At 47.4% G+C, this 62766-nt stretch overlaps 2 protein-coding genes across 3 annotated transcripts; both read left to right on the top strand.

Annotated features, from left to right (window-relative positions):
* The first annotated feature begins 15712 nt into the window (after positions 1-15712).
* On the top strand, positions 15713-29482 carry eif3s10 (eukaryotic translation initiation factor 3, subunit 10 (theta)). The gene is made up of 22 exons (XM_056291814.1): positions 15713-15852; positions 16419-16609; positions 16700-16836; positions 17120-17283; positions 17827-18026; positions 18183-18391; positions 18489-18660; positions 18928-19032; positions 19239-19337; positions 19445-19561; positions 19876-20061; positions 21890-22237; positions 23492-23596; positions 23693-23806; positions 23922-24044; positions 24153-24306; positions 24441-24622; positions 25385-25479; positions 25565-26031; positions 26179-26305; positions 26552-26745; positions 27187-29482. The coding sequence occupies exons 1-22, from the start codon at positions 15804-15806 to the stop codon at positions 27369-27371; spliced, it is 3723 nt and encodes a 1240-aa protein (XP_056147789.1). The 5' UTR covers positions 15713-15803; the 3' UTR covers positions 27372-29482.
* Positions 29483-31935: 2453 nt separating this feature from the next.
* emx2 (empty spiracles homeobox 2) lies at positions 31936-35915 on the top strand. 2 transcript variants are annotated; one of them, XM_056292171.1, is made up of 3 exons: positions 31936-32519; positions 33894-34078; positions 35482-35915. In XM_056292171.1, the coding sequence occupies exons 1-3, from the start codon at positions 32129-32131 to the stop codon at positions 35647-35649; spliced, it is 744 nt and encodes a 247-aa protein (XP_056148146.1). In that variant the 5' UTR covers positions 31936-32128; the 3' UTR covers positions 35650-35915. The 2 variants fall into 2 exon arrangements, with proteins under 2 accessions (XP_056148146.1, XP_056148147.1); XM_056292172.1 differs by lacking the exon at positions 33894-34078 and having other exon boundaries at positions 35482-35513.
* Positions 35916-62766: the final 26851 nt, after the last annotated feature.

Here is a 62766-nt window from a genome sequence, read left to right as displayed (position 1 = left end):
AGCGGTGCCTACGTCAGCACTCTGAATGTCCGCCTTAAAGGAGCAGCAGCCCCTGGTGAAGCTACCCTCGTTTGTGTATCACCACACAGCCCCCCCCCCAGAATTCACCATCACGAAAAAATGCAACACAACAGTACCCAGCAAAACACAAACAGCCAACAGGCGAACAGTCCTCAGTGAAGCAGTCAACGTTTCGGGGGCGGACCAGGGCTGAATGGGTATGGGGGCGGGGGCAGGGGACAGAGCCGGAGCCCTGGCAGGGGCCGAGGCTGGGCCAGGGGCCTGAGAAGGGGGGCGTCCACGCCGTGAGGGCAGGGCCAGTTCGACCGGCCCACCCAGGTCCAAATGGGCAGGTTTGAGATGGTCCACCCAGACCCGTTCCGGCTTGCCCCCCATGTCCACCACAAAGTGCTTCCAGGACACGGAAGGGCCCGTCGTAGGGGGGCTGCAGGGGGGTACGGTGGCTGTCGTGGCGGATGAAGACGTACCTGGCCGACAGCAGATCCTTGGGGACATAGGACTGAGGGAGGCAGTGGTGAGATGTAGGGATCGGAGCGAAAGCGCTGGCACTGCCCCGGGCCACAGCCCGATGAGAAGCTGCTGACCAGGGGGCCACAGCGTCCGGGAGAAACTCACCCAGGACACGCAGCGGCTGGCCGTAAACCAGCTCGGCAGACGAGGACTGGAGGTCTTCCCTGGGGGCAGAGAGAAGGCCGAGCATGACCCACGGGAGGTGATAACCCAGTTGCTGTCCGTGAGGCTGGCACAAAGAGCGGCCTTCATAGACCGATGAAACCACTCACACAGTCCGTTGCCCTGGGGTTGTATGCTGTGGTATAGTGGAGCTTTACCCCCAGCCCCTCCGCGACTGCAGTCCAGTGCTCTGACGTGAACTGTGGGCCCCTGTGAGGTCAGCCGGCGTACCAAAACAGGCCACCCAGGACCCGATGAATGCTCGGGCCACCTCAGTTGACGTGATCGATGACAGGGGAACAGCTTCCGGCCACCTGGTGGTCCTGTCCACCATGGTGAGAAGGTGAGTGAACCCACGGGAGGGGGGCAGGGGGCCCACCAGGTCCACATTCACATGGTCAAAACGCCTCTCGGGCACGAGGAATGGTGCCAAGGGGGCTTTGGTATGACGGTGTACTTTGGAACGCTGGCACGCCACGCAGGAGTCGGCCCAGGCCTTGATGTCCTTTCTGAGGCCGGGCCAGACGAACTTGGCCCCCACCAGCTTAGTGGATGCCTTCACACCCGGGTGGGAAAGGCCATGGATAATGTCAAAAACACGGTGCCGCCAGCCAGTGGGCACCATGGGCGGGGCTGGCCCGTGGAAACGTCGCAGAGGAGTGTGGCGTTGGCGCTGTCAAACACCACATCCTCCAACCGCAGCCCCGTAGCAGCCGTCCGATAGGCCTGGATGTCCATGTCAGCGGCTTGGTCTGCAGCCATGGCAGTGTAATCGAGTCCCAAGTGAACGGACCCTGCCACCACCCGGGAGAGGCAGTCAGCGACCAAGTTGTCCTTGCCAGCCACGTGCCAGATGTCCGTGGTAAACTCCGAGATGGCAGAGCTGACGCTGTTGGCGCCCGGACCACGGCTCAGAGGTCTTGGCCATGGCAAATGTCAGCGGCTTGTGGTCGACAAAGGCAGTGAAACGGTGGCCTTCCAACAGGAACCTGAAGTGTCGGGAGGCAAGGAAGAGACTCAGGAGCTCCCGGTCGAAGGTGCTGTACTTCCGCTCGTTGTCCTTAAGCTGTTTGCTAAAGAACGCAAGGGGCTGCCAGGCGCCGCCCACCCACTGCTCGCACACCGCCCCGACCGCATAGTCAGAGGCGTCGGTCGTGAGGGCAATCGGGGCAGTGGGGGACAGGAGCGCCAGCAAAGCGGCATTGGCCAGCGCAGCCTTGGCGTCGTTGAAAGCTTCGTCCATCCCCGGGGACCAGTCTACCTCGCCCTTGGCTTCCTTGCCCCGCAGGGCCTCGTACAAGGGCCGCATGCGGTGAGCTGCGTGGGGAATGAACCTGTTATAAAAGTTCACCATGCCCAAGAACTCCTGCAGGGATTTCACAGTGCGGGGGCGTGGAAAACTGGCGACGGAGTCCACTCTGGCAGGAAGCGGAACGGCTCCTTGCGGGGAGATGCGGTGGCTGAGGAAGTCGATGGATGACAGGCCAAACTGGCACTTGGCTGGGTTGACTGAGTCCATGCGCACTCAGCCGCTCGAACAACTGCCGAAGCTGCGTCAGGTGGTCCTCCGCGGATGCGCTGGCCACGAGAATGTCATCCAAGTAAACAAACAAGAACGGCATATCCCGTAGCACAGAGTCCATCAGCCGCTGGAACGTCTGCGCTGCTCCCTTGAGACCGAAGGGCATCCTCAGGAGCTCGAAGAGTCTAAATGGCGTGATGACCACTGTCTTGGGCACGTCCTGAGGGTGGACCGGTACCTGGTGGTAGCCCCGCATCAAAACTACTTTGGAAAAGATGGTGGCCCCCGCCAGGTGGGCGGAGAAGTCCTGTATGTGCGGGACGGGGTACCGGTCAGGGGTTGTGGCGTTGTTCAGGCGACGAAAATCGCCGCAGGGGCGCCAACCGCCGTCAGCCTAATGCTACGTTCAGACCAAAGGCGGCGAGAGAGTTGGCGCCGCTTTGTTCGCCAGAGTTTGGCCGCCAGCTCCGCCAGGTGTGATCGAACAGAACACGAATTCGCTGTGTTGACGTCACAACAAGCAGTCTAGTTACACCAACGCTGCTAGCAAGTTTGCTAGACCGCACACAACAAATACCACACACGAGCAGTTTGTGTTTACTTGTGATCATCATGGATGAGCGACAGAGATCAGTTGCGGTGGCTCTGCTTTATATCAACTTGCGCCGCCGCGTTCGGTTTGGGTTCATGGCATAAACCTGAGACGTGCCCAGCTTGGCGAATTTCACCGGAATTCTGGGTAGGGGCGTGTATTCTTTCCCAACATGAAGGCGGGTTCTAACCCTACTTGAAGTTGATTGGCTATCGCCTGGCTGCTCTTCGCCCGAGTTGGACATTTTTGAACTCCCGCGAAGGCGCGTTCGTCGCTCGATTCGCCCAATTCGCGCCGCCCGTAATTTCGCCGCGAATTATTCCGCCCATTCGCCTCCTCGCATTGACTTTGCATGCATTCGCGCCGCCCAAAAATTCGCGCCGCCTTTGGTCTGAACGTGGCATTAGAAATCATGTGCAGGGGGGAGGCCCACGGGCTGTCCTAGCGGCGCACGATGCCGAGGCGTTCCATGGTGGCAAACTCCTCCCTGGTGATCGCGAGCTTAGCAGAGTCGAGGCGCCGAGCACGTGCGTAGACCGGGGGGCCGTCGGTGGCAATATGGTGCTCCACGCCGTGCTTGGCCACCGCTGATGAAAACGTAGGTGTGGCGAGGTCAGGGAACTCTGCGAGCAGTCGTTGTACCTCCGGCGGCGAGCATGTGTGACAGGCCGAGCGTCCCTGCACCTCCCATTGTGCACGGGTATGTAGCGAAAGAGAGCGTCGATCAAGCGGCAGTTCGTAACATCCACCAGCAGCCTGAAGGCGCACAGGAAGTCCGCGCCCAGGAGGGGAACCGACACCGCGGTCATAACGAAGTCCCAGCCGAAACGCCGCCCGCCGAAACACACCTCCACATACCCGGTGCCGTAGGTACATATGGGCGTACCGTTCGCGGCATCCATTGGGGGGCCTTGGCCGCCGGGCATGGTGTCCGCGGCCGTTGCAGGCAGGATGCTACGCTGAGCGCCGGAATCGACCAGCAGCCGCCAGCCAGATAAGGCATCCTTGATAAATAACAGCCAGCTGATCTCGCCGGCGCTCATAGCCGCTATTCACCCTTTGCAGACGCGTCACAATTATCACGTGACGAGGGAGACTGCGCCATGACGGACGGCAGTAAGTGGTAGACCGGGAAATTCAAAAGCGAACAACAAAAACAAACAAAAAATTGCTACGGATGAGTAGCTATTATAGTTTAAATTTAAGTGATGGCTACCGATAGTCAGAGTAATGCTGTGGAGTTGTCCTGTGAAGTGAGTCACCTTGTAGGACGGCACAAAGAGCGATATGTGGAGAAGCTAGCGTTATCAGGGTTAGCTACCGACCCGTACCTTCTTCCTACCGATGTGTTCACAGATCTAGCAAAATCGTCCAGTCTGCCCGAGTTCAAGCCACACGATCTGTACCACTATGTTACCAACGGAGTGTCCCCATACACAGGTGCTGACCTAAAAGCATACAAAAGTCTGGATGCTTACCAGTTCTTTGTAGCTGGTTGGGTTACAGAATCGCGGTGCTATGCTCACAGCTGGGGGATGTACCTCATAATGGCAAAGGTAAGACATAGCTAGCCAGCTGTGTATGTTTTTAACCTGTTTCCCCTAGGATGCCATCAAAACTCAAATCGACTGTAACCAAAAGCAGCTCATACTTTCCTTGCCATTTCATAGTAGGTTACACAGTCTTGCCATCTAGCTAGCATTTGGGTCATTCCATAGAAAGTGTTAAGTTTGAGTTCACAACATTCAAAGGGGACAAGGAGGCATAATAAAACTGTCAGTAATGTTTTCAGTGTCTGAAGCCACTGATTCAAGTGTACTGATTAGCATGAAGCAAAATACAATTCAATAATAAATATGCAATTTGTATATTTTTAGCTGTTTTTGTTAAATTACAATCATTTCTCATGTAATTATATATATATACATTTTTTAACCAAAAATTATGCATTTTTAATTTAATTAACACATTTCATATGAAGAGGGAAGTATTTTTGCTCATAAGAACAATAAAAGTCTGAGATTTATGTGATATTTTTTAAGTGTTACCTTACATGAATGTGAGAAATGGTCAGTGGACATGAGAAAATGATTGTAGTTTAACAAAAACAGCTAAAAATATACAAATTGTACGTGGGAGGATCAAATCAAATCAAATCAAAATCAAATCAATTTTATTTGTATAGCCCAATATCAGAAATTACAAATTTGCCTCAGTGGGCTTAACAGCAACACAACATCCTGTCCTTAGACCCTCTCATCGGATAAGGAAAAACTCCCTAAAAAACCCTTTAACATGGAGAAAAAATAGGAAGAAACCTCAGGGAGAGCAACAGAGGAGGGATCTCTCTCCCAAGACGGACAGCGTGCAATGGATGTTGTGTTCACGAAATTTATATAATACAACATTGAAAGAGGATAACAGAATTATAATGGACATAAAATTTAGGATCACGCTATTCCCCTCGAACAGGCGCCCCGACTGACCAGAGGAGGCGCTAGTGCAGCGAACAGGACACATCCACTTCTGGCTTTCCACCCGCAGACGCGGCCAATGGTGTCTGTAGGAACGCCCGATCAAGCCGGGGGTAACACGGGGATTTGAACCGGCAGTTCCCGTGTTGGTAGGTAACAGACTAGACCGCTACACCACCCGGATGCCCCTGTAGTTGTCATTTATAAAAAAAACACTTCGTTTTACAGTTTCAGCAGTTCTTCTGTACTGTTGCTGTCATCTCTTCCCCATTTCTCGTTAAGTATTGTAGCGAATCCGGGGGGCAGTCCGGGAACCGTCGCTACAGCCGGGACGCGAACCCGTATCTCCCACTCCGCAAGCGACAACGTTAACCAGTCGACTGAAGGGTCAACTCGTTAGTCAAGGACCAACGTGTCTACTTATCCATGCACGTTACACTGTCCCCGCGCTTCAGCATATCAGCTCGCTCACGCCTCTGGGCGCACGCGCTTCCACCATCCCCCCGGAAGTGTGATGGAGTCGCCCGTGGTGCGGGAGCCACAGGTTCGCATCCCGGCTGCGACGGTCCGGCCGGGGACGCCCTTCCCGAAGGAAGGGAGCAAATTAACGATCACGGATGAATAGGCTCGGTAGCCCTTGGCTAACGGGTCAGACCCTTTAGTCGAGCGGTTAGCGATGTCGCCCGCGGTGCGGGAACCCCAGATTCGCGTCCTGGAAAGGGGCAACGTAACGATCACGGATTATTTAGGCTCGGTAGCCCATGACTAAAGGGTCGGACCCGTTAGCCAAGGGCCACGTGTCTACATATTGTAACGCGCATGGATAAGTAGACACGTTGGTCCTTGACTAACGGGTCCGACCCTTTAGTCGACTGTTTAACGTTGTCGCTTGCGGAGTGAGAGACACGGGTTCGCATCCCGGCTGTGGCGACGGTCTCCCAGACTGCCCCCCCGAATTCGCTACATTATATAGAAAACTAGGGGGGCAGCCCGGGAACCGCCGGGACGCGAACCCTTATCTCCTGCACCGCGGTCTCCCAGACTGCCCCCCGAATTCGCTGGTGTCAGAAGTGGGATGGTGAGACCGCGTGAGGCCATCGGAAGCGCGTTCGCCCAGACGCGTGAGGGAGCTGATATGCTGAAGCGGGTAGTGTAACGTGCACGGATAACTAGAGACGTTGGTCCTTGACTAACGGGTCGGACCCTTTAGTCGACTGGTTAACGTTGTCGCTTACGGAGTGGGAAACACGGGTTCGCGTCCCGGCTGTGGCGACGGTCTCCCAAACTGCCCCCCCCCCCGGATTCGCTACGTTGGTGTCAGAAGTGGGATGGTGAGACCGCGTGAGGCGTGAGGAAGCGCGTTCGCCCAGACGCGTGAGGGAGCTGATATGCTGAAGCGCGGGGACCCGCTTCCCGAAGGAGGTGGGTAGTGTAACGTGCATGGATAGCTAGACACGTCTACGTATTCGTTCACGTTACATTATATATATATATATATATATATATATAGACACATATATGTATATTGTGACGTGGTCCAATAATGGACTTCTCAGCCAACCTTTCAGAGTTAACAAGCAAGCTTTTAATGACCGTAAGCCCAACTAGTCATAACAGACACAAGTTCGTATTGGTCTCAGCTTATCTTCTTTTCTTGGCCACAGAAGCGAGTTTATCTATTTGCCTGTATCCTCTTTACACTCATGGTGGGAAATAGCATGCTGTCTAGTGCAACTTCTCCCATAACGTCCCCATTACCTTCCACCACATCCCCGCTATCTGTAACAGATAGGCCCGTTTTTAACATGTTCAATATCCCACAACATAACCGAAACATTGACACTTCAGTTGCATCGTGGGTAATATGAAAATGAACTCCCTGACTTCGAGCAGGAACGCTCCAGTAGAATTCGCCACACTGCCCCCTTCCTTGAAAGACCAACGTCCCGTTGGCCTAACCCAAATCCCATGTGGATGGGTCCATCCACCATTAGGGTTTTTTTCCACCGAGTACCTCTCCCATCCCGGGCTGCTCCTTGCCACGGGCTGCTTATGGATGACGGAGGCGGCTCTGTATCCACTGGGTCCGAGCCCCCACCCTCGACATCACCGCTGTTTCTATTCGTGGCCAGGGAGGGCAGTTCTGTAAACCCAGTATCCCCGCCCCCTCCCTGGCCCAAAACAAGGTGCTCTGATGGTAGCTCCTTGCTGACATCCAGGGAGGTTGGCTCTGATCAAGCAGTGTCCTTACCCCCTCCCTGGACCCCGGTAACCTGGTCTACAGAGGAAGAGGAGTCTGGCACCCCACCTCCTCACACCGCACTTTCAGTCCCAGCTTGGTTGCTGTCCCGGCTGAAGTAAGGTGCGAGGCAATCTTGGTGAAGGATGACTATCCGAGGGCGGCTGTGGAGCTTCACTCTATAGGTAACCTCTGAGATCCTCTTCAGGACGAGGCAGGGCCCCTCCCAGTTGCTGTCCAGCTTTGGGGACTGTCCCTTCTTTCGCCGTGGGTTATACACCCATACGTTGTCCCCCTGCTTGTACTCTTTGCGGTGGCAACATACATCATAGGCTCTCTTCTGCCTTTCCCCTGCAGAAGCCATATTCTCTCAAGCCAGCTGATGAGTAGCCTCCATCCGGTCCTGTAGTGCGTCTACATAGTCTTGGCCCGGCGGTCCTTGTACTGGTGGATTTGGCAGCTTGCCAAAGACCAGATCCACAGGCGTCCGTAGCTCCCGACCAAACATTAGTGCAGCTGGGGTGCACCCCGTAGACTCCTGAATGGTCGACCGGTATGCCATGAGTACCAGGGGCAGATGGCGGTCCCAATCCCTTTGATGCCTCGCCGTGAGCATGGCTAGTTGTGTGACCAAGGTCCGATTGAACCGCTCAACAAGGCCATCACTTTGAGGGTGTAGGGGAGTGGTCCTGGTCTTCCGCACCCAAAGGCGCCGACAATCTCCCCAAACACCTGGGATTCGAAATTGCGCAGCTGGTCACTGTGCAACTCCTCTGGCACCCCAAATCGGGTAAACATCCCCTCAATGAGGCAGTCTACCACCGTGGCTGTAGATTGGTCAGGGATGGCATAGGCCTCGGCCCACTTGGTAAAATAATCCATCACTGTGAGGATGTAACGATTACCATCCTCTGTCAGGGGAATGGCCCAACCACATCCACTCCAATTCTTTCCATGGGCGCCCCTACCCTGTATTGCTGCAGGGGGGCGTGGGATTGCCCAGCTGGCCCCTTCTTTGCATTGAAGGTGTTGCAGTTACGGCAGAACCGCTCCACGTCTCACCGGCATCTCCCCCAGTAGAATCTTTCCTGTAGCCGCCGCAGCGTCTTGGTAATGCCGAAGTGTCCCACTCCAGGGGGCCATGACTGTGCTTAACACTTGCTGTTGTAGTGCGTGGGGAACAACTAGTTGCCAGGTACTGCCTCCCCTTCTTGGCTCTTCCCACACGCGATAGAGGTAGCCCTCATGAAGCATGAGTGAGTTCCACTGTCCCAGCAATGCCTTGGTGGTGGGGGAGTGGGGACCTGCCATCTCTCTACTTGAGACCTCTTTATGTGCTAGCCAGTGTATCACGGGTCCCAGGTGGCTATCCCGACGTGGCGCACTTGGGACGACAAGTGTCCGCACTGTGACACGATCCACCCGTTGCTGTTCTCGAGTCGCCAACCGGCTACAGTGGTGGCAGGCCTGATCAGAACAGGGGCGTCTGGAGAGAGCATCAGCATTGTCGTGTCGGCTGCCTCTTCGGTGCTCTGTGGTGAAGGTAAATCCCTGCAAGGCTTCTATCCATCTGGCTACCTGCCCTTCTGGTTCTTTGAAGCTAAGCATCCAGCGGAGCGATGCATGGTCCGTCCTCAGTAGGAAGTCCTTTCCATACAGGTAAGGATTAAAATGCTTTACGGCCTGTACTACTGCCAGGAGTTCTCTCCGAGTCACACAGTAGTTCCTTTCTTCCTTGCTCAAGACTCTACTGTAATAGGCCACCACTCTTTCCCCTTCCCCACTGGGCTGCGACAGGACTGCTCCCACACCTACATCACTGGCGTCAGTGTCAAGTAGGAATGGCCGCTGCCTGTCTGGGAGGGCTAGCACTGGTGCTTGGGTCAATGCTTTCCGGAGTATCTGAAAGGAGCTCTCACATGCTTCAGTCCGGTGTAACCGTTTTCCCTTCTCGGTGAGCTGGTGCAGCAGACGGGCTTTGTCTGCAAAGGCGTGCACAAACCGACGGAGTATGATGCCAGTCCCAGAACACTCCTCACCTCCTTTCCTGAGGTGGGCGTTGGCCAATCCCTGACTGCAGTGACCTTGTCAGGGTCTGTGGACACACCTCCGGGCCCCACCACATGTCCAAGGAACCTTGTCTCCTTCTGCAATAGACTGCATTTTCTCGGATTTAGTCATAGGTGCATGCACCAGGTGGTCATCCAGGTACACCACGCAGGCAGAGCGAGGGATGGGGCCAAGAACACGCTCCATGAGGCGTTCAAATGTGGCCGGGCTATTACATAAGCCAAATGGCATGACTGGGAACTGCCAGAGTCCTCGGCCAATGGTGAAGGCAGTCTTTGCCCGGGATTCTGGGGCCATCTCTACCTGCCAGTACCCACTTCTTAGATCCAGGGAGCTGAACCATTGGGAACCTGCCACACAGTCCAGCGCTTCGTCGATGTGGGGGAGTGTGTATGAGTCTTTTCGGGTCAGGTTGTTTAGTCGCCGATAGTCCACACAAAATCGGAGGGAACCATCCTTCTTGGTAACCAGCACGGTAGGGGACGCCCACGGGCTATCTGAGGGTTCAATGATGCCTGCAGCTGCCATCTCCTGGATCTTTGCTTCTGCCTCTTGAAAGTTCATCAGAGGGAGACGGCGAGCTCTTTGGCGGACTGGGTCCGCATTACCAGTGTCAATGTGGTGCTGTACAAGATTGGTGCGGCCACACTCCAGATCACTCAAAGCGAAGAGGTGTCTGTTCTCTATCAGCAGGTTCCGTACCTGCTCCCCCTCTTCTTGGCTCAAACCGTCCATGCAGTTTTGGGCCAGTTCTTCCAGTGCAGAAGCCGTTTCTGGTGTTGTACCTTCCCATGGCCCTGAAGCCAAGCACAAGATTCGTGATCCACCCGCATTGCCCCCTGGATTGCTGCATACGGTAATGGCATTCAGCACTTGGTTGACAACCTCCAGCTGTGATCCGGCCGCCCGTACCACCGCACCAATGGCTCTCAAGGCATCTAGTCCAAGGATACAGCCCTCTCGTATGTTTGCTAGCCAAAATGTATGCTGTACCTCCATTTCTCCCATCTTAAGGGTCAGTTTACTTCTCCCCTCCATTCTAGCTCACTGACCTGTAACTGTCTCCATCTTTACTTCTGTCGGCATCCCCTGTACTTCTCCTAGGAACCCTGGTCTCACCAAGCTGATGGTGGATCCGGTGTCGACCAGGGCAATGCAGGTATTGCCTTTCAGCTGACAGGAGACATGGAGGCTGAAGCCAGCGCCAATCCGTCCAACGTCTCTGGGACTGTTACTCAGGGGAGAGGTTGTGTGGACCTGCCAGTCCCCCTCTAGGCCGACCCTTGGTCGTTTCCCAGTTCAGAAGTGGTGGCTACTTGGGTGACAGGCCTCCGTACTCGTTGGTAGAAGCATCTATTTGTCTTCTGACACTCCTTTCTTTGGTGCCCTGGTTTCCCACAGCCCCAGCACAGAAATGGCTCTGCTCGTCGTACTGCCTGGACGGACGTGCGTGGCTCCTCCTCACTTTCCTGCAGTGCCTGCGCATGATGGTAGAGTGTTGGGGCCGCTCCTTTTTCCGCCATAATGGCCTCCACCTCCTCTGCCTATGCAGCGCCTCTTCAATGGTGAGTGGCTTGGCCAGCCGCACCTGTTGCCTGAGGTGAGGTGGCTGTAGAGCCCGTAGGAAGGAATCCAGGGCCAGGCATTGGATGGCAGATTGGGGCATATCAGGATACGCACGGCTCACCAGGCGTTGAATGTCAGCCACCAGGGTACCCAACTTCTCCTGGCCATGTCTCTGTCTTGACTGGAGTTGATCCCGGAGGCTAATCAGTGATTGGGTGTTGCCAAACCGGCGACCCAGGGCAGTGGTTAGTGACCCCAGTGATATCTCTCCAGCCGCCAGGTCTAGGAGTGCCTGCCTTGCTTCTCCCTCCAGGGCTGCTGCTAGGTTGACTACTTGCTGGTTTTCTGTCCATCTCATCACCCTAGCAATCAGGTTGAACTGAGCAAGGAATCCCTCCCAGCTGGAGCTCCTGTCGTAGCGCCCCAGCTTCAGTGAGGGAGTGTTTGGGCTTGCCCAGGGGTCGGTACCTTCCATCACATCCCCGCTATCTGTAACAGATATGCCCGTTTTTAACATGTTCAATATCCCACAACATAACCAAAACATTGACACTTCAGTTGCGTCATGAGTAATATGCAAATGAACCCCCTGACTTCGTGCAGGAACAATCCAGTAGAATTCGCCACAATATATGTATATATAGTATGTAGCCGGGTGGGGATTGATTTCTAAAGTAAAAAACCACCAGAGGGCGCTGTACCTTGTGGAGCCTCCCCCAGCAGAACAGCGCAGATTAAACCGGAAGTTCCGTTTTTTCGCTCCCTTCCTTAAGTACTCTGGAGTGATCGGCTGTGTTTCTAAGAGCTTTTAAAAGAGGTAACGTTCTATGTTAAAATGGTATCTAATACATAAAATATCGAAAGATTCATGTTAATAATGCTGTGTTAGATGTAATATGTGAGATCTGTTGCCGATTGTAATGTTATACTGTGTGATTTTCACAGATTTATTGTTGGAGCATTTCCATGTGTAAAGGATAGCCAAGCAGAGTTAGGCATCCATCACACCATGTGGGGGAGGACCATGTAAAACGCTATACTTGTGAGCGTTAGCTAGGCTAATCACATTTATTAGCTACAGATGTTGTGTTTGGTGGCAACTAACTTTGTGCTTTTCATTTGTTTTATTCATTTTCGTGTAACAGGGAGGACCCTGCAGTTTTTTATTGTGCAGTTATTTTATTTGATTATTTTCTTTCATTTGATTAGGCACTTGTATGCTAGGTAGTTTCCACAGGCTAGCTGCACAAGAGATTAAGGCGTTTTATAGGCTAAGAGCCTGAGATTTATGTTGAGCAGTATCATTGTTGAAACTCTAAACTTATTAATGTCATTTTTCTAAATCATAAAATTGATTGGAATAAAGAACCCTGTTTTTTATGTTGTCTTGGGATATTTAATTTTACCAGGCTGCATATATTTATAGCTCTCTCTCTCTCTCTCTCTCTCTCTCTCTCTCTCTCTCTCTCTCTCTCTCTCTCTCTATATATATATATATATATATAGATATATAATGTAGCGAATTCGGGGGGCAACGCAACCACAGGAACTGCCGCGGCCGGGACGCTAACCCGTATCGCCCGCGCCGCAGGAGGCATCGCTAACCGCTCGACTACAGGGTCAGACCCGCCAGCCAGCGGCCAGCGTGTCTACTTATCCATGCATGTTACAATATATATATATATATATATATATATATATATAGTAACGTGCATGGATAAGTAGACACGTTGGTCCTTGACTAACGGGTCGGACCCTTTAGTCGACTGGTTAACGCTGTCGCTTGCGGAGTGGGAGACGTGGGTTCGCGTCCTGGCTGTGGTGACGGTCTCCCAAACTGCCCCCCGAATTTGCTACATTGGTGTCAGAAGTAGGATGGTGAGACCGTGAGATCATCGGAAGCGCGTGCGCCCAGAGGCGTGAGGGAGTTGATATGCTGAAGCGCGGGTCCAGTGTAACGTACATGGATAAGTAGACACGTTGGTCCTTGACTGACGGGTTGGACCCTTTAGTCGACTGGTTAACGTTGTCGTTTGTGGAGTGGAAGATATGGGTTCGCGTCCCGGCTGTAGCGGCGGTTCCAAGGCTGCCCACCAAATTTGCTACGATATATATATACATTTTAGATAGATAGATTAGAAAAAAATAAATGATAAAAAAATCTCCCTGTTACGCTTTTTCGGGTGTCTTCCTCAAGCTCGGTTCCTCTACCAGAGGTGTGGGTTTGAGGGTTCTGCGAAGTATCTTAACTGTTCCTATGACTGCACTCTTCTGGACAGAGACCTCAGATGTTGTTCCTGGAATCTGCTGTAGCCCCTCTCCCAGTTTGGGGGTCACAGCCCCTAGTGCTCCTATTACTAATGGGACTACTGTAGATTTCACCTTCCACATCCAATCTAGCTCTTCCCTCAGCCCTTGGTTTTTCTCCAGCTTATCATGCTCTTTCTTCTTGATGTTGCTGTTGCTCGGGATTGTTACATCGATCACTACTGCTGTCTTCTGTTCCTTGTCGACCACCACAATGTCTGGTTGGTTAGCGAGTACCTGCTTGTCCGTCTGGAACTTGAACTCCCACAGGATCTTAGCTCTGTCATTCTCAGCCACCTTTGGCGGTGTCTTCCATTTGGACTTGGGGACTTCAAGTCTGTATTCAGTACAGATATTCTGGTACACTATCCCAGCCATTTGGTTATGCCTTTCAGTGTACGCTTTCCCAGCTAGCATTTTACACCCTGCTACTAAGTGCTGGACTGTCTCAGGCGTGTCTTTGCACAGCCTGCATCTTGGGTCTGGTCTGGTGTGGTACACCCCTGCTGCAATTGATCTGGTCCTGAGTGCCTGGTCTTGTGCTGCTATGATCAGAGCCTCTGTGCTGTCCTTCAGTCCAGCTTTTTCTAGCCACTTGTAGGTGTCGTGTATCTACAGGATAACTGAATTATACAACGATCAAGGTGTATCTTGGTCTTCATCTTTTATTTGCTAGACCATAGTAACGTTACAAAGCGACTGTGTTAAGCAGGCATGAAAACACATGAGTGACCCTCTTGTTCTGTCTTCTTCCAAAGGGTGCGTACCAGAGTGGCGCGCATACATTTATGCAACATACACAACCAATAGACATCGAGGGTCAGAGGTCAAACATAAAATACATATTACTGTAAATAAAAATATTTGCTTTCGTGTGTATCTCCATACAATACAGTAGCATTTCTCAATAACAGCTACGTCTTCTATCTGTCAGTGGTACATCCCATGGAGGGGCTTGATCTTCCATGATACCTCCTCTTCTATTTCCTCTGCACTCTCTGTCTTCTGCTGTCTGAGGTACTCATTTAGCAATTCATCCTGAGGGGCCCTCTTTCTGATATATTCATGGATGTTCCTTGTTTAATCCTGGAAAGTGGCCCCCGTGGGGTCTGTCCTCTTGTATCTCCTGCCTACTGGATGGCCATTCAGGGTGCTGAACTGTATAGTCATCCTGCTGGAGCCTCTCCATCTCAAGTTGTGACAGTAGCTTCCTTCTGTTGATGTATGAGCATTGAGCCACTAGCTGCTTCTGAATCAGCGTGGAAGTAGGTCCACAGTTCTCACATTTGCTTTATATAGCCCCTCTCCAGGGGTCTGCTGTTATAGCATTTCATCAATTCCAGGTTCTTGGCTCTTGACACCCTGGACAGGCCGCCAGTCCATCACAGGGTCGATACACATTCACACCTAGGGACAATTTAGTATGTCCAATTCACCTACATGTCTTTGGACTGTGGAAGGAAACTGGAGCCCCCAGAGGAAACCCACACAGACACGGGGAGAACATGCAAATGCCACACAGAGGACGACCCGGGACAGCCCTGGGGTTCGAACTCAGGACCTTTATCTTTTTTTTCTTTTTATCGATGCATATCAGATTCATTGCTCTGACCATGTCCCAATTTACCAGACTCCAGGAAAAGGCAATGATACCTGATGTTTTTGGTGACCTTTGCTGGGCCGCTCACAGAGGCCTTATTTTTTTCCTACTCGCATTCCGGGAACTCTGCCTAAAGACAGCTGCTGGAGGTGGCAGAGTTGAAGAAGCTAAGACTTTCGTAGGGAGTGACGAAGAAGGACAGGATTAGGAACAGCTCAGGTTGGACTGTTTGGAGACAAAGCAAGAGAGGCAAGATTGAGATGGTTTGGACATGTGCAGAGGAGGGATGCTGGGTATATTGGGAGAAGGATGCTGAAGATGGTGCTGGCAGGCAAGAGGAAAAGAGAAGGCAAAAGAGGAGATTCATGGATGTGGTGAAGGAGAACATGCAGCTGATGCTCCAGAGGAAGATGCAGAGGACAGGAAGAGATGGAAATGGATGCTCCGCTGTCGGCGACCCCTGTAGTAGCGGTAGTAGTAGTAGATTCCGGAAACTACTCTTGATTTGCTGTACTCGTTGGCCCCGTGTTAGGTTGAGGTTAGGATAGAGTTATAGCCAATCAGAGACAGAGCAGGGGCGGGTCTTCGCGGAATGCGGGTGGCAAAAAAATAACGCCTCACGGTTTTCCTTTCTGGGTACCGTGTGGAAGCGAGTGCGTCTGTTGCTAATGGACTGGTGAAAATTGCAAAAATTCACCAAAGTCAACAGGTTCTTCCTTCGCCACTAACGGGTCAACACAATGCCGGCATATTTTCAACGACCGGAGAACGCTCTGAAAAGAGCAAACGGTGAGTTACAGCTGTGTAGTGGTGATAGGTGTCATGCTTCGGCGGAGTGTGTCTAGCGTACTGAGCTAAAGTTAGCCTAGCCTACGTTAGCTTCCGGTTGTTTCATAATGGTGCGGTGCTGTGTCGGAGGCTGACGTTAGCTTTCGGCTAATGCTATTGTGCATGGCGGCGAAGCCATATTGCGCCCCCGGCACATCTTCCTAGTTAACTTAGTTGACAAGCAATCCTGTCAATTGTAATCCCGAAACTCTCCCGCCTTAGACCATTTTGTAAGCTTAGCCATATTAATTTAGCAACCGATCAGCGCTGCTATCCGTCGTTAATGGTCTTGATGCCTCATCTTCGATAATGTCACTTAATTGTCAGTGGCCTACATTCGCATTTCGGTACCAGTTTAGTGGCACAGGAAGGCGGTTGTCATACGCTGATTGGCTTTTCTACGTCTCTTAAAACACGTGGATTCATCTAGTGATTTTTTTTCACCGTTGTTAAGGTAACTTGGAGAATTAAAATTTTCTGTCGCCATTTTATTGTTGCTAATCTGTAACCCATCCACGCCTTGACAGAGTTCTTGGAGGTGGGCAAAAAGCAGCCAGCCTTGGATGTTTTGTACGATGTCATCAAAAGCAAGAAACATCGAACATGGCAGAAGATCCACGAACCCATCATGCTCAAATACCTGGAGCTGTGTGTGGATCTGCGCAAGAGCCACCTGGCCAAAGAGGGCCTTTACCAGTACAAGAACATTTGTCAGCAGGTCTGTCGAATATTTGTAATTTGGCATGCTGATGTCTCTCTAACCCACAAACTTTAAACAAACTTGTATTTTTCTCGCTGCTTGTCTTAGGTGAACATCAAATCTCTTGAAGATGTTGTCAGGGCTTACCTGAAACTAGCTGAGGAGAAGACTGAGACTGCCAAGGAGGAGTCTCAGCAAATGGTCTTGGACATTGAGGATCTGGATAATATTCAAACTCCAGAAAGGTGAGGATACTAACTAAAGTCTAAAGACTTCTGCGATGCACCCAAGTCTTGTTGAGCGTCCTAATGAATAACATTTGTCAAGTCGTCTTATACATTTTTGTAGATTTCAGATTGTCATAATGATTTTGACATTACAGTTCAATGTTAAATATTTATCCGCTAACTTATAATGTGATCATGAACTAATTAATGTTAAGTCACTTTATGGAGACATGCTTTTAAATGTCCACCATTTGGTAAGTTGTGATGGTTTATTGATTCCAATATTATCATGCAAATTCAGTGTGCTTCTGAGTGCTGTGAGTGGAGAGGACACCCAGGATCGTACAGATCGTCTGCTGCTCACCCCCTGGGTCAAGTTCCTGTGGGAGTCCTACCGCCAATGCCTGGACCTGCTGCGAAACAACTCCAAGGTGGAGCGCCTGTACCATGACATTGCCCAGCAAGGTAGAGACCCCCTGCACAATACTTCAATACACTTGTTGTTTCATATTCTACATTTTGTGTCTTTATCTGAACTTCATCACACTAGACCATGCTTGGAACAGGATAGTACAGCAAGTCAGTTCATAATTTTATTTAAGTGTATTTAGTGTCCATACACTTTACATTAAAAGGAGAAAAAGTCAAAAGACACAAACTAAAATGGACATGTTCTCTGTCTCTGGTTTGTATATTCCACAACAGATTTGATTAATAGGTTGCTATATGGCGATTAAATTTGTTATATCTTCTTTTTTTTAACACCCATTAATAGTCTGTACTTGTACACTTTTTACTTCATACTTTTTCTTTTACAATGCATAATTTTTTTGTTCATTTTTTACTTGAATAGTGCTTCTTTTTTTGCCCAAAGGTGAATATAACATTTTTGAAAATGGTGACAATGGTGACATTGACTTTGTTTACTGGGAGAATCTGTTTTCAATTTGAAAATGCCAAAACATTCCTAAATTAGTAGATGTTAATGTGTGGTCAAATGCTCTCCAGCATTCAAGTTCTGCCTTCAGTACACCCGAAAAGCTGAGTTTCGTAAACTATGTGACAACCTGCGCATGCATCTGGGCCAGATCCAGCGCCACCACAATCAGAGCACAGCCATCAACCTGAACAACCCTGAGAGCCAATCCATGCACTTGGAGACACGTCTGGTGCAGCTGGACAGTGCCATAAGCATGGAGCTCTGGCAGGTCAGCCCACCTAACTGTATATCCCTCTATGTTCTCTGTTCATCAGTCCTGCAGTTTTCACTGGATCAGTTTTTGAGTCTTTGTTGTGGTTAGGTGGGTGGTACACTGAAAGTTAATTATATGACTGCTGCAGTAATTTTTAATTTCTTTGTCCAGGAAGCATTTAAGGCTGTCGAGGACATCCATGGCTTGTTTGCCCTCTCCAAGAAGCCTCCCAAACCCCAGCTGATGGCCAACTACTACAACAAGGTGTCCACTGTTTTCTGGAAATCTGGGAATGCACTTTTCCATGCCTGCACCCTCCACCGACTGTATCATCTCTCCAGGGAAATGCGTAAGAACCTCACCCAAGAGGAGATGCAAAGGTATCTTCCAACAGTCTGGGAAACAATATGTAATTTCTTTTGGCTCTGCTGTTGTACAAAAGGCTAGTAAAGATTTCTTTCTATGTTCCATTGGTAGGATGTCCACCAGGGTGCTCCTGGCCACTCTGTCCATTCCCATCACTCCTGAGCGCACTGATATTGCTCGGCTCCTGGACATGGATGGTATTATTGTGGAGAAACACCGCAGGCTGGCCACACTTCTAGGCCTGCAGTCCCCACCAACCCGCCAGAGTCTCATCAATGATATGGTACACCATTGATACGTTATAATTGATATGGTACATTACAACTACACTACAAATATTAGGGGTTATGTGAAGTATAATTTTATTTGCCAGTTTCAAAAAAATTTTTTTAATTTGCTCCTGAAAACACATCGTCAGTTCTGTCAAGGAACTGACAGATATTCGATTGAGACATTCTTAATTTTTCTGGATTTAATATCACTAGCTCTGACAAACTGCATTTATTGGCATAAGAGTGTATTGAGAATTTTATATTTAACTGCATTTTAGGTGAGATTCAATCTGCTGCAGTACATTGTACCTGAGGTGAAAGAACTTTACAATTGGCTTGAGGTAGACTTTCACCCACTGAAGCTGAGTGGACGAGTGACCAAGGTAAATTTATTCACAGCTCTATAACTGAAGAATTTCTGTATAACAATTTTGAGGTGAGACCTTCTCCAGTATTTATGGCACGGTACATTGGTGTGCATGTTAATTGATATTACCAATACTTTATAGCTTAGTATTTAAATATAATGGGGCTGGTCATTTCCCATCCAAACTTTTGGTGTTGACAACCTTTATTTTATTTTTTCTAGGTGCTGAACTGGGTGAGAGACCAGGCTGAGAAGGAGTCTGATCTCCAGCAGTATGTTCCTCACCTGCAGAGTAACACCATCTTAAGGCTCTTGCAACAAGTAATTTGTCTTTTGGACTTTTCTTTCTCTTCCCTGAGAAAACTGCTTGTGTGTTTCATCTCTAGACTTATAATAACTGTCTAATTTGACTTCATCCATAATTTTAGGTTGCTCAGATCTACCAAAGCATTGAGTTCAGCCGTCTGGCCACCTTGGTTCCATTTGTAGATGCCTTTCAGCTGGAGCGCTCCATCGTGGATGCTGCCCGGCACTGTGATCTGCAGGTAGGCTCAAACTGTCATACATGAGTTCTTCATTTCAATATGTCAGAAATATTATTAAAACTTCTTTGAACAAAGTCTAAGATGAAAATATTTGTCTTCATCTCTCCTAAATGGGATTGATTTTTTAAAAATACATGTATTTTTAAATTCAAGTAAGATTTTTTTTCATTTATTCACTAAAACACACTATAGTCATCTACTCTGATAATTTTGGACTATTCATTTTTTTAAACTTTACAGCTTGTATTAACACACTTCACCCTTGTATCGTTCAATTTTACACACTGTAATTTTATACTTTTTGTTTTCTGTAGGTCCGAATTGACCATACAACACGAACACTGAGCTTTGGCTCAGACTTGAACTACTCAACCAAAGAGGACTCTCCAGTTGGCCCATTCTTGCAGAACATGCCCTCTGAGCAGATCAGGAACCAGCTGACTGCCATGTCCTCTTCTTTGGCCAAAGCCATCCAGATCATCAAGCCTGCTTCCATTCTTGTAAGTACAGCCTTCCATGGAGTGCTCCTATGTAAACACAAGACAGCAGTGTGTCTGGGCAGGCATTGGCAGAGGGCAAATGAATAACGCCATGACTTTTTCAGAGTGTGGGTCAGTTGGAGCAGCGTTTCCTAACTCAGTCCTCAAGGAAACCCTATCCTGCAGATTTTCATTATAACCCTGCATAGGTAGCCCTGCTTGTACTTACTCAACCAATCATCTCACAGCACTTAATTATGCAAGGTGTGCAATGTCTGACATAATTCATTGCTGATTGGTTGAATAACTACAAACGGGTACCTATTCAAGGTTGCAAAGAAAATCTGCAGGATAGGGGTCGCTTGAGGACTGGGTTGGGAAACACTGAGTTGGCGGTTCAGAATGTGGGCTTCAGGATTGTGATGTGGGGGAGCACTATCGCAGGCAGGGTGTCGTTGAAGGATGGGCTATTGCTCAGTTTTGGGATTTGTTTTTCAAAGAAAAAATAACCTAAGTAGGACTAGGCCTGGGGGATAAAACAATAGCATTAAGAAAATTGTTTGATAGAATATTCTATATTTTCACTTTAATGCATTAGGGCATGTGTCCATATAGTGTTTTTCTCTGACAGAAAACCGCTGGCTTGGCGCTGGGGAGCGTTTTTTTCTCTCTAGGCGGCTGTATATGCCCTCTCCTCATTGGGAACAATTGAAAAAAGACACTGGCGCTCAGAAAAAACATTATATGGACGCAAGCACTAAAATGCAAACTGCCATGAAAGCACAACAAATATGCGTGCTCCCTCTCTGGCTCATAAACAGCCTATAGTATCACTTGATAATGGAGCATGGTAACAGTGACACGCAATCAGCCAATCATTTAACAGGTGTGTTTTTTTGGTTGCACCATCGACAACTGACGCAACAACAGAAATGGTGTGGAGTGGGAAAATGAATGCAGACACAGTGAGGAAGTCGTTAATTTAAAAAAAAAAAAGGTCAGCTCACCAGTATGGCAGTTTTTATAAGTCTGACTGATATCAGAGCACTGGTAGTTAAATTCAGAATAAAGTGGTTAAAATTCAACCTTTTTTCTCCTGGTCTTTGTTAAAAATAGGTAATTAAAAATTATCTATAATTATCTATCGAGTGAAATGAAACATTTTATCATGATAGATTTTTCAGCTATATTGCTCAGCCCTAAGTTGGACTCAATTCAGTACATACAAAAATATACATACAAAAAGTATGCACACATTTTTTCACATACTGAATACTTGCATAATATCTTACCTCGTATATGAACACATAAATGTATCTTCTCTATAAATTTATTTCTGATTTTTCCATTTTTTCTCCCAATTTAGTGGCCAATCGATCCCTATTTTAATTCAAACACCCACCCTCGTACTGCATGCGTTCACCAACTGCATCTCTCCGGCCAGCAGTCTCGAAGGAGACCGCCTCCCCACTTTCGTGACAAGGCGACTCCAGGCCGAACCACTGTTTTTTCCGACACACACAGAGACGCATTCACGTGACGAACACAAGCCGACTCCGCCCCCCTCCCGAAGACAGCGTTGCCAATGATTGCTGCTTCATCGAGTCCGGCCATAGTCGGATCTGACAAGACCGGGGCGCGAACCCCAGTCCCCAGTGGGCAACTGCATCGACACAAAGCCGATGCTTAGACCGCTACACCACCGCGGACCCAACACATAAATGTATCTTAATGTAGTTTAAAAACCCAAATTTATAAAGACAACACTTTTTTCACAAAATTTTCACATGCATACATGTGTAATTCTGTACTTCCAAGCTGTGACTTGACCCTGTTTATTATTTTTCAGCAAGAGCGTGAGGAGCACAGTCAGCAGGCCATTGCTGCCTATCTGAAAAACGCACGGAAGGATCACCAGCGCATCCTTGCTCGCAGGCAAACCATTGAAGAGCGGAAGGAACGTTTGGAGAGTCTGAACATCCAGCGAGAGAAGGAAGAGCTGGAACAACGGGAGGCAGAGATGCAGAAGGTTCGCAAGGCAGAGGAGGAGCGCCTTCGCCTGGAGGCCAAAGAGAGGGAGAAGGAGCGAATCATGCAGGAGCACGAGCAGATCAAGAAGAAGACAGTACGTGAACGGCTGGAGCAGATCAAGAAGACTGAACTTGGAGCCAAGGCCTTCAAAGATATCGATATTGAGGTAAAGTGCCTTCACAGCCAACTCTAACCTCAATCAGAATGATCATGTTGAAGCGAGAGAGAAAAAAATCACAATATTTAACATTATCATCACTACAGACACAATTGGCTGTGTCTGCGGGTGGGAAGCCGGATGTGGGTATGTGTCCTTGTTGCTGCAATAGTACCTCCTCTGGTCAGTCGGGGCGCCTGGTCGGGGGGGGGGGGGGGCTGGGGGGAATAGCGTGATCCTCCCACGCGCTACGTCCCCCTGACAAAACTCCTCACTGTCAGGTGAAAACCGGCTGGTAACTCCACATGTATCGGGGGAGGCATGTGGTAGTCTGCAGCCCTCTCCGGATCAGCAGAGGGGGTGGAGCAGCGACCGGGACGGCTAGGAAGAGTGGGGTAATTGGCCGTATACAGTTGGGGAGAAAAAGGGAGGGAAAAGAAAAAAAAGAAAATCATTAATTTATGTATGAAAAATTTACTTAAAATTTTTAACTTTGCTTCCCTGCTATTATAGAAGAAGAAACATCAGCCAAATAAGAAAAAAAGAGAAAAGGAACAATATTTGGCTTCAGGATCTCTTCCACCTAATACTTCTGCTTGCATGCCCCTATGATAATTGGCCTGGATGAAATGCAAGCTGCATTGACCGCAAATTTTCAGTGGTACTTGCCGGTGTGTTTCCATCATATATAGTTTTTTTTTATTATTATTATTATCATTATTATTATTGCTCTCAACCATTATTTGCCAAGGTCGACTTTATATGGCAGCTGATGAAAGTTCAGTATTACTCCTTGCTTTGTCTTCGTTGTGCTGCTGCATCAAGACACTGCATGGCAATTGTACGTTTCCAGAAAGCAATCTTTTGTCTTGCTGCCTCATGTGAAACACAACAAAAGAAAAAAAAAAATCCCAATTTCGTTTTCCTGATCAGGCGCAAGTGTAAACACAGTTCCTAGTTGCATGGTAAGTACTAACCTCTGCATGTGCATAGCCTGTACATATCTGTCAGGCTGGTCATTGCCCTCAAATTGCTGCATGGGAATTGTAGGAACACAGAAAAAGACCGAAATAGAAAGGGGAATTTTCTCTGTCAATGTGGCCAGGATTGTAAATTTTATGTCAGTTGAGTATGATAATCATCAACAATGAACTGAAAAGCAGATTAACGCCGTAAGTGTTCTCCTTTAAAAGTTTAGGCTCCTGATATGAATCATTGTTGCCAAATCTCCAAAGGCAAGACTAACAGATCTATTTTGGACAGGACCTGGAAGAGCTGGACCCAGACTTCATCATGGCCAAACAGGTGGAGCAGTTGGAGAAGGAGAAGAAGGAACTTCAGGAACGTCTGAAGAACCAGGAGAAGAAAGTAATTTGACTGATGAATTGATTTCAAATCACCATAAATACTCATTCCTCCCGGATGTGGATGAGGAAATAAATTCTGTTTTTTGACCTTTTGCAGATTGACTACTTTGAAAGGGCGAAGCGACTTGAGGAAATTCCCCTCATCAAAAAGGCTTATGAGGAGCAGCGTGTCAAGGATATGGAACTATGGGAGCTCCAGGAGGAGGAGAGGGTGAGAGTAAACCTTGGCTTGAACAGTTTTGTAAATCATAAATGACTACTTCGTTGACGTACTTTCACAGGAGTATTAAGAATGTGAGCAGTGCTTGGCCTTATTTTTGTTATAGATCAGCAATATGAAAGTTGAACGAGAAAAAGCCCTGGAGCACAAGATGCGCATGTCCAGGATGATGGAGGACAAAGAAAACTTTGTATCCAAAATAACAGCAGCCCGTAGCTTCATTTATGAGGTATGACCAGAGGAAACACTACATCTCTCCCCATCAAGAACACCGCAGTAAATATTCCTATGATGTTGGCATCACTTTCAGCTTCAATATTCTGTCTTGTCTTCTAAGGAAAAACTGAAAGCATTCCAGGAGCGTTTGGTGGAGGAGAGGAAGACGCGTTTGGAAGAGAGGAAGAAGCAACGCAAAGAAGACAGACGGAATGCTTACTACCGTCAGAAGGAAGAGGAGGCACAACGTATCCATGAAGAGCAACTCAAGAAAGGTAACCCCTGTTGATGATATGATGTAATACACACACACACACCACAAGATTGCATAAACTGATACATTTGTTCACTTTAAAATATTTTTATGTATTTTAATGTAAATATTTTTTCTCTCATGGGTTTGTTGCAGAGCGTGAGGAGCGTGAGCGCATTGAGCAAGAGCAGCGTGAGGAGGAAGAGAGGGAGTACCAAGAACGCCTGCGCAAACTCGAGGAGCAGGAGCGGAAGCAGCGTGCCCGTCAGCAGGAAATTGAAGAGCGTGAACGCCGCCGTGAGGAGGAGCGAAGGGCCCCAGAAGAGAAACAAGTCAAAGTATGCCTAACTGATGATTTGTTGAAGCTAAATGAACTCACAGTTTTACAGATGAATGATGTTCTTGAACATCTGCAAACATAAATGTTCTTGAATAGATAGAAATATGCTCAAACTTTTTGATACTGAGTTTTAAGGATCAAAAGTAACCTTCACGTATAGACACCGACCAAAACAATACATTTCCTAAGCATCGGCTTGGTGTCGATGCAGTTGCCCACTGGGGACTGGGGTTCGCGCCCCGGTCTCGTCAGATCCGACTATGGCCGGACTCGATGAAGCAGCAATCATTGGCAACGCTGTCTTCGGGAGGGGGGCGGAGTCGGCTTGTGTTCGTCATGTGAATGCGTCTCTGTGTGTGTCGGAAAAACAGTGGTTCGGCTTGGATTCGCCTTGTCACGAAAGTGGAGAGGCGCTTTCCTTCGAGACTGCCGGCCGGAGAGATGCAGTTGGCGAACGCATGTAATACGAGGGTGGGTGTTTGAATTAAAAATAGGGATCAATTGGCCACTAAATTGGGAGAAAAAAGGGAAAAATCAGAAATAAATTTAAAAAAAAAACAAAAAACAATACATTTCTGTTTTAAAATGTTTTAAAAGGTATTAAAAAAAATTGTTTTGTTTTGTTTCACATAAATAAATGGGCAAGTTGTGACAAAACTACCCATCTGAGTAATGGGTTCCAACAAGACCAGACCTTACTTCAGAGTGAGTATTATACTGCAGTGGCTTTAGATTGATCAATATTTCCTTGCCTCCGCAGGACTGGGGAGAGAAGGAGGAGGGTGGTGGAGGAGGAGGATGGAGGAAGCGCACAGAAGGCGGGGAATCGGAGTGGCGTCGTCCTGTACCTGACAGGTGCATAGAATCAGACATTTGTAGTTCTATACTGTTGCTGTATTCCCAAGGTAGACCAATAGTAACATGTTTTCTTTCTCTGTAGGGAATGGAGACAGGAGGGCCGTGATGATGACAAGGAGGACAAAGAAGTTCCCTTTAGACGAGGAGATGGCCTCCGCAGGCTTGGAGATGACAGAGGACCCCGCCGGGGCTTTGACGATGATCGTGGCCCACGCCGCGGTGGTGATGACGATCGTCCTTTGCGCAGAGGGATGGATGATGACCGCGGCCCACGCAGAGGTTTCGATGATGACCGTGGGCCAAGGCGGGACGAGGACCGTGGACCTCGACGTGGCTTTGATGATGATCGTGGCCCTAGGCGTGGCTTTGACGACGATAGAGGCCCCCGTAGAGGCATGGACGACTCCAGGGGTCCAAGGCGTGGGGTTGATGACGACTGGGGCCCCAGAAGAGTAGGGGATGATGATAGAGGCGGCAGGAGAGGTATGGACGATGGACCTCGCCGTGGTGGTGATGACGCTACACCTTGGAAACCCCTTGGCAGACCTGGTGTGAATTACTTATTATTATTATTATTATTACTTATTGGATTACCACGTCTTCCATCTGAGTCTTTATTTTCCCCAATGTTTGAGCTGTATACGGCAACTCTTATGTTGCATCGGTTTATCTTAATTTGAAATGCCTTTGTTGGAGGTGGCTGGCGCGAGCGTGAGAAGGCCCGTGAGGAAAGCTGGGGCCCTCCTCGAGGTGGTGACCAAGACGATGAAGATGACGAAGATGAGAGATCCAGTGAGCGCTTCAGAGAGCGTCGTCCACAAAAGTGAGCTCTTACAGGCTTATAAATGTTGGCTAGAATAATGCTAGTTTCTCTCAACATTGCAATTAGTGTAACAAATTGCCACGTTTTCATATTTTGTCATTCACCTGATACCAGAATGAAGTTTAATTGTTGAAAAGCTTGTCCCATACCCTCCCACATTCTGATTTAATTAGTGATAACCAAAAAGTGAACAAGTGTCATGTACATTGTTAGATGGCTTAACGCAAAGTGACTGTTTATTCTCAGGGAAGAGAGTGTGTGGCGCAGGGGAGGCACAGACGAGACTATCAACTGGAGAGACTCTCGCCGTGAGGAAGCTGATCGTGACGGAAGGCAAGAGGGTCGTGATGATCGCCGTGATGATAGGCGCAGTGATCGCCGTGACCGAGAGCGCCGGGATGATCGTGAGCTCAGAGGCCCACCAAGAGAGCAGGAGGAAGGTGAGTAACATCTGATCTAAGCCTGACACAACATTTGTGTTTCACAGGTACAGGGTAGATATGTAGCCATGATGATATGTTCTCTCTCAGTAACTTTAATTATCCACTTATATTTCAAAACATGGTATAATATCATTGGCAATTTTGGCTGAACTTTGCTCTGGCATGTACTGGCATGTGCATAAGAAGGCACTGGCAGTTTTGCTCAACTGTCAAACTTTGGAAAATTGTGACGATAACATCCATGACAATGTCGCCAGTATTCTGTAGCTGTCATCTTAGATGTAATGGATATGACCCCCATGTCACATCAGAAAGTTATGCTTCCCTAATTCTTTGGAACGCACCTTTCTTGATGGGGGTACAGGTATTGGTGTATGGTACAATAAACCATCTTCAGCATCCGGTCACACCCCTCAGGACCTATTTTTTTTCCCACAGGAGGAGTGTCTTGGCGTCGTGCTGGTGAAGATAAGCGGGAGGAGCGAGACAGGGACAGACCCAGAGACAAAGAGCGTGAGCGTGATACCGAGGGAGAGAAGAGCTGCTGGCGTTCTGACAAAGAGGGCGCTCGTCGCACCAAGAACGAGACGGATGATGATGGCTGGACCACTGTCCGCCGCTAAGTCCCACTCACTGTCTCTGCCTGAATTGGTTTTGAAACTTTCAGTAACTCATCAGCCTGTTAGCCACAGTGTTGGATTAAGCTTTTCTTCATGCACATTAAGATTATCTTGAATTAAATAACTGTAGACAGTAGTATTCCAGGAGTTTTCTCCATTTCTTTCTTGATATGAAGCAATTTACTTCGATAACTGCAGTGTTTGCAGTAAGAAAGAGAGGCTTTCCAACTACAATGAAACTTATGCAACTGTGTGAGCTTATATGGCCTAGTCCAGACACGGATATTTTTCTAAACTGATATTTTCCTCCTCCATGTAAACCCCCTCCATGGTTAAGGTAATATCCGGGTAAGCCAATCAGAGGCAGAGTAGGGCGGTTCATACCTTTGCCATCCTAGGAAAGAAAATATTGCTCACGGAAGATCATGCCACTCATTTGAAGTTGTACTCCAAGAACAGGCGTTCGGGTGCGCGGAGTGGGAATGAAAGAGGCACCATTCTCCGTATTACACGTCAGCGTATCATTAAAATGACTTTGAAGCTGTTATTTTAAGGTTAAAAAAGTTGCCTAACATTGCTTTAAAAACGGTAGTAGCTAATCTTTTTTTTATTGTTATTCAGTTGTTTGACATCTGTTTCTTCACCTTTATTTATCCAACACCTTTCTCGCACACGATCAAGGTACTATGGCAAATATCAAATCAAATCAATTTTATTTGTATAGCCCAATATCACAAATTACAAATTTGCCTCAGTGTGCAAAATGCAAAATGTGAATCGGTTGTGTGAACATTTAAAGCCTAAAAAAAAAAACTAAACTATTTTTTTTTTTTAGGGAGTTGTTCCTTATCCGATACGAGGGTCTAAGGCAGGGGTCCCCAAGAGGCGGCCCGCGGGCCACGTCCGGCCCGTGACGGGTTGATTTAATTTCTTAGTAAAAATAAGACAAGTAATATATCGAAAAATAGATGAAAAATCTCTGTTTAATTTATAATACCTGCAACGTATCGACACCAAAACAAACTAACGAACAACATGCTGCTGGAGGTTGAGTGGCCCGTGGTTTTAAAAGTGGCCCGCTATGAAAAGTAATTGGGGACCCCTGGTCTAAGGACAGGATGTTGTGTTGCTGTAAAGCCCGATGAGGCTACTTTGTGATAATGGGCTATAAAAGAAAAAGGCTTGACTTGCCTTGACGGACAAGGAAGTCCTGGAGGCTGTGTAGCGCAAGTGCGGATTGAGGCGTGACTTCGTCGTTTCTCAAACCATAGTTCCAAATGCCCGGACACACGGAAACCGGAGCTTTCAAAAATCTGCTCCTTAGGCTGTGTGTTTAATCTCCCTTTCAGTTACCGAAAACATCGTTTGCCTGTGGACGGAAGGCCGAAACGCATAGAAAAAGCTACGTTGAAAAAAAAAATACCCGTGTTCGCGCGAACTAGGCCATATCCGGCTGTGCAAACATCTGTGGGATCTTGACTGCCCCCCAATGGTTAGGAATTTTATAGCCCAAAATAATTAAAATCAAATTGGATATAATAATAAATCAAACGTATATAGCGCGTTTCTGACACTCAGTCGCTTTACAGTAAACGGCGGTGAAACAAGACAACAGATGATTAAGATATGGTTAATAATACTGTTATATCCACATCTCATAAAACAAAGGCAGTTTATCACTGACTTTTAACATTTATTTCCTTAAGATGCTTAAACTCTGGCAAATATCAGCAGTTCTGGAGGGAGGGAGGGAAGAAATGTATCATCTACATCAGTGTTTGCAAGTTGTCATAATTCAAGATGCTTCTTAACGTCATGAATAGTGGAATTTCTCCTTTCATGTGCATGCTTAGAGTTTAAGATTGGTCCGAGGTTATATCTTCTAGCATTCAACTGTATGAAATTGAGTTGCATGTGTACAGATAAAACCTTTTAATAAAGCAGATTGCTGACCAATCAATGTTTGCCCATTTTGTATGCAAGGGTGTATGTATTGTCATAGAGAACTACATTGAACATGCGACAGATAATTTAATGTACTCCACAGACACTTGACAATAATTTTATACTTACAGTACCCATTTTGTTTAACAACGAAAATAAACAACTCTAAAATCGCATTTTTAGGGTTTTCATTTTGGATGGCATCGTTTTGTGAGGCCTTACCTTACTGCTTTTGCATGATATAAAACCACAAGTTCTAGACAGAGATTGTGTCTTTCAAGATTACAGAATAAGATATATGTTTAAAACGTCAATACATTCTCATTACCCCCCCCCCCCGTACTATAGCCTTCAATGCCATAACAAGGGGTGTAGGGTACTTCCCCCCTACTTCCACTGGAGGCCGTTAACGCACCACAGTCTGCAGTGAGAGGAGGCGAAGTTGAGCTGCATGTCATGGTGTATTAGCCCAACCTGGATCCGTTGTCAGCTTATTGCATGCTAAAGTAAATATAAATGTATGGGGAAGTCCATCATGCAGTCAATAGGCAAACAATTACGAGGCCTATACGCTGCTGAGGCTGCTTAAATAGGCGTCTGAACTCGGCTGAACGTTTCCCTTACAAACTGGGCCCATGCTTGTCCCGTAGACTAATAATAGTTTTAACATTTAAGACGCTAAATGGGTGAAAATAATTATAATATTATTTTAAGAATATTTTCCCCCAATAATCATGGGCAAGGAGGAAAGTGTTGACTGATTTTTTTGTTTTTGTAGAAAGTAAAATTAACGTGTAAGGTGTACGGCTTTGCCCGTTTATACCGTCCTTGATTTGAGCAGCGCTCGCGTCGCAGTTCGCACCCTCGGATGTTGTTGCGGTCACGTGGTCGTTGTCAGAGTCTTTCAGTTCGCAGCGCCGCGCCGCTGCGTAACAAACCAGTCAGGCTGAATCCTGCTCTCTGTCGAGCGGGGCTTACAGTTTGTCGCTCGCTTGTTGGTTTACTTAAGAGATATGTAATCCCCGTTTAATTTTCTAGTTGTGGTTTTGCGTGGCAGACCCTTGACCTGTACCCCCTATAAATAAAGAGGAAAAACTTCTAGCGTCCTTCATGATACCACAAAAATGTGATGATGATGATGATGATAATACTACTACTACTAATAATACTACTACCCCAATAACACAGTTAATAGCCCGACAATAGTAATAAGGTCATGCACGTATTTTCATCAAACACGCATTTCTATTTATTGCCTGTTTGAAGTCCTATGAGCAATTCAGATAATTCCCCAAATTGAAGCTGCTGCGGTTTATTTGTTTTATAATGTAAGTATAGCAGCGTCCTTTCGACTCCTACATATATAGATATATATATATATATATGTGTGTGTGTGTGTGTGTGTGTGTGTGTGTGGATATTAGGATGAAGCTAATATAAAATAAAATTGTAAAACAGCGTGTCAGGCCAGTGCTAGACGGAGACTTTAAATACCTTGTGTTGGTGTTTCAGCACAAATGGCTGCTTATCACCCACAGGTACTACAGAAAGCTGCACCACAACGAGGCAAACACGCCGCTAATGGCAAAAACAAGTGAACCAATTATCGGTGAAACACACCTTTGTTATCCAAGCCTTTGTTACTCAGTTTTGGGAGTCTTGTCATTCTGCATTCAGTGTGTGCGTGGGTGCGTGCGCGTGCGAGCGCGCGCGTCGCACGTTGGCCGGAGTCCGAAATGGTCCAGCGTTAATAAACGTCCCTGTGTCCCATCCAATAGAAACGAGACAATCTTCCATTTCTAACTATTCACAAATGGATGGATCAATGGATGTGGGGTGGGGTGGGGTGGGGTGGGGGTGGGGGGGTGTAAAAACGCGGAGAACGAAGCAAGAGCATGTCTGTGATGTCTGTGTGCATCAGCCTTTTTTTCCCTCTCTCTTTTTCTTTTCCCCCCCAAACCTAAAATAGAACCGGAATACGGAAATAAAAGAAGGCCAAAGTACGATCGCAATTAAGCTGGGTTGTGCTAAACGAGAGCTCTATCTACAAATCTACATACGCTCTCCAACTCAGCTAGCTGCGGTCTAAATGGTGACGATCCTGTGCGCGCTTCCAATAACTGAAATAATCAGTTTATTAGGCCGCCTATTTGCCCCCCCCCTGCGCCGCCCCCCCCCCCTCACTCTCCCGCGTTGAGTTCAAGCTGTCACACGGGCCTTATCGGCGGACACACAAACGCAAACGTGGGCTTAAGTAACTACCCCGAGCTTTTTTCTACTGGTTCAGCTGAGTACGTGAAATGTTGTGAAGATGCGGTTCTGAACGAATCCGTTCCGTTCCCGCGGAGTCCGCCTCTCTCCGCGCCTGTTCCTATTGACGCACTTAAAGCCTCTTCCCTCAACCTTAAGGCGAGCAGCAGCGACCAATCACCATGCCATTACGGCTCTCACAGGAAGCTGTTTATGTGACTCCGCCGCTAATTAGGCTCGTGAACTAACAAATCGCCTGCACAACCGGTGAGGGAAAACGATCACATCCATGGATTGTCTGGAGTAGTTCGGCCACTTTTTATTGCGATTTGCCGGGTTTTTTTCCGTGTGGCGTTGGGGGGCTTTCTTTTTTTTTTTTTTTTATAAACCCATCGTCGGCGTGTGTGTGTGTGTGTTTTTTTCCTCTTTTTCTCTTTTTTTCCCCCCCTTCCTTCTTCCAACTTATTTATTGCCGAGAAACTTTCCGCTCTTGCGCGTGTGGAGTATTTCAACGAGAGCGCCTGCGACACTTTAAACTTAAGCTGGGGAATCTTGACTATCACACCATGTTTCAGCCTACACCGAAGCGGTGTTTCACTATAGAGTCTCTGGTAGCGAAGGATAATCCTCTACCGGCGTCCAGGTCCGAGGAGCCCATACGACCGGCGGCTCTGAGCTATGCAAACTCCAGCCAGATGAATCCTTTCCTGAACGGCTTTCATCCCGGCGGCAGGGGCGTCTACTCGAACCCGGACTTGGTGTTCGCCGAGGCGGTCTCGCATCCCACAAACTCCGCGGTCCCGGTGCATCCCGTGCCCCCGCCGCACGCTCTGGCCGCTCACCCGCTCTCCTCGTCGCACAGTCCGCACCCGCTTTTCGCCAGCCAGCAAAGGGACCCCTCAACTTTCTACCCCTGGCTAATACATAGATATAGGTACTTGGGTCACAGGTTCCAAGGTGAGTTTCCCCCTCCGCTTTTATTTCTCTTCTTCTTTTTTCCCCTTCCTCCCTCGCACACATTTGACACCCACGCGGTAGCTGGTTTTCGTTTTGCTTTGTTTTGTTTCTTTTCTTTTCTTATTTTTTTTTAAAATGGGGATCCTTGATATTGAGAGCACACCACAGGGAAACCGGTGGAGGTAAAATTCAGCGTAATGGTTGTAACCGGTGTAGTCATATATGAAGTGAATTGGGCTCGTGTTTATACAGCTATTTGGGTGGGAATGGGGGACTAAGTCCGTCTTTAAGACAATACAAAACTTGGCTGATAATAGGATTAAAAACCAGGCCACTGAAATTATTTAATGTCCGCGTGCCGTCAGTCTAAAATCATATAAATATGACGTTTTTTTCTCCTCGTGCTATATTTCAAGTCAAGTCAAATTTATTTCTATAGCCCAATGTCACTGTATTATTATTATTATTATTAATTTTTTGTTATCAGAGGAAATAATGAGACAATAATTTCCCCATATGGGCCTAATAAACACTTTTACTTTATTGCTAATGTCCAACAATGTACAGTGAATTATATGTAAACGACTCACGATAGAAGTGGATTATATTTATAAATACACAGCACAGCAATATTTGTTTCTTTTTTTCTTTTGTTTTATTGCTTAACATGTTTTGTCTTTAATGAAACCTTGTTTTTGCGGATATGCCCTGACAGATGAGCCGTCAGAAAACTATCCGGAAAGAAAAAAAATTAGATTTAAAATTTTATTCAGCTTCTTGTTGTTGTTGTTGTTTTTTTTTAAAAAATTTCAACCAATGGTTGCGCCCTACAAAGAATATTCTTGCAACACACTTTTCTTTCTTTATCTGGCATTTCTCTGCACCTTTGTCTCGCGGCCCTCTTCCTCTCAGGTGGCTTTAATAAAAAGGTTAGATGGGTTTTCAGACGCGCACGTAGAGAAATTACCCGCATCACATGCAGCACGCCGGCCTAATAAATTACTCTTTATTACGCGTCACTGTTTAACTCCTCTTGCAATATTTTGCAATATTAATCCTGCACGCGTAGTCCCCCCCCCCCTCTCTCTCTCTCTCTCTCTCTCTCGTGTGCGGAGGCTGCTATAGCCATGGGAACCTACGGGCCTGCAGAAGCTGCAGCCGTGCCGGTGATGTGTGCAGATGTCAGCGTGTCGTTTTCAATGCCCACCGTAATAACACAGCGAGGAAGCGCCCGTGCAGCTAACGGCATGTCCCCTTCTTCTCTCTCTCTCTCTCTCTCTCTCTCTCTCTCTCTCTCTCTCTCTCTCTCTCTCTCTCTCTCTCTCTCTCTCTCTCTCTCTCTCTCTCTCTCTCTCTCTATGGTTTTGTTTCCAGGTAACGAAACAAGCCCAGAGAGCTTTCTTTTGCACAATGCGCTGGCGAGAAAGCCCAAAAGAATCCGGACGGCGTTTTCACCCTCACAACTCCTGCGGCTCGAGCACGCCTTCGAAAAAAACCATTACGTCGTAGGAGCCGAGCGAAAACAGCTCGCGCACAGCCTTAGCCTCACAGAAACTCAGGTAAGGAACGAGCGCGAGTTCTGACAGTTATATTACCCCCCCTCCTCACCTCCTGCCCCCCCCCCGGGTCAGTGTGTTTTATCTTATTTGTGTTTTGTTTTCTGACCATCGCTGCTGATGTTGCCGCCATGTCGTGTCTTACGTGGGCCTGTTTGCACGAGCCCCCACTTTTGTTGTAATGTCATTAAAAAAATACGTTATTCCTCACGTCATGATTGAGAAGATACTCATTTAATTTCCCCTTCTTTTCTTTTTTTTAATCTTTTTTTCTTCTACTTGTTCTTCTTCGTCTTCTTCCTCTTCGTCTTCTTCTTAACGCGGCCTTGCAGGCGCGCATTAGGCTCTCGGGCGTGTGAGTTGCACATGTTATAAGCAGAGGAGCCGTGGCTCGCAAAACTGCATTTAAGAGGAATTACGCGCTAATTCCACCGGCTCTTTGGCCGAGGCAGGTTGTCATTGGAAGAGTTCATATAGGGGCTTTCTTTTTTTGGGAAACGGGTCCGCCGTCATTGTGCGAACCTGCAGGGGTTGAATTACCACTTTTGTTTTGGGGAGAATGTTGCCTTTCAAAATGGAGGGCAATTAACCAGTTAACCGTTTTATGGGATGCGCGATACAAAGGACGAGGCTGATTGAATGATTTCCCCTCGCCATATTTAAGACCGCGCGCGCGCGGGCCTTTGTGTGTATGCGTGCGTGTATGTGTGTGCGCGTGTGTGTGTGTGTGTGCGCGCGCGCGAGCCTGTCAGCCTGCGGACCAGTCGGTGTCTTTTGTCCCTGTGTGTGTCAGCAGCGGGTCTTTCCAAACGGGGCCTTTAGAGCGACTGAAGGGAGAAATGAACCATCACCTACTTCAATTAGCGGAATGAAGGCATATTAAATTCAGCCCGGCCGCCTCTAACGGAGGGCCCGTGGCTTCACAAAGCAGCGAAGATAGAGACGCTTTGTCGATTTCCGCGTTATAGCGCTAGTTATAACTGCTCGTGGCGGCTTATCGTTAAAACAAACCACGGCTATAAACTGTCACTCATTGAAATAAATGTGTGCAGGAAAGTAAATATTTTAAGATAGATTTTCAGACTTGTTGTGTTTTTTTTCCCCCCAGTTTGTGTCCAAGTTGATGGCGTCGCAGTGTGTCTGTGTCACACGCTGACCTACATTAGTTGAGGCGTTGTTTATAAAACACCGGTAGTTTTGTGGGAGTTTTGGTGTTTGTTTACGTTTGAACACGGTCACGTTACCGGGATTAGCGTCCAGCACTGCACAAGCATTAAGCCCGGATCCATTTTATTCTCTTTGTGTGATTATTTTTTCTTTTGTTTTTGTTTTTTTTGGGGCGCACGTGCAGAACTTCAGCAGTACATGTTGGGACGCTGATCGCTGTGTTTTGCTGTCGTGTCCAGGTAAAAGTCTGGTTCCAGAACCGGAGGACTAAGTTCAAGCGGCAGAAGTTAGAAGAGGAGGGCTCGGAGTCGCAGCAGAAGAAGAAGGGGACACATCACATTAACCGGTGGAGGATCGCGACGAAACAGGCGAGCCCGGAGGAAATCGACGTCACTTCGGACGATTAAGAAAAAAGAAGAAGAAGAAGAAGAAAAAAGAGACTATGACCCCCGGGGTGGTCCAGCAACGTCGTGAAGGATGACATGGATGAGGATGCTGCGCAACTAGAGAGAGCGAGCGGGAGAGAGAGAGAGAGAGAGAGAGAGAGGGACGGCGAGAGGGCAAAGCCAATGTCACATTTCAAATCTTCGCAGATCGACGGCAGCTGAGGGTGAGAGAGACCCCGCCGGTACTGCTGTCACTATGTACCGTGGGTCTGTCAATCCGCATCAAAATTGCCCAGGCAAAGGTGATTGACAGTGTCGCAGTCCACCTACCTGACCCCCCCTCCTCCCCCCCTCCACGCACCAACCCACCCACTACAAATCCCCATCAACCTTCTAATTCCCCCCTCCTCCTCCCTCCTCCAATTCACATTGGTTATTTGCACTTCAGAGGGTTTTTTTTTAAAAAAGAAAAAAGAAAAAAAGAAAAACACACGTTTCCACTCAAGATACCAAAATACAAAACTGTTTTTGTTTTTTTTGTTTTATTTTTTTTGTTTTGTTTTTTTGTAAAACTTGAATTGCATGGTAGTTTTCTCTGGTAGTAGTTGGTTTTTAATTTGACATATTTCTCAAGAAGGGGAAAAAAATTTTTTTTTTTGTTTTTTTGTTTTTCCAAGTCTATATTTTCCAAACTGACAGATGTTGTGCTTCTTCATTTTTACAAAGTGTGCAGTCTTTAATTAACGATTCTCGTGTCAAAGTGATTGTGAAAACATATGAAGTAGCGGTGCTGCGTTATAGTGGTTTTTTTTGTTTTGTTTTTTGTTTTGTTTTTTTAAAAGAAAAAGATCACGATGAATTTCGACAAACTTTATAAAAGTTTATCATGCCACACAGATAAATAAAGTACTTAAAGTGGAGGTAGGTACCAGGACATTCCTTTAAGCTAAAGCTTTACCAATCCGTCATATACATATATACATACTATATATATGTATGTATGTGTGTATGTATGTATGTATTATGTATGTATGTGGTGTCAGGACTTTGACCCTCTGCCACGAAGGACGACAGAAACCTACAAGCACTGAGCAGCGTGTCCCATGTACAGAGATGTAGACCACAGGTTACTGTTTCTGTTCAAACCCTCTTCTACAGAATGTCAAATGACTTTGTGTTGGTGTTAAGTTTGCTACAATTTTAACACAAAGTATACTTCCAAGAAGTATGTAATTGTCAATATTTTGTCAATAAAGTTTTATCAATATGTTGCGCGCTGTAAAGGTATATAGGGTTTGATTTGAGCACCAGCTGCACGGCGTCTGATGCACACATATGCATGCATGCATATATATATATATATATATATATATATATATATATATATATATATATATATATAAGTTGATCGTTTCTACGATTTTTGAGAGCGAGGTGACGTCATTTTGACGGCGGGACATGTTTAGAGTTTATTTTACTTGTTTTTTTTTCACAATTTTTTTTTTACTTTTAACTTTTTTTTTTTAAATGTATTTTTGCTGCCACAGGCCGCGGTTCTCCTGCGTTGGTATCCCAGTCTGATGGACGGCCTCCGTTTTATTTTTGAGGGGGCTCATGTCTGCTCCGCTTCAGCCACAAAGAGCCCTACAAGCTTTTGTGAAAGTGCAAATCAGTTTAAGCAATTATCATGCGAGTAATATGAGGGAGGTGGGGAGGGAGTGTGGGGGGGGGTTTGCATTGCCCAGTGGTCCACTTTAATCTCTTAATCCACGGATCCAAGGGGGCTTGGTTGGACATAATTTAGTACAATCTGACTGGCCCTCACCACGCGATAAGCAAGGCAAGGTTGCAGCGGCGCTGCAAACTATACGCCATCTTTGTTTAAACTCTGCCCGTGCGTGCAAACACGCGCTTTCTACACGGACCGACGCGTAAATATACCAGTTCATTTAGTTTGCACGTGGCTATTATATATTCCGTTAAAAACACGGCTCATATTGATTCATCAGCGATAAGCACCACAATATATTTTGCACATGCTAAATCAAAAGAGTTAAAATAATAGTAGTAATAATAATTAAAACGCGTGCAGGAGCTGCTGTGGTGAATATGGCGAAACAAGTGTGGACGTTTAACGATGCGAGGTGCTGCGGTTTAATTGCTGTCTCTCTCGCAGAGGGTTCTTCTTCTTCTTCTTCTTTTTTCTTCTTCTTTTGGTTTTGGGGAGCGGATGCACAGTATTTATTGCATGGCCCAAAACTACATAGGGGATTCTTAATCGGCCCCATAGACTATAACAGCAATAAAAAATCTTTAGAGAATACCATTAGCTTTGCAAAAAAAAAAAAAAAGAAAACCCTAAAAGCTTTATTACAAACCCAGCTTTGAAATAGGGGGATTAGAGGACTGAAAGGGTCCCACAATAGTTAGAAGAAAAGGTTTCATGCTAATGAGGTTAATGCCCTTTGTATCTCCGGACTCCACAACTTCATTACCCCTATCTATCTCGGCCAACACCGAGCAATCCACTCGAGCTTTCCCCTACACCCCGCCTAAAGAAGGATTTGATAGCGGTCCTGTTCAAACTAGATAATTATATCTTTTCAAGTCGGAATTAAGATAAAGAAAGTGCGGTTGAAGGCGGTGAGCCTTGATCCGCCGCAAACACATCGGGCGCTCGCGCTCTCCCTCCTGCATGCGCCTCCGCGGACGGACGGGAGCGGCTCCCTCATTATGACCGGCAGTAATTACATTAACGCGGCCGCTCGCGCAGCCGGCGACGGCGAGGTGTACCAAAAAAAAAAAAAAATTAAATGGCTTTTCTGTTTTTTTTCTTTCCTTTTTTTCTTTTTTTTTTTTGCAGACGGGACAACTTTGCCATGGAGGTGGAGGTGCAAACTCTATGACGTGTCCAACCTGACGGCACATTCCCAAAAGCGGGAAGTTTATTCCGGGGAATTTCCGGTCTTCATTTGCTCCTTCACGAAAAAAGAACAAAAAAAAAACGCGCGCGCTCCTGCGTCTGAAATATTCTAGATTAAATTATTATTATTATTATTATTAATAATAATATTATTGTGCGTCTTTATCCCAATTTGGTCCAAAACGAGCCCACATTTGCACTGACGTGCAGGTCAATCATGATAAACGGCCCTAAATGATAAACAATAAAGAAAAACAAAACAACTATTTAGCAGAGCGCGAGTGCTGCGCGTAGGCGTTAAAAGTGCGCGCGGAGTTGCGGATTAATGAGAGGCCGCTGGGAGGAGAAGACTAACTCCTGGAGACATTCAATAGTCCCGGGCAGGAGAGAGAGAGTCGCACAAAATGCGTAATTAGGCTGGACACAATTCAAATTCTCTCTCCAGGTGTCTTGTGTGATTTTGTGAGGTGGGCCTTGAGACGAACCCCCCCACCCCCAAACCCCCCACCCCCTCCCTCCCTTACAGACCGGACCTCCACTGACCTGCTTATCTAACCTTACACTGCTGTGGTCCGTCCTGGGGCCAAGGAAATAATCAATCAGATGAGCTTCTGGATCGATTGCGGAGCGTGTTACGAACTACTGCGGGGGCTGCAGGCTGCATTGTTGGCAGCGGGATCACTCTTACGAGGCCATAACCGATGGGCTTTAATCCACGAAGACGTGAAGGCCCCGCGCATAAAACATTCAGTCTTCTCGCCGAGGTGAAATGATTATCCGTCATTGAAAAGAGTAGTCTGTGCTATCAAATGACCCCGCAGACCCCAAACTCTAATCTGCAATTAGTAGGTATAATTACCCCGCTGACACCGCTAATGTGGATGCTGCAGCGGAGGAAAGGGAAATCGATGACGCCTCGTTAGACGGCGCACGGTTTTTTTTTGTTTTTTTTTACTGCGGCGTTAGTCAGGTGGTAGCCCACGTGAACGCCCTTTAAGTGGAGGTGATTGCGGTCTTTACAAGGACCGGTTCAAGACGGGACGAGTAGGAGTCGGGCTCGGACAGCTGTGGGGGACCACCGTGTCGAGCAGACACCGACACCCATGTGGTGCTGCGACTACAAGGCCTCCGTCCCAGCCCTTTGTCCCCTGTCTGGGTGGGGATGCTGGTCAGCCGGCTCCTTATATCCCGGCCTCGTGCAAACCAGCCCGTCAGGATATGACGTCAGGGACAAACTTGATCCCTCCCGTTCACAAATTGCCTCTGAAATTGATCCTTGAAACGTGAGAAGGACCCCCCCTCCTCCTTCTCCTCCCCACATGGCCTTGACATAAGGTACAGCGATAAATATACAAGACTAATGAGCAATTACCATATAATCACCCTCCAAATAGCTTACATAATAATAAATTAAACATTCGTGTCTCGGATTCAGTTTCTTTTTTTTATTATTAATAAAGAGGGAGGGGCGTGATGTGCACAGATGATTATGTTTTGCAAACAGCAGAAATGTTCCGTTCGCCTTCAGCTTGATTCAGCTGTTTGTTGACTCCGACTGACTCACCAGTTCAGTGACATTTTAATTTTCACCGGCAGAGTAATTAATAACAAATAGCTGGGCCCATTTTTTACGTCTTTTTAAGATGATTTCGAAACGAGATATGTTTGGAATTAAACGACGATTTTTTGGAATCAGTCAGCGTGGAATATGTAGCGCGCGCACAGTCAGGCGGAGAGAGACACGCATGCGCCGCGCGCGCGCGCACACACACACACACACACACACACACACACACACACACACACACACACACACACACACACACAGTCTTTGTACAGATGTATACGCCTCAGAGAAATAGCCAGTAGTTTACAGCACGGCCCGCTGTCGTCAGAGCACGAGCCGTATTATGCAGCGCCATCAGACATCCTAGACATTTCTAGCCCAAACTCAAGTGTTGTCTGTCAGTCATGAAGTACTACAAGTGACAAATTATTATTTTTAGATATTTATGCGGCCAAGGGCAATTTTTTTGGAACACATTTTGTGCACACTGGTAAAATTATGAAGTTGTATTTTTGCATCGCCACATCCCATACAGTCCATACTTAGTCCTATAAGCAATTCGGGCTGTCAGCTCACATCCTGTAACTGCCACTATGAACCAACAAATGTTCACTATGACAAAGAGCCTCAAAGCGATATGGAGGTGTGTGTATGTGTGTGTGTGTGTGTGTGTGCATGCGTGCAAGCCTGCATGCGTGCGTGTGTGTATGGTGATGTGTGTATGTGTATGCATGTGTGTATGTGTTTGTGTGGGTGCATTCTTGCGTGCATGTGTGTGTGCCTGCATGCGTTCATGTGTGTGTGTATGTGTGTGTGCATGCTTGCATGTGTGCGCGCATGCCTGCATGCGTGTGTATGTGTTTGTGTGCATGCATGCTTACGTGCATGTGTGCGCGTGTATGCGTGCGTGTGTTTGTATGTGTGTGTGCATGCACGCCTGCATGCGTTCATGTCTCTGTGTGTGTGCGCGCCTGCATGTGTGCATGCCTGCATGTGTGTGCATGCGTGTGTGTGTGTGTGTGTTTGTTATGAGGAGAACATCTCCAAATTGGCCATAATTAATCAACACACAGGCTTTCAGTTTGTACAAATCAAGAGCTTGGTACCAGCCAGGTCAACGTCAATTGACTGATGATGCTACCGATGATTAAGACCATCAGAATGAGTCCTAATGGGTCAAGTACTTTACTCACAGCATTGTTGTCTAAGTTGTAGGCCACAAAAGCACAGGCTTTGCTTTGACAAGTGGTGACAAATGGCCATTTCATAATTAAAATTTCCTATTGAGTTTCAGGGTGATAGGATCCAGAAACACTAAACTTGTTCCACCTGCATAGACATCTCTCTCTGCCCCTGTCAGGCGCTTGGCTTTTTCTTGGCCCGGCTCCCACCGTGCCCCCGCACATTGTCCGCAGACACTTCCAGCATCTGCTTGAACTCGAGCGGCTTTGCTCCTCAGTGGGCAGAACTCAGTCTGTAAGGTCTCGTGACATTTAAGGGGATTTATCATCCCCCCCCCTCCTCGTTTTGACGGGGGTCCTGCAAGCAAACACTATTTGTTCTCCGGCGCAGGCTCGTACCCCCTGCTACGATCTGACGGAGGAGAGAAAGTTTTGCTCACGGGAGGATCCGGGATACTCTGACGCCGTCTCATTTGCATAACGCTGGCGCGTTTCCCCACATGTCCACGAGCCCTCCTGAGAGCGATTGTCTGCTTCCCTGTCCTCTGACGTTCCCAGCAGAAAACCTTTTCTACGTTATATCTCCGACCAGCATTCCCCGCGCCGCACTAATGCGTAACACATGGCGGACTGTACACCTGATAAAATACCTCAGGGGTCTTGCAGTTTGGAAAATCCTCAATTCGCTCCTTAAATAAAACAAACAATGGCCTCACTAAATACATCACATGTGCCTGCTGAACTATTCCGCGTCTCTTGACCCGCGGTTCCCCTCCCGCATCTCCGGCCCCGGTGCTATAGGTGCATCTGTTTGCAGGCCAGTGCCATGCCACGTCCGGCAGGCACCTCTAAGACACCACACCGCAGGTATTTGGAGGTTTTACAGTCACTTGCTGCCGGGTAGCGAAGTTCAACAGGTTGCGGGTTGCATGGGTTGGGGATGGGGCTCGACATTCCTCCTGCAAACCCTGCGTGTTGAAATGTCCACGCTGAGCCGGCTAGCACAGCTGACCCGGTTTTGGTCTCTGCTGATGTCTGAGTTGCACTTGTGTCCATAAGTGCTGCTAACGTGTGAATCAGGAACCAGGAATCAGGATTCAGCAGCGCTTCATTTGTCATTTCATGTCATGCAGTGCACGAAGTACACGAAATATCGTTTCCCCACCAGCCCACAGCAGCGCGACACAAAGACAAAGACACATACCCAAAAAAAAAACCCTCCAAAAACTTCAAGAGCACACATATCCAAACTAACACACATATCCAAAAGTAAATCAATCGATCAATCGATCGATAAATCACTGTCCAAGGGAACGAACACCAGCCAGGATGACTGCCGGAACTGCACGGGCTAGCAGTTAGCTTAGCCTGCCCCTCTTCCGCGTCCCGTCAGACCGCCCTCGGCGCTTCCTCCTCGGACGCAGCTCCAGGCAAGGCCGTGGTCCCGGGGCCCACCGGACGCAGCAGGCCAGGCTCCCCACGTAACACACAACACAGGGGTGTGTGTTACTGAACAAGACAGGTGACAGGATGGGCACCTGTCCGGGTCCTGCTGTTGCCCTCCTCCTGCACCCTCACGAGGTTCACTGTGTCTCCCTCTCTTGGTCACTCTGGTGAGGGGAGGAGGGACGTTTCACCCAAATTAAACGTCCATCTGGCCTTCCAGAGAGCCTGATAGCGTTTGTGTGGCTAGATAAATATTTATCATGGCTTCTTCTCTCCGTATCTGGAAGTCAAATGTTCTATTCTTGAATAAGTGCTTTTTTTCTCCTTTTTTTTAAGCAAAGCCAAGCACCAAACAATGACAGCTGTGATTTAGGTTCAGTAGATTATTGTGGTCAAACCCGCGCGATTGCTGACTGAGATTAAGTCGTACGTGGGTGTCTGTTCACACCGGTGCCCTCTGACCTCTGTGCAGATCAGACGCTAGCGTGGCTCGCACAGGGCACCTGGGCTGCAGAATGCGAGCGGCTCTTGAAACGCTCATCACGTCTGATGAAATATGCCAGGGAGTGGTACTATTTCACCAGTTTCGCTTCTCTCAAGCCAAAAATTTACATTTAAACTGACAAATTGATGGGCTCAGTCGGCGAAGAACCAATAAGGCCGACAGCCTCGGTTTTTCCAAATAACATTTTTTGGCTTCTGCTCATAGCACTAAAAAAACAAACAAACAAACAAACAAACAAACAAACAAAAAAACCAACTCATTTGTGAAGGTGAGACGGTATAAGTAGAGCTCAGCATACTGTCATATATGTATTGTACCAGCTAATATCATCACAATGCATTGAGTATTACATTAAAAGCTTTCAATAAACATGCACTTCGAATATCTGAACATTTATTCAATTCCTAAGTGAGTGTAGGAGGTCTTTCTTCAGCACCATTCTTTGCAGTGTATCTGATAATGAGCTGTGTACAGTGGCACGATAGGCTTCTTATCCACGTCATGCCTCTGTTCTGCACACCCTGCACGGCCCCGGATCACCGTGCACCCCACACACGAAACATGAACATCTCTTCCATCACAGATGTGGCCATTTATGAATTTTAGGCTACAAAAAAAAAAGAAGAAGGAGAAGAAAAGAAACAACCTGCCACGAGTTTCTGTATGCTGGTGTGAGGTTGACGCCAGCTTTCTCGAGTTATTTGTGCAGCGTCCCGTGTCAGCTGCAGCCTTTTCTGGTAGGCGATGTTAGAAATGAAATTCTGCCTGACCGACAGACCCTTTTGGAGCACGCATCGAGACCCCCTTAGATTGTTTTTGCAATGACTAATATGCACAAGCAAAAGTTGGGGCGGTGCAATGTGCTAATGCATGTTGGGGATGTGTGTTTGTGTGTGTGGTTTCTGCAGATATAGCTAATGTTGTGTATACGTGAAACACTAGATTCAATTACACGTTGACAAGAAACACACACACACAGTCAGGGCGAGTGAGTAGTTACTGTATGGAATAGGGGGGAATATGGGATTAAAATTTGAATTAGAGGCTAGATATGTTGACGTGCGTTGACACGTTAGCGTATTGGAGAGATGCAGAGTAAGGAGAAAAGCTGTTGGGTAATGGGTCCTAACACTAAATGTGGAAACGCTGCGAGTGTAGCTCGCCAGTGTAAGTGTAAATGATTGGTAGTGGTAATACAGGTTGTGACATCTATTATTGGCCAATGAACACCTTAGCATGCTATGAAAAAAAAAACACAAAACAAAACAAGGGGGAAAAAAACTAAATTAAAGCCTCTAATCATTCACTTCTCATTCCCTGGTGTTTGTGCCTCTCACTACAGAGCTTAGCCATTGAAGGAGAGGGATACTAACGTTGTCTAATGATCTTAAGTGGAGTTTCCCAGAGCCGCCTTCTAATTAATAACAAGCACAAGTTCTTGCGAGGGTTTATGTAAGCTTAAGGTGAAATAATTACTTTTTTTCAGCGGCGGCCCTCTTTGTTACAAGGGGAGACTTTGAAGTCCGACCAGTGGTTTGCAACCTCAGCCCCCCCATTATAGGATGTGCATTTCTCTATTATGCAGAGGCTGCAACCGGGAGTTACAAGCTCTAAATTTCACAGATATGACAGGTAAATGATTTTTAAACGTTTTTTTTATTTTTTTGGGGGGGGGGTAACAATTGTTTAGCGCAGGACACTGAGGTGAGATGAGAATGTACAGGCGAGGTAATGGAAATGGGTGCTGAGCGAGGGTGATAGTGCTGCAGAAATGCTACATACAGCCAGTGTTGCACTTGTTCCTCCCCGTGGGTTGCCCCCGCCTTCCCCCCACGGGCAGTAGTCTCATGTGTTTAAAAGAGAGAGGTATAATGGTCGCAGGGCCTATAAGTGCTCAGGGTTATTTTGTATTTGGAGGTGAGGATACGGCAAATCAGGCCACTTCACACATGAAAAGGTGGCAGTGGGTCCATTTAATTCTCTGTGCCTCTATCGCGCTGCCTCTCGCTGTCCTTTAATGGGGGGGGGGGGGCTCCAGAGGCTAGTTAAAAAGGTGTGTGATTCTCACCATGAATCTAATTAGATCTCTGACAGAGGACTTAACATCTTCCTTGAAAAAAAAAAGAAAAAAGAAGAAGTGCACGGAGGAATAAAGGTGCTAAAACACTAACCCCTCGCGTCCGTTGCCCCTCGGCCCAACCTGTCCCCTCGCTCCCTCCTCTTCTGCAGAAAAACAAAGTCCCGCAAGCTAATGAAGTTTGTAATTAAGGAGGTTCTGTGAGGCTGAAAGAGTAATTAGGACCGGTTTCTCAGGGGTGTTAGTGGTGGTCAGGCTCCAAGGAGCAAAGGCTGCAACGTATGGCCAGAGAGAGCAACCCTTTCATTACCCACCGTGAGGCCACGGCAAGGAGGAGAGAGGAGGCCCCCCCCTTTTTTTTCACTTGACCTGAATTAAGATCTGTACTCTTTCAGAGGAACGCAGCTCCTTGTCGAGTGCACACGTTATGGACAGGAGAATTTTTACTCGTAAAAGTCTTTTTTTTTTCGTAACTCCTATTACTGATGATCTGTTTGTGAAATGTGGCTTGAAAGCGGGAATGACGGTTAATGGTACACGGAAAGGTTTAACGTTTAACTTATCTAGCCACCAGTGCTGGCTCACTGCTTACCGGCTGACATGATCATGCCCATGTCCATTCAGAATATTGGTGAATCTGTGACTGGACTGATCCGCTGCAGATTTGGGATGGGTTGTGAAATCAGATATAACGTGCAGGCTCTGGCAGAGGGACCGCGCCGCTCTCTGTTCCCGCACGAGACATCTCCGTTCTAATTATCACATTTACTCCAGACTGGTTGACTGTGGTGCTGATAAAGGAAAGTTCACCTGGCCTCAATTAACTATATTTATCTCAGATTATCCTTCCATGAAATTTCTGCTCTGGCAAAAACGATTAGCCTTATTAAGAGTCAGATATGCAGAATGAATACATCTCCAGACAAAGTGACATCTCCTAACGAAGAGAAATTAAATAAACGGAGAGGGACTCAAAGGGAATCAAGCGGAGCTCGGAGGCATTCTCCGGATTCTCCGGCGGCGCGCTTTCTTCCTCGGCCGTGACGTCACCATGGCGCGGCCCTCCGATGTGTTCTTCTGCGAAAAAAAAACTTCTTCTGCGACTCAGAAAATCGGCTGTTTCTCGTCCTTATCTCTTAATCCAAAAATCATATTTATTCGCGATGCGTTGAAATGCTTTTTAGATGTGGAATATTATGTGCCGTGCCGGGCCGGACTGGTTTCGTCTCGCAGGCTTTAGGGAGCGAGTGAACGTCAGCGAGCGAAAGCTAAAAGGTTAGCGCGCCATATTCCCTCCGCAGCGAACGTCGCTGCCGCAGAGACGCGGCGAGACCGGAGCGGAGCAGTTTGTTGACTAAGCGATGACTTTCATAGATACAAGAGAAATATAGTCCTCTTATTAGGTGCAGCTCTTTGATCCGGGGTTAACCTCTGCATTCTCTAAAATCATTTACACTGTTTAGACTGGATGTGTCCTGCTGCGAGGCACAACACCTGGGCTTTGAACCCGTGACCTCACATCTGAGGTGCTTTCGCCGGAGCCCTGTTGCCTCCCGGTCAGCTAGAGGATCAGCGTGGACAGACAGGCCCAAGACTCTTCATTTCCTGTTTCGCCTCCGAACACACATCTCCCCCCACCCCCTCCTTGGTTAAAAAAAAATCTACCTGTGTTCAGGTAATATTATCAACATAACCCCGGTATGACCTTCATTGGGGGACACATTCATGTGTGTAGACACACACACACACACACTTGAGCCAATGTGAAGTGGGATCTCGTTGATATTCATCTGATAACTCATAAAGTATTTGGCTACTCCGGATATTTTGTTGCAAATACGGCGGGTTCTTCAAACGGCACAGCGCTGCAGAGAGGCCAGACGGTGCTTCTTCAGCTAATGCTTTTTGCAGCAACCTCATTACGTGCATGTCAGAAAGAGGATCGCGGCTGCAGGATCAGTACGAGCCGAGCAGAGCAGGTGTTTGTTGGCTTCGGGCAGACCTACATGGACGAGAGGACTTTTTTATGTAGGCTACTTCCTCACACATTAGTCTTGAGCCAAATTGCTCTGAGTGGAGGCTTTGCCCAGCCCATCTCTCATCGTCCACAACTGACCCCTCTCCTCTCAGCACTGCGGGCTGGGAAGGAGATAAAAAAGCTGCAAAACGGCTCTAGGAATCCTAAATATTAGTGGTTGTAAATCAGCCCCCCCCCCCCCCATGGCCTATGGGTAGCAATTATCTTTTTCGCACTAATAAATCCCCCAAGTCACAGATAAGATGGTTTCCCTTCCTAACCTGCAGCAAAAACAGCTAGGTACTGAGCAACCATGAGGGAAAGGGTGCTGCCAATAAGTGATTTTTACCCATGGAGTATTAATCATGAACAGAGGAGAATTTGCAGTTGTTTATAGGCTGTGACTATAGCGTATCACCTGGGGGCCGAGTGGGGTGCGCCGCGTGCTCATCAGAGGAAACAAGTTCAGATAACTTCAAGATGCAAGTTGAGTCTCGACGCTTATGTCATCCTTATCAATAGGCAATAAAGCTGCTTTTGAGTGCAGGGGTGCGTTTTGTTTGACAGAAGTGGTGGGACTCCTCGAAAATGTCACCGGAGAGGAGATTACAGACAGCACAGTCAATGATAGTAAACGCCATTGATCTGATAAGAACAATCTGATTGTATCTAACACAGGTCAGTGTGCTCAGAATGGTTCAGCCGTGGCAGATATCCTCAGCCGCTTGAACTGACAATCCTTCAACCTGAATAGACAGAGTAAATACCGGCGGTAGCAAAAAGCAGGACGGGTCGTCTCTCGTTGCGTGGTGCAAAAAAGCTGAGCAGCCTCTCCATGCTTCTGCGGCCCTCTGAGGTTTGCACGATGCTTTATGGCCATCATCAGTTTAGGGAGGAGGAAAAGAAACACCGATGCACAAAGTCTGCTTGCATTTCTCCCCCCCCCCCATCTCTATAAGGCAACTGACCCCTTATTCCATGTAAGGACTTAAGTTAACCTCATTAAGCTCGCTCGCAGACTAGATACATAATTATTCCTGAGAGGATAGCGAGTGCTAATTTAAATGAGAAAGATAATTAAGCTAGTGAGACCGGGCACTGCTTTTCCCAGAGCAGTGGACCCACGAAACCATTACAGTGAATTAGAGACTTTGTTTACAGTCACAACAAGAGCCTTTCACCAAGCGGCCATGTTTGTCAGAAGCCCCGCATAACCCGTCACGCGACCCCGATGGCTCCAACCCGACCGTGGCTCCTTTTGCCAAGATTGTCTCCTCGGTACGGGGGTCATACTTTAAACAGGTGTTGGAGCTCCGAGAGGAGGAGGAGAGAGAGAGAGAGAGAGAGAGAGAGAGACGCAGTAATATGAATTCCTTCCCCTGCCGGTGTCTGGTAAAAATGATTCAATGCCGCTCCTCTTCGCTGCGAGTAAAAGCGCCTCTGAAAAAACAGATCTCCTGTATTTCAGAAAAAGTGCCATTGGGCGTCCATAAAAAAATCAATCCAAATGACAATGCGCTCCTGCAATCTGACATGCAGCCAGTCTTTTCCACGGCGGGGGGATTTAGGGCTGCGAAAGTCTCATAATCACTTCAAAGAGGCCTAAATGACTCCTCAAGGTAAAGGAACCTCTCCTGCTCTCCCTATAGCACACACCCGAGCCCAACAGCAACAATAAATCTGGGTTATTTCTCCGTTCCTCTATAGATCGTGCGACACCTGGACGGGGGAGACACTCAGTCGCGTGTTTTAACCCCCCCAAACCCCCAGACCCTCCACTCCGGTCGGCCCACGAAGGGGAAAAACGCACTGATCCGGCGGTGCCACGGTGTAATGATTAGATCAGGGTTGCTCTTTTTAGTGGAAATGTGTCATGAAAACAGATAAGTAGACACAGATGGACACGTTTAGAGAGCAATTCCCAGTCGCCGACTGGAAGAGCACACACCGTGGAGGGCCTAAATGAAAATGCATGTTCTGTTTGGGTGCACCATGACAATTGGCATGGAAATTATTACGCAGACTACAACTATGCTTTCGGAATTTAGGAATGCGACCTCTTATAACGGGAAAGTTTTTGGCTGTGTATAGGCAAGTCGTCTTTTTTTCTTTTTTTTTTCCTCCCCCCCCTTTTGCCTCGGTGATGAGGGAGGGAGAAAGGAGAGGGGAGCGTGGCATTTATGTGCCAGCTCTGCCTCCTGTGGATTCATGCATAACTACCTTGCATGTGCAGAGCTCTAAGTAAAGCATTGATTTAAGAGGGTACTTCTTCTTTCCACAGCTTTAGCAAAACAAACCCCTATGTTTGGATAGAGCCGGTAAGCAGCTCACTGACCTGAGCAATGGGTCAGATTAAGTTGGACCCCCCCCCCAACCTCCCCACCTCCTCCTCCGCCACCTCCTCCTCCTCCACCTCCCCTCCTGCAACCCCCTCCCTCCGTCCTAGCAGAGCAGAGAATGAGGAAAGGGAAAGTGCTCTTCAGGGCAGGCCAGCCTGCCAGCCAGGTCAGAGGAGTTGCTCAGAAAAACAGGAAACTGACAAGAGAGACAAATGATAGGTCTCACCCAACCATGGGTGTTTAAACACATTGCCAAAGGTTGGTGATCTATAATCGCTCCAAGAGTAATAATTAGAGACGTCTTTAAAAGATTGAGGTTTTTACGAGATCTCGGCCCAAAATTTGAGCTTTTCCCTCGAGCAGTTCACCATAGTGATGAAAACAGATTAGCTCGGGACCCCGGTAATATACCGTCGCTAATTTCGCACCGTCTGCCGCTGAGTTTAATACCTACATGCTCGGGAAACAATGGCGCTCACATTGGTGAGCGGAGTAATCCCGATCCAAGTAAATTTGTTACCGCCAGACGCGGCCTGCGTTGAACTTGGGATAATAAGCTATGAAGGAGTGTTCCCAGAAAACTTAGAGTTTATCATAAACAAAGCGTGAGGTCTCTCCTAATCCTAAATTAAAAGAAACATTAACTTTGAGTGTGTTTTCCTTGAAAACCACAAAGCAAACACTGTGACATGGTAACAGTCTGGACTGATATTATATATTTACTTTGCTGGGAGACTGTGAACAACTTCACAATTAGTTATGTATTTTATCTGGATAGGTTAAAGCGAGATTCTGAGCGTGTGTGTGTGTGTGTGTGTGTGTGTGTGTGTGTGTGTGGGTGTGTGTGGGTGAGTGTCTGTGCATGCGAGTGTGTATGCGTGTGTATGTGCATGTGTGTGCGTGCCCGTGTGTGTGTGTCTGTGCATGTGTGTGTCTGTGCAAATGTGTGTTTGTGTATGTGTGTGTGCATGTGTGTGCATGTGCATGTGTGTATGTATGTGCGTGTGTGTGCGTGCATGTGTGTGCATGTGTGTTCGTATGTGTGTGCATGTGTGTGTGTATGTGTGCATGTGTATGTGTGTATGTCTGTGCGTGCGTGTGTGTGCATGTGTGTGTGCATGTTCATGTGTGTATGTCTGTGCGTGTGTGCATGTGTGTTCATATGTGTGTGCACGTGTGCGTGTATGTGTGTGCGTATGTGCATGCGTGCACGTGTGCATATGTGTGTGCATGTTCATGTGTGTATGTCTGTGCGTGTGCGTGTGTGCATGTGTATGCGTGCATATGTGTGCATGTGTGTGTGTGTGTGTGCGTGCGTGTGTGTCTGTGCGTGTGTGTGCATGTGCGTGTGTGCGCGCGCGTGTCTGTAAGTGCAAGGTGAATTGGAGGTGGCTCAGAGAATAGAAACTAAATGTGCCCAGCGGCACATATCAGAGGAGGCAGAAAGGGGGGACAATGGATCGAGCCCGGCAATCAGTCAGCAATCTCGGGCGGTGTTTAGTGGCCCTGTAAGATCTGCTAAACTAGGCCTAATTTCCCCCATTGTGGGAGATATGTGAGTGGAGGTTGAAAGGGGCAGGAGGAAGGGAGGCCTTTGGTCTGTCAGAGTGGAGTTAATCTGAACCTGGGGCGGCACGTTCACTTTTGATGGAGGCCAGAGATAGGACGCTAAGGTGGAGGAGGAGGGGGCAGCAGGATGAAAGATCACCCACACCTGTGAGGGGCTGCCAAAAGTTACAACTCACTCAAAGAGGGCCTTTCTGCGAGCGCTCCATTTGTCAAGAATGATGGGGGCAATAGAGGCAAGAGCTTCACTCCCATTTCTGTTTTCACTGGTGGCGCATCGTTGTGCGCTCACTGCCAGGTATACAGATTGCCTTGATTTGTCCGTGGGCCTTTGAGGCTCGCTCAAACACAAATCATTTGTTTACTTTTAGCGAGAATGAAAATATATGAACATAATCCCCCCCCCCAAGGTACATGCCATATTACCAGACTGTCATGGAAGTTCACTTCTCACTATAAAGCATCAGTGGCTTCCATTTTTATTGTATCCCGGACAATGACTATTTTTACAATCTCTCAATTCAAAAACCTTTTTTTTCCTCTCTCTCTCTCTCTCTCTCTCTCTCTCTCTCTCTCTCTCTCTCTCTCTCTCTCTCTCTCTCTCTCTCTCTCTCTCTCTCTCTCTCTCTCTCTCTCTCTCTCTCTCTCTCTCTCTCTCTCTCTCTCTCTCTCTCTCTCTCTCTCTCTCTCTCTCTCTCTCTCTCTCTCTCTCTCTCTCTCTCTCTCTCTCTCTCTCTCTCTCTCTCTCTCTCTCTCTCTCTCTCTCTCCCCGGTACAATATAAGGGGCTTATTCCATTTCTTCTGTGCACCAATTAGAATGAAATGTCAGACAGAAAAATGACCAAATGTGACTCATTTTTTTCCACTCTATATTTGATTCTCTGTTGCCTCTTTTCTTTCAAGATGTGTCTGTGTATGAAATCCCTCATAATCCTCTTGGAGAGAAATATGAAGCACCACCCCTTGAGGTTTTCCCTCTTTGGCCTGCCTCTTCACTCCATGCACTGCACAACTCATCTGTGCCATCAAAAGCTTTTCATTGAGCCCATCAAGCCAGCAACATTAAAACCCCTGTGTTTCTTGCAGCCGGCTCCCTGCGTATTGTGTCCATGCAGCGTCATCAACAGTGGACGTGGAAACGCACATCAGCAGGGGTAAATAGAGGATGACCACGTCTAAGTCGGCAGCTGTGACGAAGATGAACTACCCCTATCGTATGTCTGGGCAGGTGCAGGATGAGGGGGAAAAGATGAATAAATTGAGAGCATTACAGCATTGTTTAGACTCCATCCTCTGTTGAGGTCAGTAATGGGGCAGTTTGGGAGCCGGGGTCCTCCTCAGATGTCAGGGAAGGTAGATGGATTTTTTTTTCCATGGTGGTGGTGGTGGTGGGGAGGGGGGGGAAGGTCAGAAATATTTGGCCGAGTCACAAGTGGTTGCAAGTGCAGGTTCCTGGTAAAGATGGAGAAAAGGATTAATTCCACTCCTCCTCCTCCTCCTCTTCCCGCTCTGTTTCATCTGGCCTCCTGCTCTCGCCTCAGCTGGCAGTTCAGACTGGGAGCACAGCACATCTGGATCTGAGGCTGTGGGTGAGAGATGGCGAGAGAGAGAGAGAGAGAGAAAGCGAGAGAGAGAGAGAGAGGTGTGTGGCGTTGTGGTGGTGGTGTCAGTGTTGGGGGGTGAGGGGGTAGGGGGTGGGGTTGGCTAGTCCTATATGGGGATATCCTATGAAACTATGAAGAAAATGCTCATGGCCCCTGTGTCCCCACATGACTGGGTGAATCCCAGGTAGAGGGGTGGGTGCGTATAAACAAAAGCATGTGGGAGAAAAGAGAATCATAAAGATTTGGTTCCGTTGCTCCAGAGTCCCGCTGAGACCAAAGTATCTGCTTAAGTGTAAGAATAGGTTTACTATGTGAGACCCGAAAATCTGTAAATTATTATCCAGACAAGGAAAATATGCTTCTTTTTTTTCCCCCAGACAAAGTGTTCAGCTTGCTGTTTTGCATCAGATTGATTGTGTTCTAGATGTACACCTTGTCAATGAGTTATGCTAATCTTGGACTCATGTTAACGTATTGAGATGTTCCATAATTGAAATATACTTGCTTTGACATTCTCGCTGGACGCATTACCTCCCAGTGTCTGAGTGTGCCAAATGTGATGCAGCAAGCAGTCTTTTTTTTCTTTTTGTCAAGACCGCCAAACTTATGTGTGGAATGTTCGTGCGGAGTGTGGTTTGGATTCTAAAATTTTTCAATTTAGACTTGCAAATCCTTTTCCATATGTTCTCCTGTGCCTCTGTACTGCAAAGACCAATGCGTTTGGGGGTGGATTTGCGCTCGTGCGTGTGCGTGCGCACGCATGCATTTGTATGCTCGTGCGTGCACACGTGCATGTTTGTGGGGAGAGAGGTGACAACATTCCGGTTCTTCCTGCGGGCCGTTCTAATGAGGCGCTGCGCAAATATGAACCAGAGGATTGCACGTGCCGCATACAAACACAAAGAGGGCTGGAAAGCATCGCGCTTGATGAGCAAACCAGAGCGGGGCGCGCGCACAGCGGCCATGTCAGCTGTTGCTTGTGGCTCTTCTCTTTTTTTTTCTTTCAATTTTCCCCCTTTTTCTCCCCAATTGCATCTGGCCAATTACCCCGCTCTTTTTGAGCCGTCCCAGTCGTTGCTCCACCCCCTCTCTTCCGATTCGGGGGGCGCCCCGACCGACCAGAGGAGGCGCCAGTGCAGCGACCAGGACAAATACCCACATCCGACTTCTCACCCGCAGACACGGCCAACTGTGTCTGTAGCGACGCCCGACCAAGCCGGAGGCAACACGGGGATCCGACCTGGCGATCCCGTGTTGGTAGGCAACGGAATAGACCGCTACGCCACCCGGGCACCGCTTGTGGCTCTTCTCGAGTGGATGCGAGAGCGAATGCATGACATCATTTCCTGGCTGACAGGTTATGTGCACGTTGTCCTCCCAATGTTCAGCACGCTATGCTGAACGCTATTGAGGATTACTGTTAAAAATGCACAAACACGGAGATCGGTGGTTCGAATCCCCGTGTTAGCTCCGGCTCCGTCGCTACAGACACAATCGGCAGTGTCTGCGGGTGGAGGGCCGGATGCGGGTATGTGTCCTGGTCGCTGCACTAGCGCCTCCTTTGGTCGGTCGGGGTACCTGTTCGGGGAGGGAGAGTAGCGTAATCCTTCCACGTACTACGTCCCCCCTGGCGAAACTCCTCACTGTCAGGGGAAAAGAAGCGGCTGGCGACTCCACAAGTATCGGAGGGGGCATGTGGTAGTAGGCAGAGGGGATGGAGCAGCGACCGGGAAGAGTGGGAAGAGTGGGGTAATTGGCCGGATACAATAGGGGAGAAAAAGAGGGGAAAAGAAAAAACACAAACAAGCATCTGAATATAAGTGAAGGTTGCAGATGGTGCGATCTTAGCGGTAATTTACATTTGTGATGTCCCACAAGGACTGAGCAAAAACCATTTCACCACTCAGCAACATTTATTGGACAGTTAACAGTTCTTAAAAGGGCCTCCAGTGAAGTTTTCATTTAGAAAACCGAGAAAAGAAATATCTGGCTGTTAAAAATAATAGGTGCGCAATTTTACACTTTCCCTTAACAACAGTGCAAAGCCATGCCATGAGTTACAAACCAGATGAAATGGCGGCGATAGAACAAATCAACAGCTGCATCATTACGCCACAGAATGATTTTGTTTCGCCAAAAAAACAAAATCACACTAGTTTCCCCTCCATTTTCGCTTTAGTGTGTTTGAAATGGGGCCCCTTTTTTTGGTAATTGCGGACCGCTAACTGGTGACAGTGGCTGTGAGAAAGTGTTGCTGGGATATTTCACCACATGGAGGGCAGACCAATTGTGCGGTACAGCAACATCCCACAAGGTATTAGGGGTGTCATTAAGCAGCCATGAGTTGCCATGGCTAGCTGTAACCAAGTCTTCCTGCTCCCTCATTAAAACGCCACAAGCTGCCCTTTATCGCAGTTCCTGCTTTGATTGATTCACAGCCCCCCCCCCCCCCGCTGTAACATATCAGCACCCTCAGAAAAGCCCCTGCACCCTTGTGCCAGCTTATGATCCTTGACTCGCTTTCCAAGAAATTTGTTTTGACCATTAAACAGTCCAACAGCTCAGGGTTAAGAACTTCTGAAGGTTAGATAGATTTGTTATTACGGGCTGCATTCAAGGTCACACAAAAAGTAAAGTGTATCATGACATGGTGCGTTGTGATCTTTTTTACTCATTATGTTATTCCATGCTTCTGTGCTGCACAGTTGATTTAGGCTGTGAAGTACCCTAGCCTTTCACATTGTCCCACAGCGTGACTACTGTCAGAATGGGCGTCCGTGTTACCTCCGGCTTGGTCGGGCGTCCCTACAGACACGATTGGCCGTGTCTGCGGGTGGGAAGCCGGATGTGGATATGTGTTCTGGTCGCTGCACTAGCGCCTCCTCTGGTCAGCCGGGGCGCCTGCTCGGAGGGGAGGGGAAACTGGAGGGAACAGAGTGATCCTCCCACGCGCTACGTCCCCCTGGCGAAACTCCTCACTGTCAGGCGAAACTCCTCACTGTCAGGCGAAAAGAAGCGCCTGGCGACTCCACATGTATCGGAGGAGGCATAGCCTGCAGCCCTCCCCGGATCGGCAGAGAGGGGGGGGGGGGTGAAGCAGAGACCGGGAAGGCTCGGAATAGTGGGGTAATTGGCCGGATACAATTGGGGAGAAAAAGGGGGGGATATGGTCCTCGTGGTTTCTGTGTGACAGCGTGATCTCTGTGGCGCAAACTCAAACAGACATATGCTTTAGTTTTCGGTCCCGCTATCTACACTAACACACACACACACACACACACACACACACTAACACCACACACACACATTCCGAAAATATATGAGTAGAAGGTGCGAAAGTACCCACACCTGTACGACACGTCACAGAGAGGATACATACCACCGTCTCTTCAGTTTATTGTCTTGTAGAGCCAGCAAGCAAGAGCATCTCTTCCTCGTCGTCAGTGTCGGACGCCATGACAGAAGAGTGTAAACAACACGCATGCATTGTGGGTAATGTAGTGTTTCACGGACGGTTTTACAGGAAACTACAACGCGGAAGTGCGCTCGGCTATGGAAGCCCAAATGACTGCGGACATTCCTCGTGGAGTCCGCTCCGCGTGCGTTCCGCCCGAGTATGTTTGGGCCTTTAAATGTGATTCATCAGATAAGACACTCGGACACTTCCACGCGCGCAACAGCGGCCAACTTTATTGTTCGTCAGACCCGCCAAAACCCGAACCGCCCGCACGCGCTGATTTACATTGAAAAACAGAAAACTTTATTGAGTTCACTTCGCGTGACAGCCGCCATATACGCCCGTGCTCGACCCATGCAAATGCGACTCTGAAGTTGTGGCTTATTTCACGGACGCTTTCTATTTGCAACGCTGCTCGCTGTCTCCGACCGCCGTCCAGCAAGCCGTTAAGAATGCGAGGTTTGTGCGAACGGCGGAAAGAGCCGAGGCGTGACGTAGCCAGAGCCCGCCATCTTGTTGAACTGCTCAGGATTCTGAAGGGATTCCACATATTTTATGCATATTCCGCATATTATGCGTAATTTTAATTGTAACGTGCACGGATAAGAAGACACGCTGGCCGCTGGCTCGCGGGTCTGACCCTTTAGCCGAGTGGTTAGCGATGTCTCATGCGGAGCGGGCGATACGGGTTCGCTTCCCGGCCGCGGCAGTTCCTGTGGTTGCGTTGTCCCCCGAATTCGCTACATAATGTTCCGCTATTTTTTTATAGGTGCCCCTGATCTTCCCCGATAACCTCCAAAAAGAATCGCGGCCCCAAGTGCTGCAGTTTGGCAGTTTATAGACTCCCACACAGACACACGCCAAACACACATTGTGAAAATACAGGAGTCGATACGGACAGCAACAGTGCATATACAGCCGTGGGAGCGAATTCCATTGAAGACAGTGTAGAATGACGAGTGGTCAGGCACCGGGGAACGTTTAACAACTTTATTAAGCGGAACAAAAACGATTTGTATAACTGGCACCACCGTTAATCTTACCGAACCCCCACCTATCTAATCGGCGGCCCGACTGATGACGTACTTCCGGTAGCAGTAGTAGGCGCTTACATTGGTGCGGCGCTTCAGCGGCGTTTCAGAGGCGCGCAGAAGACTTCTCGGTATCACGACTGCTTATGGCGCGTTATCCTCACAACATGTAAATGGAGGTGACGCTGAAAACCCCGATTGTTTCACCGTGACTGCTGTTTTAGGTGTCCGTGTGTTTGTGCGTGTGTGCGTTTGGTGTAAGTGTGTGGGCGTTTATGGATGTGAGCAAGAACGGGAATGCATGTCTGCGCATGTACGCACATGTGGACCATGCAGTATGGGAGCATATCAAAAGGGATCCATAAATATTCCAAGGAATACGAACAGCTTTTTTTTCTCCTTATTTTCCACAGTAGACAGAAGTGTGTTTAAACACCCACCCACCGGTGGAGTCCCTGAGGCCGCGGCTGAGAGGCTGAGGTAGGTTGTTCTCCAGACAGGAGAGGAAATAGTAGGTGAGGCACTGCCTTAATGACAAGCTCTACATGTCTCTTGAAAAACGCCCCCCCTTTTGTGAAGTGTTTTGGTATCCTAAAGGCAAGCACATCAATAAAACACTGATTCAAATCCCCCCTCCGGTAAACTTCACCTCCTGATCCATGAAGTTGCAGTTTGAGCGGGTTACGCTGCTAAACTCAGCAGCAGAATCGTTCCCAGTCTGTTCTGTTTAAAGTGGTGTTTTGGGGTTGACTGGGGATTGATTTGATGGATTTTTAAAATCTCTATGCATGCATATCCATACCAGGAGGGAAGCATGTTAAAGTATTTGATCAGCGTTGTATAATAGACACAGGGGCTCAGTTGGAGATAGTTTAGTTTCAGTACAGTGCTGCAGCCCTGGCCCAGTTAAGACCCCTGAGGCCTTGGAACTGAGGTTGGGTCTCAGAAATACAATCATACACACATGGATTTGAGAAAATTAGAGTTCCACATAAATGTAAGCATGTACATGTGGTAAATATCCTGTTGGATTTCGCAAATGTGAACGCTTAAGAGTGACGCCCACAGGCTATGGGACAGAGGAGATGTGCGCGTATGCACACACACACACACACACACACACACACACACACACACACACACACACACACACACACACACACACACACACACACACACACCTGTCAGATATACACATGCTGACACCAGACACAACTCCACTCCATGTATGCCTGCAGTTGGCTGCAGTTGAGTATTCACTGTTTACAACTGAGTCAATACTTGTTTTACACTTTTGGTCTTGAAACAAGTATAGTTTCACTTATGTGGTATAGAAATGATAACTGTTACATGCAGTTTACAATGGAATTCATCAATGCAACTGGTGGATAAAAAGCTAAAACCGATAACCTATATCCATTTATGCTACCTAGACCATATAAAATAAGTTTAATTTCAAGGTAATTAAGTTCATCTCGTTCATATTTATTTTTTCAGTTTGCATGCCTTTTCAGCAATACCTTTTTCCATGCATCACCCATTGAAATGGTTAAATCAAATTTGTATCTCTTGAATTGGGTATATCGCAAACCTGATTGCATCTGCAAATCCAGCCATTTTCTGAGGTTTGACATTAGTCATGCTTTGTGTAATTACATGGCCGAGGACGCCAATAACAAGTGAAATAAAAGAGGCCAATAGTTCTTTGGCTATGGTATTACATCAATATTGACAAAAGTAATCATTCAATTGCAATTAAAGTTTGTGCTGTGGCCCTGAGTTTGTGAGTACCTCAACTCTGGCTTCTGTGGGAGGTGTTAGCAGAGATTGTAAAAATAACTGCTGCCACTGAGGTCCTCCAATTTGTCACTGAGTGTGTTGTCCTTACCTGAAGAGCTGTTGTGTTGAAAGAGACAGCCATAATGGAGATCTCTATCCACGGTTACATATCTGATCAAGGGCCATTAAAGATCACAGTCAGCCAAACGCTTGACATTCCACGCAGCTTCTTCTGATGTCCTCAGGTCCTCTCTTCAAAGGTGTCGTCTCTATGTTGGCTTGGAAATATAAACATTATTGCTCCTTAATCAATTAGGTCAATCTGAATGCATTCATGGCGGTATTCATTTCATTTAAATCAGAACGGACCCGCGACACAGAGGTGGCTGAACGGTCACAGCGTTATTGGTGAGGAAGTACAAGGTGGGACTGGACATCCCAGCCTTTACTCTCTTTTCTTTTGGCTGTCACTCAAATTTTAAAATTTTGATCAAAAACAGAGACAATTATATCATTCTGTTTGTCTACATACTGTTCTCGGGGGGAAAAAGAGAACTCGGAGTACTATATTAAGATAGCAAAGATTGTTTTGATTTTGAGAGCATTGACATACATTACACTATGTATGGAAAGTAAGTAGATAATGAAGGCCAGGACAGATCTATCTATCTATCTATCTATCTATCTATCTATCTATCTATCTATCTATCTATCTATCTATCTATCTATCTATCTATCTATCTGTCTATCTGTCTATCTGTCTATCTGTCTATCTATCTATCTATCTATCTATCTATCTATCTATCTATCTATCTATCTATCTATCTATCAACACACACACAAACACACACACACACAGATAGTTCTGCTTCTCATCTAATACCCTCCACTCGAACAAATATAAATGAATCTGTCAGATTTTATCCCCCACAAATGGATATGAGCAGGAATATGTTAATGTTTTACCAGTTTGACAGAAATAGGTTTAATTTTTTTGACGTGCTTTGCATCACCTTGATTCTGTGTAGATTGAAACAGCCATTATCTGGCAAATGATGTTTGAAATGGGGGGGAATATCAATGACAAGTGTTGTGCATGCCCAATCACTTTCCTGGAGAAATTATAGGGGATTAATTCTGAAAGGCAGAGGAACATGCTGCTTATTAAATCATCCCCCCCTTCTGAAGCTTTTCATGGGTGGTCAACAGTAATCAGTTTACCGTCTGGCTCTTTCAGAGTGTTGAGACATCCACTTTTCATTTGCACAAACAGTATGATAGTTTCAAGCACCCATTTAAATTAATCCCCCTTAAAGTTTTGTGCAGTCCCTCTAGAAAAAAGAAAAAGAAAAAACAAACCACCCACTTTTAATCTGAAACCTATGTTTTTTCTTTTTTTTTTGTGAAAAAGGATTTGCCCGTAATTCTGCCCGCACTTACAGAAAAACACATCTGCACCCTTTTGCAAGCACACAAACACGCAGACGCACACACACACACACGCACTGTATAATTCATAAAGCCTAAGCTCTTTCAATACTCCAAAATGCCAGATAAACTTTTCTCATTTGCTCCTAATTTGGTCACGCAAGATAATGCCAACATCTGAAGGCTTTTTAAACTGGTTTTTAAAATGCATTCCTGAAAGGAGCTGGCACTGGCACCTCTGCACCTTGTCAGCTCCCATAATTATTTCCAATCCGGGGCTAGCCCTTAATGTGCTGATTAATCCAGCCCTCCTCTTGCTGCGAGATGCATTCAGCTCCATTAATTTTTCAAAAAGGCCCCGTCCTCTTTTCTTCGAGCCCTGCAGATGTCAGGGCTGTGGCAGAAAGAGCCATTAGAAGTTAACACCTCCCACTCCCCGGGGACTGGCTTGGACTTCCCCCTCCCTCATTCGGATGCCAAGCACCCGCATTTGGACCATCAGCTGCCAAGGCTGGCATTCCCTGAACTTGGAAATCACTAACTTAGCACCCAACACCCCAACCCACCCCCGCCAAAAAAAGAAGATCACAGCGTTAATAAGGATGGTTTCAGCCCACCCCGCCGCTTAGAATCGTGCTTCTCAATCTCTCATAAGCAAGCGTTGCAGCTTCATCGTCTCTGTATATGCACTTCTTAGGGAATGTGCAGGGTTTTACGGAGATTCTTATATTGTGTGACGCTGTTCTTATCCAGACTCCCAGCACCAGAATTCCTAGCCAGGTTTGAGATTAGACTCTGTGAAAATGTCCTTTACAACAAGCACTGCTCGCCAGTGTGTTCAAATTCAAAGCAGTTTGAAATCTGTGCTCCAACCTCCTCTCACTCCAGAGCTTTGTGCGGCTCTCCTTATGGAGACTGGTTACAAGCTGTCTCAATTGAGGAAATCGCCCCCACCCACCCCCCCCCCACCCCCCTTCAACCAGCTTTTATCTGCCGATAGGTAGGTGAATGGTGGAAATTAGGATTCCTGGAGAGACTTGGTATGGAGAGAATAGAAACAAAGACTTCCCCATGTCGGGAACCGATGTCTCTTTTTCCACTGCTTTTCCCTTTCATCCCAAGGGCTTCTGTCAGACAGAAGGAAGGAGAACGAGAGCACATATAATACCTTTTAAGAGGCTGCCAGTTTTCTCCCATGCGATAAGCTCTGCTTGAATCACAATGGAGTTTCAGGACCCTGCAGTCACCCCACCGTAGGCCTGAGAACACACTCCAGAATGCACATCAACACTGATATGCAAGCTGCATTGAAATATAGCACTGCTGCTAATTAGTCATACATCCATTTCAGTCCCAATATCAGGTTCCCTGTGATCATTAGCGACAAAACATCCTTATATTTATGTTGCTCCATAGAGGCTCAACTTGCTATAGAATGGAAAATAGCAAGTCCATGTTAAATGAAGCCTTCCAACCTCCAAGGACGGAGTCGTCCACTCCATTTTCTATTCAGCGCCGGTGGGTTTACCGTTCATCCAAACCATAATGTTTAGGTCAACAAACCGGGGGAGTCTATGACAACTCTGCACTCAGCGGAAGAGACGCCATATGTGTGCAGCGCCGTATGAGGGCAATCTCCACGGCAAAGTATTCAAAAATCTGTATAAACAGAGGCAGAGTCAAATTCCTAACTCTTTTAAATGTTAATGAAACGGAGGTGTTAGGATGTCAGGAATCTGTCCAATAACGATAACAGTACAACTCCTGTTTACACTGAGCACGCTTCGGCTCCCAAAACCCAAAGTGCAGCCTCATTTACGTGCTAATGTGGGGAGGCAGATAAAGGATGGAGGAGCGATCACATGCCATGTCAGAGAGTCACCCTTTGAACCATCCCTCATGCTGGAGAAGACGGGGGTGGGTGGAGGGTGGAGGGTGGGTGGGTGGGGGGAGGGGGGATGAAAGAGCCTCTGCAGGTTTACCACCTTTCAAACAGGAGACACCCCACACTCAAGTCGTCAGATTTGTGACAGAGGAGAAAAAAATAATTGTGCGTTACATTAGTAATATACAAGCACGCAGTGTTTTCATGCCAGGGGCTCGCTGGGGTGCGCGCACATGATCTATTTGACAAGTTATCACAATGCTTGTTTCGATAAAATACAAGTAGAACAACACTGATGTTATGTACACCAGCAAAGGCAAGTACAGCGATGA

This window comes from Lampris incognitus, chromosome 13 (genome assembly GCF_029633865.1).
Source record: "Lampris incognitus isolate fLamInc1 chromosome 13, fLamInc1.hap2, whole genome shotgun sequence".
Classification (NCBI taxonomy): domain Eukaryota; kingdom Metazoa; phylum Chordata; class Actinopteri; order Lampriformes; family Lampridae; genus Lampris; species Lampris incognitus.
Note: the sequence above shows the minus strand (reverse complement) of the source record. Positions and strands in the feature narration are given on the sequence as shown.

Coding starts and splice junctions, on each gene's coding strand:
- eif3s10 (XM_056291814.1), top strand. CDS start 15,804: ATGCCGGCATATTTTCAACGACCGGAGAACGCTCTGAAAAGAGCAAAC. Junction 18,392..18,488: donor ACCCAAGAGGAGATGCAAAG/GTATCTTCCAAC, acceptor TTCCATTGGTAG/GATGTCCACCAGGGTGCTCC. Junction 26,032..26,178: donor GAAACCCCTTGGCAGACCTG/GTGTGAATTACT, acceptor CCTTTGTTGGAG/GTGGCTGGCGCGAGCGTGAG.
- emx2 (XM_056292171.1), top strand. CDS start 32,129: ATGTTTCAGCCTACACCGAAGCGGTGTTTCACTATAGAGTCTCTGGTA. Junction 32,520..33,893: donor CTTGGGTCACAGGTTCCAAG/GTGAGTTTCCCC, acceptor TTTTGTTTCCAG/GTAACGAAACAAGCCCAGAG. Junction 34,079..35,481: donor TTAGCCTCACAGAAACTCAG/GTAAGGAACGAG, acceptor TGTCGTGTCCAG/GTAAAAGTCTGGTTCCAGAA.